Source organism: Gobius niger (genome assembly GCF_951799975.1).
Source record: "Gobius niger genome assembly, chromosome: 10".
NCBI classification, from domain to species: Eukaryota; Metazoa; Chordata; class Actinopteri; order Gobiiformes; family Gobiidae; genus Gobius; species Gobius niger.
The window spans coordinates 13558051-13630139 of NC_136861.1; the positions used below are offsets into that span (position 1 = coordinate 13558051).

At 41.1% G+C, this 72089-nt stretch overlaps 2 protein-coding genes across 3 annotated transcripts; one reads left to right on the forward strand and one right to left on the reverse strand.

The window, feature by feature from the left end:
• Positions 1-335: 335 nt before the first annotated feature.
• On the reverse strand, positions 336-27939 carry fbxl20 (F-box and leucine-rich repeat protein 20). Its single transcript, XM_079564511.1, has 15 exons — positions 27537-27939; positions 22825-22886; positions 17372-17426; positions 15139-15213; positions 14818-14912; positions 12964-13032; positions 12492-12587; positions 12287-12413; positions 10750-10824; positions 10548-10678; positions 8761-8821; positions 7558-7602; positions 7405-7461; positions 6078-6290; positions 336-737 (listed from the first exon to the last, which is right to left on the reverse strand). Exons 1-15 carry the CDS (start codon positions 27576-27578, stop codon positions 630-632), a joined length of 1311 nt encoding a protein of 436 aa, XP_079420637.1. The 5' UTR covers positions 27579-27939; the 3' UTR covers positions 336-629.
• A 776-nt stretch (positions 27940-28715) lies between these two features.
• Positions 28716-51286, forward strand: cdk12 (cyclin dependent kinase 12). 2 transcript variants are annotated; one of them, XM_079564366.1, is made up of 15 exons: positions 28716-29310; positions 29392-30571; positions 30806-31468; positions 34181-34333; positions 34415-34554; positions 34628-34798; positions 36537-36726; positions 41340-41396; positions 41766-41867; positions 44019-44096; positions 44182-44298; positions 46115-46246; positions 47248-47447; positions 48071-48490; positions 50054-51286. In XM_079564366.1, exons 2-15 carry the CDS (start codon positions 29472-29474, stop codon positions 50401-50403), a joined length of 3873 nt encoding a protein of 1290 aa, XP_079420492.1. In that variant the 5' UTR covers positions 28716-29310; positions 29392-29471; the 3' UTR covers positions 50404-51286. The 2 variants fall into 2 exon arrangements, with proteins under 2 accessions (XP_079420492.1, XP_079420491.1); XM_079564365.1 differs by having other exon boundaries at positions 34154-34333; positions 50054-51285.
• The last annotated feature ends 20803 nt before the right edge of the window (positions 51287-72089 follow it).

Here is a 72089-nt window from a genome sequence, read left to right on the forward strand (position 1 = left end):
AGGTATAGAGTTGCTGATTAATAATTTTCAACTATGTCTATATGTTAACTGCCCTCATTTAACATGTATTTATCAAAGTGCAAAGCAGCCTTAAAGGGGCTAAAAGCAAGTTAGCTATTTTATACTCACTACTGCCACCTCAGGTCATACGTATAACTGCAGCTTCCATATTAAGCTCGTGCATGACGGCACTTCAGACCCAAATTAACACCTTTTTGAGTAACAGTGCAGGATTTTAGAGGCAGTTGTGGTGAACAGGTCTGGGCTCATTCTACTCATTAGGACATTGTTGGAGCATGTAGGGGGAGGAAAATACTTAAGTCTAAACCAAAGAGTGGATCGGAGCTGAGCAACAGGTCAATACCATTCACCTGCCTGTCTTTGATTTGTGTGTGTGGACGCTAGATTTGGGAATGTTTTTGGAAATTCACCCATGACCCTGTAAAACGTTTTTTTTTTTCTCTCTCCCTCTCTGTGCAGCTCCAGAAGGGAAAGGGAAAGCTCGGTGACGGGGCAGGGTGTGCGGTGTTCTCAGGGAGTCCGGGTGCGGGCCAGGCTGTGGGCGTCGAAAGGTCAAAAAGGTCGCAGGCCGAAGGGGTGAAGGAGCGCGGGGTCGCTCGGGCGTTTCATCATAGGAGGACGCAGCAGCGGCAGAACCTCTGACGACTGCCCCCCACCGAGGGAGGGGGGGTGACCGGAGCGAAGTACGCGTGCACTTTGATGTTGGGCAGATGAGTCTGTGTGGAGAGAGAGAGGACAGATCCAGTGAGCTCATACACCCAACTTGGTGAAAGAAATACTGCCTGACCAAAAAAACAAACACACAGAAAGGGGGGGGGGGGGGGGGGGGGGGGGGGGGGGGTCAGTGGCTTTGGTCCGGCACTGTACAGTAAATGTAAAACTGAGAAATGAGAGCCTGGTCTAATAGGTTCACATATTTAACCTCTTACCCCCCCACCAGGACCGAGCACATTTTGTCCAGTTTGGAAAATCTTCTTGAACAGAAGTGTCAAAATAGCTACAAAAACGAGGATGAAAACACAGGGAAAAAATCGTCAAAAGTGACAAAAAACGTGGCGAAAACAAGACAAAAAAGCATTAAAAAAAGTGATGAAAAAGCAACAAAAAAGCAAGAAAGGGTGACAAAAATTAGACGAAAACCCAACAAAAATTGTGGCACTTTTTGTTTTGTTTTTTTTCTTTACTGTCATGTTTTCGGCATGACGAAAACACAACAAAAAACTGACTTGAGACGAAAACGCAATGAATTAAAGCAATGGGAAAGCTATGAAAAGTCAACAAAAAAGTGACAAAGTAACAAAAACAAGATAAAAAAGCAACAAAGGAGTGACAAAAAATGTGACTAAAATGGAACAAAAACAAGACAAAAAGCATTGAAAAAAAGCAATGAAAAAGCAACAAAAGAGCGATGAAAAAAAGCGAGAAAAAGTGCCAAAATTAGACGAAAACCCAACAAAAACCTGGCGATTTATTTTGCTTTATTGTTGCGTTTGTGGCATGTCACTTTTTTTTTGGGGGGGGGGGGGGGGACACACAACAAAAAAGTGACAAAAAGGAGATGAAAACGCAATGAATTAAAGCGATGAATTAAAGCGATGAAAAAAGCGATGAAAAGGCAACAAAAAAGCCACAAAAAAGTGACAAAGTAACAAAAACCCAAACAAGCAACAAAAAGACAAAAAAAGCAACAAAAGAGCGGCAAAAATGTGGCAAAAACACAACACAAAAGCTATAAAAAATAGCCTAAAAATTTGACAAAAATGGAACAAAAAGCGACATAAGAGCAACAAAAAAAAACATGCCAGAAAAGCAAAAAAATGGCACAAAAACGAGAAAAATAAATGAAAAAGGAAAAAAAAAAAAGGAAAAAAAAAAAGATGAAAGCAGCAGCAAAAACGCTTCAAAAATGTGACAAAAAACGCGCTGACAATGTAGCACCAAAGTTACACTTTTATATCACTTTTGTAAGTCTTTCAAATGACACATTACACTGTTGCTCTCCCGTAAAGAAGCTTTCTACATTAGAGTAAACGCGCTCGGTTCACGTAGGGGTTAAGAGGTTAAACTACAGCTGTTTTGTGAACCTAAGACACATTCCCAATCAATGGACAATAAAGTATTTGTGAACTCTTTATGCCGATTCCACTGAACATTTGTGTTTGTCCTCGTCTTGTCAGATCTCTGAAGCTGAGCAGGAGGACAGTAACAGGATAGAAGCCCGTGAGGGAATACCAGCCTGTGTCAGTGATGTACGAGTGAGTGGTTGAAAGGTTCACTGGTGCAGCTGACTCCCTCAAGGGCAGCTGTGGCTACATACAACGACTGATTGTGAATGATATGCCCCTTGTGAAGTGCTTTGGGTGACTTGTGTCCGACAAGAACAACAAATATTCTCTTAACCCTTCCATTTGATTAATACCAGTAACTCTGCTGGTGTTCACAAGAGTGCATTCTAATAATTGTAGAAGCTGCATTGTGGAAGTTTTCCCTTAGTGCGTTGTTAACCTTTAAGTGATCCAGTATAGCGCCGCCACTTTCTATAACAGAGGCCACTTTAAAGCAGAACTAAGTAACTCGTGCCCCTAGAGGCCATAAGCACCACTGCAGGTGTCGTAGCATGTCGTGTTGTTTTACTCATAAATTGTCCGTGAGAGTAAATACTACGTTGACAGAGAAGACAAAGGGAGAGAGGGATATTGTACATCCAGTTACACAATGGAGATCTTTTTTGTCCACTCAAACTTGGCTGTAAAATACTGTTTAAGTAGCTCTAGCCCGCAGTTAGCTTTGTCCGTTAGCCTTTTAGCTTCTTCTTTGTGATTCTATTAGTGTGTATTGGGGCTGCGGGTCGGAGCAGGGAAAGTTGCAAGGGTTGTTTTCTGGCCAGAGACACCAGGAGGAGATGAAAGACCCCCCAATCATCCCATTAACACTTGCATTACCTCCAGAGGGACTACGAAAAGGATTTATTAAGGTAAACAAGTTAATTAGTTCTTTAACCAGAAAACAAATTGATCCTGGAGCACAAAAAAGGTAAATTACACACAAATATGAAGTTATTATTTGTTTTGCATAAAAGTTTCATAATGCAGCTTTAAAACCTCGCCTGAACCGAGCACATTTTCTCCGGTTCGACTCTACCCAGATCTAAAAAGCTTCTCGACCGGAGAGCAACACTGTAACGCCTCATTTGAAAGTTAAGACCTACAAAAGTGATCCTAACTTTTTTGCCACGTTGTCGCGACACATTTGTTTGTGTCATTTTTTTCTTGCCTTTTCTAGCTTTTACTTCATTGCTTTTTCATCGTGTTTTCGTCTCATTTGTGTCACTTTTTGTGGCTTTTTTTGTTGCCATGTTATTGCTTTTAATCGTTGCTTTTTTATTGTGTTTTCGTTGCTTTTTTGTCACTTTCACATTTTTGTGCCTTTTTTTTTTTTCCAGCAATTTTTCATCGTGTTTCCGTCACTTTTTAATCACTTTCTTGTCACGTTTTTGTTGCCTTTTCATCCTTGTTTTGATAGCAATTTTGATTTTTTTGATTTTTTTTCAATTATTTTAGATCTGGGTAAAGCCAAACTGGAGAAAATGCGCTCAGATGAGGCGGGGGCTAAGGGGTGAAGCAAACTCCCATTTAGCTACATTATTGATGGAGGGTTAAGTTGACTCACATCCCGTTTGAACAGCAATTGATACAGATCACTTCAAATGTAAAACTGTGTGTTTTATTTACTGATGACAAACATGTTTGAAACCCCGGGCTAATGAGGCACCAGTCATCAGAGCGAACATCCCTCTCACCTTCAGCTCAGAGCCGTTTTATAACACGGTGATTCAGAGGCTCAGTGGGAGGACGAGTCACTCACAACAAAGTTACATAAAGGCCAGATCAGAAAACAGATCTTTTGACTTGACTTGAAATGACAAATGTTTCAACACCTTTAGGTGATTTACTGATGGTGAGAAAGGACTTGCAAAAGATATATAGTTTATGTATAGTTTATTGGTAGTAATATAATGATTTGAATACACCCATTTGCGGAAGTTGGTCATGTTTTATTCAGACCCATTAACATTTATTTAAGCTAACAAACTTCAACTTTAGTGCCAAATAGCAGAGCGCTTCTCTTTAAAAAAATGTGTCCGAGGTCGAATGTGTTTGCTGCCGAGTGTAAACAAACAAACAATGACTAATCCCACCTCTCACAGGCGGATACAGTCCGTCTGTGACTCAGTGTTGACTTCAGCAACAGGTGCGAATTATGCATTTCCTCTGAATCCTCAAATACAACATCAAATAGCAAAAGGAGCTGAGGAATAAACATTTATTTTCTTCTTGGTTTTTTTGTTTTGTTTTTGGAACAGTGGCAGCCATTCTGTTCCAATGGACTTTACAACCACTACCAGACACACATTCACACTAAAGTTCATCCGTACAATCATGGGCGTCGGAACCATTCATTGTGAGGGGGACATGTTGTTTGGTCCACTCCACAATTCACAATGTGAATTTTCATTGACTTCACATTTAGGGGGCCCTATACCTGATTTTTTGATTGTCAATTTCCACGGAATTAAAATAGTAGTTGTAGTCCAAACTCATTCGTGACTTTCCTAACATCTTAGTAGCATCCAAATTATTTACAGGGACAAGTTTATAGGCAAATATGGGGGAACGGCACCGGGCAAGCACGAGTGTTCAAGCCGTCAATATGCTTAAACCTCACAGTCTGGACTCTAATTTAGCCAAATAATATCAGATTATCATCGCATCAGAGCGTAAAAATGAGCGTGCCATCTCATAAGAGCGCTTAATTCACCGAGTTTGTTCATACAGTGCCAGGTCTGGACAGGAGAACAGCGGCTCAGTTGCTTGGTTAACCCCATGAGCTGTGTGCTGACGAAGCCTTTTAGATGAGAGGCAAAACATTGGACACTTCAACTACAGAGTACAGAAGAAGACTCAACATGACCTTCATTGAAGATTTGCTGTATTCAATTGAATATATTGAAGGACAGGAGGACAAAGCTAATTTTATTTCCCCAACTGCTGTGCAAAAAAAAAAAAATCAAGTAAAAAGCCTTTAACTTCACAGTCTTAGTGTCTTTGATTCACAAAAGTCACAGCTGTACAACAATGGCTGTTTCTCAATTGCCAGGATCCTCGGCGTCTCGACCGCTTTGCACGTAATTCACGTCATCACAGCGCCGCCAAGTGGTGTTCCATTTCACCTGGACCACTCGCCCCCTCGCAGCTCGACTCCTCCGTTTGGCTCATTTGGGCTCATTCACGAAGGGTACACCTGTGGATCCTCCGCTGCCTTAGAGAGCTGAAATTACCCATGATGCACTGCAACATAGTTTTTTTTTTCTTTTCTCGCAAAGCTATATTATTTACTTTTAAAAGTTTTGTTCCACATTTGTGCAAACAAATTATTGTAATAATAAAATCATTGGTAGAAGTGTTGTAGGCAAGTAAAGATGTAAAAAAGAGGTTTATATAAAGTTAATGAAAGGCCTCATAAATAGGCCTTATTGAGAAAATAGGCCTATGGTTGTTTACGTAAGTCTGCAATTGTAGCTATGACCGATAAACTGGACCTGCTAAATATATTTAATATTTGAATTGAATTTCTTACAAATCCTTGCAGAAATGTTATTATTTTATTCAGGCCAAAATGTTCAAACTAGTAAGACATCCAATCAAAACCAATATATAAACAGTTTCCTGGCCTCTGTTATTCATAAAACAGTTATTTTTGTAAGCATTGATTCACATTTCATTATATGATTTGACACGTGACATGACCCAGCCGCTCGCCCCGGAGGCCGTTCCATTTGAGCTCAAAGGCGGCGGTGAGAGGACACTCCGTTTTGGAGGAGCCACCACCGAGGACGTCAACGAAGTGGCCAAACGGAGGACGGATCCTCGCAATTGAGAAACAGCCAATAAGCAGCTCCAACAGCTCACCTAGCGCTTGTTCAGCCCTGGCTTAGTCCCACTTTAGTCATACCTTATTCAGTCCCTCGCCCGCTTCCCCCCCCCTGCTCCACTCACCCGTAGCCTCTTGATGCCTGCGCGGGTGATTTGCTGGCAGTCGTACAGCTCAATGCGGTCCAGACTGTGGCAGGTCTTTAGGTGCTCCAGTGAAGCGTCTGTGATCAGCGGACAGTTATCGAGCTCGATCACCTCCAAGCGGTCGTGAGCGCAGGGCCCGCTCCCCAAGTGCCGGATACCGTCGTCTGTTATGAGCTCACAGTGAGACAGACTCTGAGGAGAAGAAAAGGAAAAGTGTAAATAATGCTTGAAGTGTCTTTTTAGGCCAGTTTGCTTTATTAGCATATCAACTTTCCCCTGAAAACAAAACAAAAAAGCAGATTCAACATTTCTCCATAGATTTATGTGGAAATTGTAGATTCAAAGGCCATTTCTCAAACGGCATTGTTCTAAAAATGTGGCAACATGTCAAAAACATATCATCCACTGAGCCCCTTAACCTCCACCTGAACCAAGCACATTTTCTCCAGTTTGGCTTTACCCAAATCTAAAAGCTCCTTGAAAAAAGCACCAAAACAGCGTCGAAAACGAGCAAAAAAAGCAACACGATTAAAAAACAAAAAAAGAGTTGCAAAAGAGCATCAAAAACGTGCAAATGTTTAGTTAAGAGGTTAGAATTATTAAGGTTTTATCTGAAAATTTTGTCTAAATTGACCTATTATTGTTTCTGGACCAATTCTGTAAACTATATATAAGTTGTGTAGATTTTTTTGTGGCTTTTTTTTTGTTTTTTTATGAGCAAAATCCATTTTTTATTTCAATCTACTTGTGGTGAAAACTTTAAACCAATAATAATTTCCAGATTATAAACTGCTACTTTTCTTTCTTTTGGAATATAGTTGGTGCTTACATTAAGATATGCTTAATAGTCCAAAAATTGTGGTTTATCTCTGAACTACCTGCAACACACATAGAACTGTCCATATCTTATTTATGTCAGCAATCTGCATCAGAAGTTTCCATGTGATATTTCTAAATTTATTTTTTTCCCCTTATTCACCTACAATGTCTTGCCTGAAGAATACATTACTGCAGTGGTGAATTCAAAGTACTGTATATCTGTATGTATACTGTACATCAGCATTGACAAAAACCTTAATCTGGAATCCTGTCTTTGTAACTGTAAATCTATAGAGAAACTGTCAATTGCTTGAACTTCGACCTTCATCCACCCAGCATACGATCACTGAGATTTTAGAGCCTCTTTGTGTGGTGGAAGGGAAACCAGAGCACCCAGAGGAAACCTACACAGGCATGAGAAGAGCATGCACAGGCACACAATCTCATGACCTACAAAACTAGCACTTTACCTACACTTAACACTTACCAAGACTTGCAAACGAGGGCAGTGAATCGACAGCTGGATAAGTGTCCCGTCTGTGATCTGGGGAAGAAAGCGGCATAAAAGAAATTGATTTAAATGAACCGTTTAAACCTTTAGCCAATAATACAGTGATACACAGCTGGACTGCAAAGTTACCTGAACACATTCTTCTAAATCCATCTTCTCCAGTTCATGGCAATTCTGCAACAAAAAGATGAAAAAATGCAGCATGTTTACAGGACAGCATTATTAATTACCTTTGGAACAAAATATACAGTCAAACCTAGCTTCAAATTTGCAATTGCTACATTGAAATGAAGCAAAGGATCATGGTCAGTGCAGATCATGATGTTTACTTTGCAGAAGCAGCTAAATCAATGCATGTCAAAGAGTTCATACTTCAATAAACGTCATAAATCAGCTATTCCCAAAGTCTGGGACATCGCGGCTCCCTTATAGATCCAAAAATCTCTCGGGGCCCCCCTAATAATAATATATTTACTCTGTTCAAAAGAATTGTACAATATTTTACAGCTAAAATTACATTACAAGCAACATCTAACAATGACTGTAGATTAAATACGGGTTTAAAGTTTTATAATAAAGCAAACAAATGTAAATTTCCTTAGAAAATAGATATATTTTCAATGTACCCCCCTTTGAGAACCACTGCCACAAATGATAGATTCAGTGGGAGGAAAGTATATGCGAATGCTTTGGAATTTCTCACATTTCTGCCTAAATTGGTCATAAAATGTGGTCTGATCTACATCAAAATCATAAGCAAAAGTAAACAGTGTCTGCTTAAAAGGGACTATACAGAGTCAAAAAAAATGTTAAAACCCAGGAATCTTGCTGCGAGATTCCTGGGTTCACTTACTTTTTCCTCCCTGTCCTGTGAATGTTAACATGCCATGGCCATTAAAAATATGATAACATGTAATTGTTTGGGTGCTATTAGTTTAAGCAGACACTGTTTATCCATTCTTATGATTTTGATGAAGATCAGACCACATTTTATGACCAATTTAGACAGAAATGTGAGAAATTCTAAATAGTTCACATACATTTTCCTCCCACTGTATGCAAGACTGACATTGTGCTGTCTTGTGTAGTCTTTTCAATGTGTTACTATCCTTATTTAGTACACAAGTCGACAAGTGAAAAAGTAATTGATGAACGTGTCTTTATGGTTGCAAGTAATACCCTTTCAGTGTTGACCTCTTTCTCACTCATTTCTATACATTTCTGTTCTCCATTCACAAATCCTGCCGCTTTTCCAGCTCGTAGCGAACAAAACCACGAATCTCAAGTTGCCTTTGCAGTCTCTGGTGAGAAAACCAGGGCACACACACTCACCCGCGCTAATGTAGTGAAGCCGACATCCGTAAGCTGAGAGCAGCGGGCGACTTCTAATATTCTGAAACAAGGGGAAAAAAAGGACACGGTTACACAAGTCCAGAGTCACTTACAGGGACAGGCTGCGAGGAAACCAGACTAAAACAAATGTTAAGAAGCTAAAATGTATAATACCTACTCTTCATTGATTTCTAACATTTTCAAACTTTAAACTTTAAATGTCTAAATTGAGCAAAGATCGCCACAATCCTTGCTCAATTTCAGTAATTTCCTGAAGAGCACACCCTTGTGGCTGCAGAAGAAATGATCAATGTTTCAATGGTTATTTCAGCAATCATTTTTTGCTCATGTCATGCTAACGAATTGAAGGACAGAGCTGCTCACATCATGTTTGGTGATGGTTTATAGATCTACTTAAACCTCTTACTCCATTGTCTCCAGCTCAGATTTACCCAAAACTAAAAAGCTTCTTGACTTGGAGAGCAACAGTGTGATGCCTCATTTGAAAGAAAACTGAAAAAACTTTGTCTCGTTTTGGTCACATTTTTGAAGCGTTTTTGTCGTGTTTTTGCCTCTTTTTATGTCACTTTTTTGCCGTGTTATTGTTGCTTTTCTGGCACGTTTTTGTCGCTCTTTTGTTGCTGCTTTGTTTTTTTTCCTCACTTCTTTGCCGCTTTTCATGGGGGGTTTTTGGTCGCATTTTTGTTGCGTTTTCATCCTTGTTTGTCGTTATTTTGATGCTTTTCTCAAGAAGCTTCTATAGATTTGGGTAAAGTCAAACTGGGGAAAGTGTGCTTGGTTCAGATGGAAGTTAAATGGGACTATACGAAGTTTAAAAATGTTAAAATTATGTATTTTCCTCCCCCTTCATGTTCCAGCAATGTCCTAATGTGTAGAATGAGCCCAGACCGGTTCACCACAACTGCCCCTAAAATCCTGCCCTGTCACTCAAAAAGGTGTTACTTCTGTCATGCACGAGCTTAATATAGAAGGTGCAGTTACACATATGACCTGAGGTGGCAGTATTGAGTATAAAATGGCCAACTTGCATCTAGTCTCTTTAAATATTGAGAAATTCTTAACAGGCCACAGTATAAGATAAGATAAGATAAGATAAACCTTTATTGATCTCACAAAGGAGAAATTCACTTGTTACAGTCCGTGTTCAAGAAGAAGAGTTAATAAAGTGCAGCTGATACAGAGAGATTATTGCACATGTTACTTTACAGTCTTATTGTACAGTCTGACAGCAGTGGGGATGAAGGCTTTGCGGTAGCGCTCCGTCCTGCACTGAGGGTGTCTCAGTCTGCCACTGAGAGAGCTGCTCAGCTCTTCTACAGTCCCGTGCAGTGGGTGGGAGGTGTTGTCCATGATGGAGGTGAGCTTGGCTAACACCCTCCTGTCCCTCACCTCCTCCACAGAGTCCAGGGGGCAGCCCAGGACGGAGCTGGCCCTCCTGACCAGCTTGTTCAGTCTGTTCTTGTCCCGCTCTGTGCTGCTCGGGGCCCAGCACACGGCAGCGTTGTGGAGAGCAGAGGCGACCACAGAGTATAATGATGCAAACAACAGCTTCAGCCTTAATATACATATACTTACTACAATTTTCTATTTTGTAAAAGAGGATGAACATTTTGTCCTAGTATGGATGACCAACATGACTGAAATAAATAAGAATGAAAATAAAATCAAGTCAAGCCCAGTGTAAAAAAAGTAGTCCAAAAACTCTTAACAATTCCATTTCCCCAGTTATTTGACTTTCCTTGGCCTTCCCCGGGGCAGAGTTGTACCTGAGGCGGGGGCAGTTCTGTCCCAAGGCGTGCAGAATGGCGTCTGTGATGTTGGCGCAACCCGAAACGCACAGCGACTGCAGCCGGTGGCAGCCTCGACAAATGGTGATGAGGCCTTCGTCTGTGATCTGCTGCTCACAACATGACGTTAGTAAAAGTTTACAACCCCGCGCTTTTACTGCAGTTTATGGACTACACTTACCGAGCATGTCTGCAAGTTGAGAGTGACCAATTCTGGACAGTGAGCGCCGATGTGTTTCAAAGCCTCATCTTCGAGCTGTAACAGATTTGACACAGTAATTATCCTCAGTAAAACACGTTGCTTGTTGTTTGTTGATGTAGAGCGGCAGCGCCTGTTTAGACATATCCCCTGTACAGCAAAGGAAGTGATGTCCCAACTCTGTTTGTAGTAAATAAGAGGAAGTTGGCATGGATAACAACAGCAAACAAGCACTTCAGAATGTTTTGCAGACAGATTATGATGAAAAACTGTAATTACAATTTCTACTCTCAAAATGTGCATTTGATCATTTGAAGTGGATACATCCTGCATATGGGGCTTAAGATAAGACTTACAAAGCATATTTTGGGTGCCTCAGCATAGGGCTGTGCATTTAATCGAAATTATTAAGGATGCCTTCCTGCTTGTCCAATCAAAGTGCAGAAAGTCCGTCCTGTGCGGTTTGCGTGGCTGAATTACCTACACATAGTGATGAGCTGTTGGATTTGTCAAGGAAATAATAATATAATAATAATAATTTTTATACGTAGCTACTGATAAGTGCTGACATTTTGCTGAAAGGTTAACCGAAGTTTAGAAGCCTCCGTGTCCTTTGCCCAGGGCTGGTTGTTGCAGAAATGTCTAAAACTCTTCTTCTGGTGCAGATCTCACAAACGCAGCTCAAAGCAAACTTGTATTATTTCATGCAGCTGTGATGATTGTTTTATTTCTCTTCGCATTTCACGGTCTAATGGCAAATGCTTTGGTCCGACATAAACAAACAGCGCTGTGTGATGATGTCATCAGGCCGCGCAGCTTGGTTTGCTTGGGCAGGTGTGAGGGCTGGCCAGCAGGGGGCAGGTATGACATCTCAGGGGGCTGGTGTGATCTCTCAAATGCAGGATTAGTTTAGAAATGGTAGAATGTGTAATATAATTTGGACTTTTTAACTGTCCAAAGAAAATATTTTGCATTGTTTTTTTTTTATTTAAAAAAAGAATAATATTTTTTTTTTAAGGCAACAAATAATTGTGATTTAAATTATTACTAAAATAATCATGATCATTATTTTTTCTTTAAATCGAGCAGCCCTACCCTCAGCATTGGGTATTTTAGGTTTCATTTGAAATAATGTCTCTGTAAGAATGAAATAGTAGCAATGAAATACAGGCGCTAGAGCTGGTGAAGACTTTGACTGGGGCTAATCCTGCAGGCACCTGTGAGAATAATTTAAAGTAAAGTAAAGTAAAAAAATAACTTTCATGTTCGATTTGTGATGAGGTTTACAGCTTCAGCACAGCTTGATCAACACACTTACAGCACAGAACGTCTCAGGAGCAATATAATGTTGGATTATGGGCTTTAATAATGGAGGACAACTTTAAAACATGGTTTAAAGCTGAAATAAAGTAGATTTTGCATGATATGTCTCCTTTAAAGTCTTTACGTCAACAACAGGGTTTTTTAAGTATAAATAAAAATGAAACTAGACAAAAAATGAGCTGCCCCCATATCATACCTGTGTGCACCCTTTGAGGAAGAGTCCCTTTAGCCCGGGACAAGACCGGACCAAGGCCTGGATGCCGTCCTTGGTCACCTGATCACACCACGAGATGTTCAGCTGCTCCAGGTTGGGACAGCCCTCACTGACCAGAAGAAAGAGCACGTTCTTTATCCCAAAGTTGAGCATTGGGCACTGCTTTTAAACGCTGACTGTTTCGTACCTGAGAGCTTTGAGCGACAGGTTGGTTATTGAGGTACACGAGGAGAGGTCCAGGTGCTTCAGTTTGGGGCAGAACTTACTCAGACTGTTACACGTGCTGCAGAAGGGAAAACACACAGGAAAACATTGTAAAAAGCAAATCAGTGTGTCAGAACATAGTTAACACAATATATTGGAGCTTTCCTTTGTTTTATGTTTGCAATGTTTATTATTTCACTTCCTTATGGACACGCAAAGAGGCGTTATTTCCATAACCATTGTCGTTCAACCAAATAAAACTAAACAATGGGCCACAAGAAAGACCAAGTTCTAACCTCTGTGACACAGACGGAGAATTCCACATTGTAACTTTATTGAACATAAAAATGGCACTAAAACAAAATCGACTTTTTCACTGCTTTACTATGATTAATATTTGCTACTTCAAATACATTTTGAACATGGATCCTGCATTAGATAATCATAGTTCGTACCTGTCGGTGATCTTGGTGCAGCCATTCAAACTGAGCAGCTCAATGTTCTTGCAGTTTTGGGCAAATGTCCTACAGAAAGAAAAAGAGAGAGAGTTATTTATTGTTTCCTTGTTTCAATCCTATAACAATAAGGACTGGCGTCTGTGTTGTTACTTCACTAAATTACAATATTCAACAGGTAAATCAACACTGTGACAATGTCTCTAAAACATGTACAATAGGCCAGAATGACTGCGTGATAGCGGGGGACAACAGATTGAAATTAGCCCACGGCTACAATCCAGCGAGGCGTGTTTACGCGTGTGTCTCATTAACATGCACTGTCCCAGCCTAATAAATAAACGTTAACCTTCTATCACACCCAGGCACATTTTTGTGCTTTTGGAGTTTTATTTTGAAGAGTTTTCCCAGGGAGTGTATTTCTGGGTGAATAATGTTATGTCATTTGGATTTGTATCCAATTGTTAACACTCATAATAAAAATACTCATGTTAAGGGACCCCAGGAAGAAGAGCTACAGTTTGGCTGCGCTAATTGGGAATCCTTTCAGTAAACATAAAACATAAGGGTGCTTCAACACAAACTTTAGAAAGCCATAAAATAACGAAAGCTTGATATTTTTTGTAACTTTTTATTCTCATTTTGAAGGTCTGACGCTCCTCTTTCCAAACATAGAAAAAATATGATGTTTTAAAATAAATGTATATGTCCAAAAAGGGGAAAGTCAGACGTTCAAAATAAAGTTTTGAAAATATCAATTGTGTTATAGCTCTCTAAAGTTTCAAGCACATTTTGTGTCGAAGGGCCCACAGCATAACTTTTTTTAAAGGTGTGATTGAGGGTTAAGAGTCCTGTAAAATTCCTGTAATTGTAATTTCATATCATGAATTTCATTCATCCATTTCAGAGGAGACAGAGAGCAGCTACTATGACAATAAAGCACTTACATACAAGTTCATTTGTTTTTACCTGCAGCAAAGTCCCACTGAGATTAAGAACCTGAGAGTAAGAAACGGCACATAGAGGCCAAACGTAGAGTGGCCACTGCCCGAAACGTTGCATTAAACAAAAGGACCACTCGTGTTGCAAGTAGGCATGCAAGAGATTTTTTCCTGTTTATTCTTTTCAAAAGTAAAAAGGTCAGCAGGGAACGTTTTTAGTTCTGACACAGAATCATCACTTTTAGTTCCCATTTTGACTCAAAATAACCTCTAGCCTGACTGAGCATTGACACTGTTAAAAGAGTGAAGTCAATAATGTAAGACACACAAATCAATTTTCTACGTCAATAAACTCATCGAAACTTGAGAAATGATACATTCATAACACCGAATGACCGGATTAACACATTAAATCATCTATTGCTCTGTTTTTTAATGGGGATTTAAGGACGTCTGGAGCCCTGCACGGAATTTCATTTTTCCAAGGAAGCATGTATTTCCCATTCTCAGAGTCAAAAATGTAATCCAATAGAGAACTGTAGAAACATAACAGCACACACTAAACTGATTATCACCATAATTTGTTCATCTCTCTGTCCCAAAGACGCTGGGTAATGCGAGGCATATGGAAGCAGGACAAGGCAGATGGGAAAGAATGCAGGTATTACAAAACAGAAAATGGCTGTGGGGATTCCATTTCGAGCCATCGTTTTATATCGACAAGAGCGAAACAAATCTGATTAGTGTTAAGGCCACGGATATTAGCCACAGCATTATCGGGACACCATTGCTCTCATGTGATGGTTATGCAAGACATTTCAATTCCGTTTGTTTGGATTATTGCAATCGCGTGTGTCATATGTATATAAACTATTATGGTTTTTCTCTCCTCTCCCTCTTCAGACGTCCTCACCTCAGGGCGCTGTCCCCCACGCCGAGGCACCCCCGCAGGCTCAACTTCCGCAGGAACCCCCCGCATCGCTTTGAGATGTTCTCCACCACACGGCCCTGTCAGAAAAACTAATTAGATCGTCTGCTATGGTCCTTACGAAAAAAACAATTCATAATTCATTGATCGGGCTTTTATGGGCGATGGTTAATGCATCCTATATCTAAAACAAACTGGGCCAAAGTTCAACGTATTCTTGATCAGTATAGAGACAATATGCCAGCAGTAATTACAATGAATCAGAACAATATGTTTGGATTCATAGGGAGTTCAATCTTTTCTTACTTCAATGTCTCTCTGGAAGTCAAAGAGGTCGATTCGCTGCCAGTTACTTCCATCTAAGGCCAAAACGTTCCAGGACTGAGAATAGAAGAGAAAGCAAGTTAATTGATTTAATTAATTAATTAATTAATTTTAATAATCCTAAAGGTTATGTTTACTTGTAGTGCCCAAGTGTACAAATCACTCTAGCCAGGGGTGTCAAACATACGGCCTGCGGGCCTTATCCAGCCGGCGAGATGATTTAATCCAGCCCCGAGCATAAATTCCAGAGTATGTAGGTGTATGTCTCTAGCCCATTCCTGTGCGGACTTATGAATTTTTAAAGAATAACCAGAATGCCACTAGGGGGCATTAAATTAAAAAAAAGGAAAGAGTTCCACATGTGTCCAGAAGAAGGCACTGAGAGCTTAGGATATGAACAACACATTATATAGCCACGTGGTAAATGGACAGATAGATACAGTCAAGTTGGGCTTTGTCCAAATCACAGCTTATTATTATTCATTTATTGGGAAAAATATCTCTATTGTAGATGGCCCGCGGCCCGCCGTGGGAGCTGAATTTTGGCCCACTACCCAAAATGAGTTTGACACCCCTGCTCTAGGCTGAGGTCGTGACTGGTTAATCAAAGAGACCGAGACAATTGACCATAATGATAAAACAGAAGGCAGTTACTTTGAATTGGAACAAAATGGTTTACTTCAAGGTGACAATGAATGTTCCTGAATATTTTGGAAAGTGTCAGAATCAATATTAAAACAACTTAAGGGAAACAATTATGAGGATTTCATTGTAGGTGGCAAAAGTGGTACAAATATGTTGCCTGGCCAGCCAGACGCTCCTCTTTTCTGAAGAACATGTCTTTGAAAAAGCATGCAGTTTGGCAGGCCAGGCAAACTGTCTTCAGTCTGCAGGTCGTGACTTTCTTTTTATCTTTTTTCTTCCTCCTTTAGGCTTAGCCTTTGTTATGTAATGGTTTTAAAACATTACATGTAATTCATTATTCATGAGATTCTTTGAAATTTGGTGGGTGGAGTAGCCAAAATAAGTAAGAGTTAATGTTACTGTGAAATAATTGTACTCAAATACAAGTAAAAAGTAGTGGCCAAATATTTACTTGAGTAAAAGTAAAAAAAGTACTTGAATGTAACTTGAGTTCTATGACTGTTTGAGTGAAAAAGTCTGATTTATTATCAATGAAGACATAAATTGTGTGAAACAAAACATAAAATCGTGTTTAAATCATGACTTTTCCCCCAAAATTCAAAGAAAATGGCAGTAAATACCGAAAAACAAAATAATCCTACAGAACAAAGGTGCTCGAGATGATCTACATCCATCATTATAGATCAATGTGAAGCATTTGCCACTAAAATATTAACTCACAGTGGAAAAAGTAACAACTATTTTAACTCAAGTAAGAGACAAATTCTTCATTACAATTTTTTTTGAGTAGAAGTAAAAATGATAAAACTATTCTAAAAAGTACAATTTCTCCAAAAAGTTTCTCAAGTATGTGCTTGAGTAAATGTAACTGAGTACTACCCGCCTCTGATTGGACTAGGCTTTACTGGGTGTAAACCATGTCTACATCAAAGTCTATTTTAGACCCTTTTTGGACCGAGTCTGAGTTTATCTTTATCTCGGTGGTACTTGTAAGGTCCTATGAGGAAGGACTTAGTTGGACTTTGGCATTGATTGACCTGGTTTAGACCTGGAAAATATCAATGCATATCTTTCTTAGGTGGTAGCGGTTAGAAGTCTGCGAAAAAATGATCAAGATGCTAATTTGCGTCATATTAATGTTTACGATGCCACTATTTTACATACTGAGATATGTTCTTGCCTGAGCTTTGACGAGTTGATGCGTACCTGTCTAGTCTTTGTGCGTGTGCTCAGTCACGCAATACAACTAAAGATGTCGTTAGCATTTAGCCTCTCCCCATGTATTCCTATAGCTCCAAACGGGGGTGAAGTTAGAAACTACCACGCTCTTCCACGAGTACCCACAAAGACCAGACAGGTACGTATCAACTCGTCTAATCTCAGGTGGCCTGTTCCTTTAAAGTCGTCATGTAGGGACAACAACAGTGCACAACCTTTCTTGCCCAATTTCTTTTCTTTTATAAAACTGTTGGACATTTCTTTCCGAAAAAATCCACTTCAACCAAACAACTCTAAATGTCAAAGAGAGCCCTTGTGTTTTTCGAGGACAGAGAGTGATGGACAAACTCACCCTGGAGACCTGAGCGCAGCGGCACAGCGTCACCACGTCCAGAAAGGAAAAGATTCTGCAGAAAGACAAAACAAAAAGTGACATTTTAGACACTTTTCATACAACAGCCCTGACAGTGACTTCTTCCCCTCTCGGCACGGTGGTGTGAGCAAACTGACTAATATTGTCCTTGCCCAAACGCGCTACTTCACCGTTTATCCTCTTTAAAAGAATAGGAATGTTGGTTCGAAGCCATGTGTGAGGGAAAACCCGTCTGTTAAAAAGGCATGATGAATTTGACTGTGCATCATAAGACCCCTCGGAGACAGGATATTTTATCGCTTGCAAAGATAATTGTGCTTCCTGCTACTTGTTTGTTTGCAATAAATATTAAGTCCCATAAACCACCATGAACAGATAGGCATTTCCTGTGGAACAAATGACAAAGTTGACACAAAAGCAACAGTTTAATTCAATAGATGCTCATTAACTATTAACTTAGCGTCACATTAAACATCTGCCCTGTAATAAAAACTGCCATTACAGTGCGCCATTGACTGTCTTAAATTTAATATTCATGGTGTGAAACAATCATAATTCATTTTATTTATTTGCTGAGGCACTTCACGGTCTTTTTATTATGCAAATGTTTTTTTCAGTTCAGGGAGAAAGGGGATGAAGAGAAATTAAACAAATTCAACCTGCAACGCTGATGACAGAACAGTTTTCCGTCACATGTACATCAGCCTTAAAAGGGACTACACGAAGTTCAAAAATGTTACAACTGAGTATTTTCCTCACCCTAAATGTTCCAGCCATGTCCTAATGTGTAGAATGAGCCCTATTCACCACAACTGCCTCTAAAATCCTCCGAAGTGCCGTCATGCCCGAGCTTAATATAGAGACTGCAGTTACGCGTAAGACCTGAGGTGGCAGTAGTGAGCACAAAATGACCAACTTGTGTCTAGTCTCTTTAAAGAGCAACTAAAGGCCAAACCAACTTTTTTCTGCTGATGAACAGATGATGTTTGAGTATTATCTGCTGCTCCCACTTGCTACATTTTTTGTAATTTTAGTGTAAACAAGTATATTTTGCACTGATATGGCTAAAACCGTCTATATGCTGCCCCCTCATGGCCAAAAAGCTTATGGAATTGTGATTTTCTTTGGGGGGAAGTTTGTAGAAAAGTGGAGGCTCACATCATGAACACACGGCAATCTGATAAGCGGATCCTTCCCTGATCAAACCCAGTGAAGGAGGTAGCAGAAGTGTAGGTTTTCTGTATTCACAAAGCATCAGGTGCGCTTGTCATTAGTACTTAGCGTTACCATGGAGATGCCAGCGACTCGGCCGCGCGGTGTGAGAATTTTCTATGTTTATCTGAAGCTGTTCAAGGCGGTTTCTTGTAGCACTGAGAAACGCCCACTCGCTTCCCCCCACGGTCCGCCGAGCCGACCCACTTCTGTGGCAATTACAAAATGCAAATGAGGGTGGAGTTTGGTCTTTAGTTGCTCTTTAAGCAGTAGAATATAGCTGCACTTGTGTATGCAGACTTAACTGCAGAAGATAAGAAGTTAAAGGTGCATTATGCAACTTTTTTATGTGGAAACATGTTTTACTTCGTAGTGACCCAGCAGCCGTACGAGTGGGTTAGCATGGCCCCTTTACTTTCCATCACAGTGGACGTTCCAGAAACAATTGTTTGGAAGGTTTTCACTGCTGATGGACCCTCTCACCAGAAAACCTACAAAACAATTGATCCTGGAGCATTGTAGAGACCCCTGTGATGAAAAGTAAAGGTGCCACGCTGCCCACTCATTCTTCTGCTGGGTCACTACGAGGTCAAATATACACGAAGATCAACTCTTTTTTTTAGCATAAAAAGTTGCATAATGCACCTTTAAGCATTCGTGTTTTTATTTGGGCCGGGACTTTTTTCGATTAATTCAGATCAACTAATTACATAAGGTTTAATGTGATTAGAAATATGAATCAATAACAATTGCACTTTACTTTAGAGGCACTTTCTCAGTTTCCTTTATCCTGCAAACGTTGCTTAGGGAAAGCAAAAACAAATTTACTGTCAAACTTTTCAACTATTTACACACTTAAACCGACATAAACTTATTGAAAAAGATCCTTCTCCAGAGTAAATCAAACTGTGTCTCTCTTTCAAATGATCACACAGGCCTCACATCTCAACGAAAATAAGGAAAATACAAAAAAGCATCTATACCTCTAACAATACATACCACTAGGTCTGTCACGATAACGAATTTGAAGTTCGATATATTGAGGCAGGTCAAGCATCGCGATAAACGATATTTATGATACTGGATACGGTCAACTCTCAGGCATAAAAATGACAGTAAACCTTTGTTCTAAAAGTGCATCATCATATATAATGTAACTCAATTTGCTTCAGTTAGAAATCAAAAGTCTTACAAGAAAAAGTAAGGGCGAAATGCTAATAAATGTACAGACGATAAATATCGCGCCCAAAAACATATAGTTTATCCGTTATTTATTGAACGATAAGTCGATATAGTAATTATTGTGACAACGCTACATACAACCCCTACAAAAATTATGCTTAAAATGCGAAAAATGTTTTTATCGAGTCCCACCACTAGTTTTTATTAATGGGCAAGCCACAATATAATCCATATACAGACGGCATCCCTGGAATTGCCCATATATGGTCATGTTTGAAAACAGTTAAGGGGAAAACAATTTGGAGAAAAATCTAAACTTTCTCTAATTATTCAAAAACTACTTTAACAAACGCTGAATTATTAATATAGTTTTCTACTAAATAAAGATACAAAGACATGGAGAGGAGCAAAGTGGTTCAACAGCCCATAAATACATAAAAGGAGAATGCTAACTTGATGCTACCTGTTAGCATCGTGCTAATGCTAACGGTTAGCTAGCACTGGCTACGACTGCCGTTTTTTCACTTCTACTGAACAATCTGCTGTGAGAAAATATCCATATGGACCCGATTTACACTTGACTTTATTTATGTGTGGCAAATAAGTTCATATTCCACCAGATAATGGCTAAAAGGAGTGGAAAAATGTTGTGTTTCCCTAATGCTTATACCTTGTTTCTATTTGTCCTGAACATATCTCGAGGTTTAGTTATAGTCTTCAAACTTCTACTTTATTTTTTGCCGACTAAAAATTCACACAAATAACTAAAGTCTGCTGCAATAGCCCACAGTGCAGTAGAAAATATACTGGCGACGATGCAGTGACTCTCATTACAGGCTGCCAGCTTCACAAATTTAGTACAGCATCTGACGGAGCCTGAGCAGCCGCGGTCGGGCCCGAGACATGAATTATGGCCTTTATTTTCTGTTTACTCAGTGGTTCTTGAGGGGTTTTGTTGGAAATCAATTTAAATGCTTTATAACCTCAAGCGTGTGTTTTCAATTACACTTTTAGTACAGTGGGGGGTATAAATAAGAGGCATATTTGTATTCTGGCAGGAGGTTGGTGGGGAGGTTGGTTTAGCCGTTATGTTTGGTAATGGCTAAGTAAGCTGCAGTTGATGGCAGGTGGCTGGTTGACGCAGGGATAATTGTGCTTGTATAACATGTGGGGTCAGGAGACGGGGCTTAAGCGGTACAAACCATAAACACACCAGGAATACAGTATGGGTAAACTGATTTGACATTTAATTATGTCCACTGGCAGGTTTTTCATTCACTATAATTGCAAAATCAAATAATTCCATCTTCTTGCATGAGGTGTTTTGTTTATAAGCTTGCTCAACCTGTCTTTTAAAACCTGTAAAAGTGTTCATTCTTCCCTCAAATGTTCATGCTCCTGGACAGGTTTAAAACATGTACTGTGAATTGAATTCGATTTTAATACAGAAATTCAATGACACTCTGGACTAGGTCTGTCACGATAACAGAATTTGAAGTTCGATATATTGAGCTATGAAAATATCGCGATAAACGATATTATTGAAGACATTTTAACGCCATGGAAACTAATTCTAAAGCTTTAAAATGACAGTAAAGCTTTGTTTGAAAAGTAATTAATCTTAACGTGTCCCACAAAAAACATAAACCACGATGAAATACAACCTACAGTGTTAAAATAAAGTAAACATCATTGAAATTGACTTTCCTTTGAAACTAAATTAAGTACTACTCTGTTTACCTTCTTCTCTTAATTTGAAATAATTCCCAGTGCCCCCCATCCAATAATCAATATAGTAATTACCGTGACAACCCTAGTCTGGACTCTGTTGAGGTCAATCCATGTGTGAAAACGATGTCTCCTTGAACCACTCTTTTACGACCTTTTCCACCAAGGTGCTGGTTCAGAGCTGGTGCTGGTGCTGGGTTTGGTTCTGTACTGACTTGTTTTCCACCAAAACGAGAGCTGGCATTGTGCCTATTGCCATAGCAACGCTTTGGGTCAAGTCAACTGTCACATAAAACATGGATAGTAACATTTTACTACAGCCATTTCTGATTATAAAATACACAAAAATAAGTTTATGCTCCTGTCACAGCAGCCGTTAACATTTCGATCTCTTCTTTCTAACTACTACTTGTTTTAGCTGTAGCTCAAGAGCATAAAGCAAAACAGTGAGTTTCCTCCACAGAGACTGTTTTGGCTTCTCCATTTCTCCCTTTTTGGGAAGTTAGCACTAACTAACAAACAACTAATGTTTGCTTGTTTGCAGGAAGAGAAAAGCTACACCCCTAGCCGCTGACAACACTGGTGCTCGTTTCTTGGTCCAGCTTTTAACTGGTTCCCAGCCACACCAGTTCTTGGAACCAAGAGCCAGCATTTTTTCAGTGGAAAGCGAAATAACCAGTTTTGCAGCTGGATCCAGCACCAGCACCAGCACCAGCACCAGCACCAGCACCAGCACCAGCACCAGCACCAGCACCAGCACCAGCACCAGCACCAGCACCAGCACCAGCTTGGTGGAAAAGCCCAAATGTGTATATTCCAAGCATGGTCATCTTGAAATATACGCCCGTGCCATCAGGGAAAAATAAATTAATTGATGGAATAACCTGGTCATTCAGGAAGTTCAGGTATTAATTCTTTGGGCACACGGTATTGCTGAACCTAGATATGACCAACTGCAGCGACCTCTGATCATAATAGTGAAATCCAGGTGGCAACTTTTCTTAGTCTGGCAATGTACAAGTTCATATTTCGTAAGTGCAGCAGAACAGTGGAGAATCAAACCAGCATCCCTCAGATTAGTTTGTGACCAGTGGGGGCGTCTTCAAAAACAGCTCCTGTGGGGTATTCCCAGTCTGCAGTGGTCAGTATCTTTATCAACAGTGGAGAGCCAATGAGAGGTGATGAACATGGAGGGGAAGCCATGAGGTCAAATTAATTAATGTGATTCAATTTGCTAAAAAGGTTAATGCTGGGTTTGATACTAATGGCCACTGTGTTCATTTGTGTCATGTATTAAATAATTCACTGACCGTAGCAGCAGCTCCTTGGGCAGCTTCTTGTTGATGACAGCTTCATCGCTGTTTGTGAACATCTGAAACGATAAAGACCATAATGTTAGCACTGGTAGTAAGAAATGGAGTGGTTTCAAATGGCTCCCGAGAGACTTTGATACATTCACTAACCCGACACAAGGACAACCTGGCCATAAAATCTTAGCTGTTGTAATGGAGTCAATGTCAAGTACTGGCCATCACCGAGGGAAACAGCAGAAGTAATATTAAAGGTGCATTATGAAACTTTTTATGTGAAATAAAACACATATATTATAGTATTTGACTTTCAGTGACCCAGCGGTTGTATGAGTGATTAGCATGGCACCTTTACTTTCCGTCACAGTGGTCCTGATGCTCCGGGACCAAATGTTTTTCGAGTTTCTGGTATGTTTGCTCACCAGAAAACCACAAGATCTTGGAACATTGTAGAGGCGGCCATGATGGAAAATAAAGGCGCCATGCTAATCACCCATGCAGCTATTGGGTCACAAAAAGGCCCTACAGGAATAAAGTACACCATAACTTAAATGAAAGACAAATTTCCCAGTGGAGACAATAAGGTTTATCTATCAATCAATAAATCAGTGGCAGGTTGGCACTTGGGGCCTTTCTGTGTGACGTTTGCATGTTCTCCCCATGTTTGTAGGTTTCCTCCGGGTACTAGGTTTCCTCCAGCCAGGTGTTTCTGACCATTTGCCTGATTCCACATCTGGAGATGTGTCCCTGGGCACCTGCCTACACAGGCTGCCCACTGCTCCTACAGGTTGACCCAGCACTGTGAGGATGAACGAATTTCCCCATGGGGATAAATAAGGTTTAAACAAAAAATCAATCATTCATTTGTTCATTCATTCAGTCAATCATCTAGTGTTTAATGAAAACCCTAACACTCTGAAATGTGGACTATTGATTGATAATACAGAGCTTATTGTCGTCTATCTTTAGCTATAATTCATTACTTTGTGATTGAGCACACAGACTTGCTTATTCAGTTTGCCTTCTTGTTGGATTACAATTAATCTTTCCACATATACATAAAAAGGTAATTGCAGTCTGCAGGAGCTTGTAATTACAAAAAACAAAAACTAAATACAAGTCAGACGTTGATAACACCCCTCACAGACGAAGGAATGCATTGCCATAGTCAATTTTGGAAAATCTTCCTCTCCTGGATTATAAATTGCAATTGGGAACATCGTTTCAGTCACAGCAAACAAGGCCTGTGAACATCTGGGCCAATCCTTTTTGTGCCTTAAGATTTGGAGCAATACATCTATTTGGGAAAAAGTAATCGAGGGTTTGTGTGGAGGCTTTGAGTGTGCAAATAAAAAAAAAAGAAGGAAGGCACATGTTATTTACAAGAAGCAAACATCTGGGACCAAAGCAACAAGTAATACGCAGGCCATTATTTGCACTACTATGCAAATACAAACACATTTCGTCACACAGTAAGAAATGTCATACAAATAATTGCCAGTTCCAAAGGGAGTTCAGATATTTTCGTAAATAAATACAACAGAATTTCTATTACATCAACACACCATCAGTAGTAACAATCCAAAGCTTAGTGAATTCTGCTTCACAAAGATAGGAAGAGCTGACATCGAAAGATCAAAATGCAACGTCGCTATGAATGCTTGGCCGCCACAACCCAAAAAGTCAGAAGGATATTTGGCTTTTATAGATTCATGATGTAATGCTGACATAAAGTCTGTAGTGATCACAGGCACACTGATTGATGGATTCTCTCAATCGACGCAGATGTCTACAAGATCTGCGTCAGTCGTTGAAAAACTATCATTGATTCATGGAGAATTTCAGTCCCCAAATGGAAAAAAGTAGTGAGACAGGGAAAGACACACATCCTTTTCCAGGATGGTGCTGAACACACCCAGTTATGGCTGTGTTCATGCTTTTCTTGTTTGGCCCACTTGGAGAAACAAACCCTGGTGTGCTCCTGGGAAAGTGTTTTGTGCAGCTCGAGAATATGCCTTGATTATGGCAAGAATCTGTGCATATATGAACAAAACTAACAACAGCACAGAGTCAGAGAACCAACAAGTGAACATGGTTGGACATACATGTTTTGGTATTCTTTCTTTTCTTATATAACAGTCATAAATGCAAAATCATCCTCTTGACATTTCCTTTCTGTGGCCCCCCAAGCTCACAGCTGCCTGTAACAAGGGGACACCTGCCAACAGAGATATGTAAATGTTGGAGGAATGGGGCAATGGAATTATCATGGTACAACAAAACAGAGCAAATAAACAGTGACAGCCCCGCATTCAGAGCAGTACCTTTTGGCCAAATGATTTCTGTTCAGCCTGTAAAGAGGCAGATGTACACAGTCAACGGTCTCTTTTTGTGATGCAACTAAAATGAACCTGATGCGATGAATGTGAGCATTATGTCCCTCCATTAGGCAGCTGCCAGCCGACATGCAGTAAAAGGCTGGCTGAACTCAACTTATACCTTACACAGGCAGCCAGATGGGGGAAATGGAGATAGACAAGCCTAATATTTTAGATCCTGAATTTAAAAGCTGTTCTCCATATATCCAACCTGAGCAAAGCCGACACAAAACTAATTCATCTGATGCAGACAGTGTCCTTAAACGGCAAAAGCGTCTCAAACAAAAACATGACATAACACACTGTTTACTTGAGACAAAACATATTAAACGGCCCAGACTCTTTGTTAAGAGCTGGGCTGCTGCAAAACACATCAAGTGGCAAAGCAACAGGAACAACATCCGGGTGGACTTTTCACAATAAGAGAATCAACTGTAGTCTGCACCAAATTCAATTGTAATATTTTACAGCCACATGTATGAATTGAATTTGAAAGCACTTTAACACACAACTTGTTCTATGGAATATTAAATAATAGTTTAAATCAAATTTCCCTACCACACCTTTGAGGTAAACTACCTCCCACTAAAGGGTCCAAGAGGTCTGCAAGACTAAAATGGTTAAGAACAACGGCAGTACATGACTAGGCTATAAATCTGTGCCATTTAACGGATGCTCCAAAAACAATGAATGAATAATTTATCCTTCCAAAAACTGGGAGACAATAGAATACGTTTCTCCCACAGCAGATCAAGTCATTCACTGCTTTAATTCATGAAATACTTCAAATAATTCATGAAGTACTAACATACTGTAACTCAAGGGTGTCCAAACTATGACTTGGGAGCTCCATGTAACCCTCAAGTTAAATTCAAATTGACATAGGATGAACTTTTTCTGCAGGTTTAAATAATATATAAATAAATTCCTCAGGTGCATGATTTTGAATGCAGAGATGTCAAACTGTAGTATCTTCTCATGAGTCCTAACATATTGTAATGATCTCATGTTTTATGTTCTCGTTTGTTCAAGTTAATTTACCCTGTGTTGTGGTTAAACATTCTGGTTGTTATGACAACGCGAGGCAGCGTTGCTGGAGAGCGACAGTTAAGTGACAGTTGAGGAGTTGAGACATTTTTGGGGAAGAAGGTGTGTGTTGCTTTTGGCGTGGGTCACGGCCTACAGTGGCCCTTTTTGTTCTGTTGCCACTATTAAATAGTCAAGAAATACTGATACGGAGTCGTTTTTCACCGGATTGCTACACTATGTGGCCTTTCACCGGGTTTTTCAGAATCTGGAACCATGATGAACAATCTGCACTAATGAATCGAGTGTTTTATTGTGAAGGAACTTCCGGTGCATCCGCGCACTCACGGCAGCTGTCGGGCCAGAAGGTAGCGGCCTGGATCTCCAGAGTCGTCAGCTGTTGCTCCGTTAAAAATAAATAAAACCACACACAAATCCCACGCTGCGGGGGATTAAACAGCACCAAGTCCTCGGGCAGCACGGGGCAATGTCACCGGTCGTCTCGCACGATCCCAATTTAGTGCACACTTTCTCCAGAATGAGTACAAAAAAAACAAAAACAATAATAAACCGCTTGCGTGGCATGAAGTTGAAGCCTAATAATAAGTGACAAAGAACAATAGAGGAGGTGTATATGTCTGAATGCTCACATCATCATCGCTTTGTGTTACAAAAGAAGGATAGTTAGTGAAATACTTGGCCTGATTTGTTCATTATACGGCGCTAACGCAGGGGTGCGAATAGCTAACAGTCGCGACCCGAGGCCCCCTCATTCGCAGCGGCCACGGGGAAGCACAGCGATCGGGCTAACCAGGCACCACGGAGGCTCACGCAAAAATCAAGACCATTTCGCCTCGTTTATGTGGTACAAAGATGGTCAACGTGACTAAAACGCACATCAAGCTATGACACGAATATCGCCAAGAGCTGTCCTCGTGCTCCATGTAGCTTCATTGTCTTTGTTTTGACGGCGCAGACCAGAGAGAGAAGGGAAGCGAGGACAGCGATTTTGTGGGGGGCATTTAAACCCCCTCGCTTCAATGATGAACATCGTCGAACTGGGGGTTTGGTACACTTTAAAACGAGTAACTCTGCGGTCGCTTCTGAGGCTGTTGAAGCAAACACACGACGTTTGACCTAATCCCAAACATTGACTGCGGAAGCTGCATCCAAGAGCCTCAACAACATAAGCGCAGTTTTTACAATAATTACAGCGACAGTTACCACACAGGCCCATATCCAAATGTTTATTACAGCCGCGTTGCGTGTGTTTCGAGGGCTGTCAGTGCGTGAATATTTTGGACTCACCTCAAATCGGCTCCGCGAAACGCCGTTCACCTCCTTCCCCATGTTGGACACTGGTTACCGACTCAATGAATGCGGTCTGGTTGCAGTGAATTTCAGATTTGGGCCCTGTTTTTGCCGCTTCCCCTCCACGAGTTTCATGCTACCGCGTCCTCTCGGTAGCCTTTCGGTGCGATGTTTATGTTTTTTGCGCTGAAAAAAAGAAAAAGAAACAAAGGGTCCTCCTGGTTTCTGATAAAAAACTACACAGGCTTCACAACACGCAGCAGTAGCCAGCCAATAAGCCTGCTCTCTTATCTGCTCCGCTCACCTCCTCCCTCCACTGCCTACAGCTCTATCCATCCACACAATAGCCCCGACAGGAATAGGATCTGGCAGCCTAAAATGGTGCATGGTGCTACGCCTACATTAAAAATAAATAAAACTAATTTGCAATGGCAGTATAGGGACGAGCACCACAGCTCACTTCAGCACAAATGTTTTTGGTACCTGGTCATCTTGTTCCAGCCCAGATCAGGATAATACTGAGGGGTTAAAAGATGACTGTCCAGTTAACTGTCTTTGTCTTGGCAACAATGACTCTATAAGCTAACAGGTTTACAAACTATAAACAAATGATGCTGCCAAATTACCCAATAATCAAGAAACACAATGTACTTCAATTACCAAATAATCTTTTTTAGCCGTGTCTATAGCAACTACAGAGAAAGGTTGTGTTTACAAATGGATAATAACTAGGTCACATACATACAAACCAAACATTTAACTTTATTATTGAATAACACATCCATGATAACAGTGCAAACTCCACTTCCTGGTTTTGTTCTGGCCACGCCCCCTCAGAGCCAACGAGCGAATCAGAATTCTTATGCCAACCTGTCAAAAGACGGAGTTCTACATAGGAACACCAAGGGCATATTGTGACAGTTAAAAATATTTGACTGATTATAACTATTTCGTTGCGTGTAAATATCACTCACAATAAGTGAGTGTACTGACGGTTTTTTCTTACAGATGAGTAAATTGTAGAAAATGTGCTTTGCTACCGAAGTCACCAGCCACACAGAACGCACAGGGGGCGGAATCACAGGCGGGATCTGTGCTCTGATTGGCTGCTTCAGAGAAACCCAACGTTATTGACAGGACATCAGCATCCGGTATCTTCCCCCGTGCGCAGAACCCTCTAGTCTCAGGAGCCACAATGGCGTTTGTAGTCTCCTTCAGATAGGGCTGTGGATGTTATTAAATCCGCTAGCATCGCCCTAAATATAGGCCTGGTTGATTCCCAGAGCCATTAATAATAAACTGGAACATCTACTGCACACGAAAATACTATGATTTCTAATCATAATTGAATTTATAGAGGACAAATCTTACATTAAAGGAAACATGTAAACTGTACCAACCGGGTCAAGTTTGATTTGTTGGAGAAACGAGCCTCATTAATGAAGACTTTGCTTGTTTCTTTCTAAGAGCTTAATCCCTTGGAATAAAACACCTTCATTTAACTTGGCTCCGGACACGGACAGCTTTCACAAAGGGACTTTTTCTTTTTACAAGCCAGCTTTTAGCGGCCGGGAGCTAGCTAGCCGTGCTAGCTAACCTTAGAAGGAGACGACAACACTGTGCTCTGATGTTTGTTTTGGACCTTTTTTCAAGCACAAACTCAATAGATCTACATGCGTGACCATCCTGGGAAACCGTATTTTAGTTTTTCTACTTTGGATACTAGATCGTGGACCTCGGTGGAATGAATCAGCGCCATAGAGGACAGGACGTAAGCGGCCTTGTGTGTTATCTGGTGTGTTTGGAGTCACAAATTGTGCTTTGTAACTATTCATTTTACTGTTGGAAATAGATACAGTTGCCCTCCTGTTAATGTATTTCCTGGACCAGCTCGGCCCAGGCACGGGAGCGGTACCGACGCCGGTATAAGGGATGCCTGGGTCGGACCGACATCATGGGACCAAGAGGAAGCCCGAAGCTGCTCAGGCCGCTCATACCTCTGCGGAGGACCTGAAGAGCAGAGGGAGCAAGGGACAAGTCAAGTCTTCTATGTCGTCTTCCTCTTCAAAACGTAAACGACACAAATTTAATAGAAATCGTGAATTTTCTGCACTGGATCCTGACGATTCTACCCTTGGTGATACTACGCCGCCTGGCGTCAATGCAGTGAAGCCGCTGGTGGAGTACGACGACATCAGCTCCGATTCCGACACGTTTTCGGACCCACCGTCAAGGCCCACCGGCAGAGAGGGCGGGGATCGTCTGGGTCACTCAGATGATGACAGGGCCGATACCAGGAGCGAGAACAAGGGACACAGGCACTCGCGTAAAAAGGCTAGGGATCCTAACAAAGTCAGAGACTCTGGAAATGGCGAGCCGGGAGTAAATAAAAAGAGCAGCAGAGAGAGGGACAAAGTCAGTCAAGTGAAGAGCAAGAGCAGGCCAGTATCATCGGGGTCCACCTCCAAGCTGCAGACCCAATCTGAAGACACTAAACGAGGAGAGGTCTCCTCACAGCAGCCTGCAGCCAGTGTAGGCAGCACTTCCAGCACATCATCATCTCGCAGCAAAGAGAGTAGCCGCTCAGGGAAGTCTCGGAAAGAACGGCAGCAACGTAAAGAACCCAGAGGAGATGGTAGTCAGAGCTCCTCACAAAGGAACCGGACAGAAAGAAGCCACCGAAAAGTTTCCAAAAATCGAAAGGCGAGCCCTAAAGGCAAGTCCACTAGTCGGAGTAGCCCACGAAGAAAGGGCACCAGCTCTGCCTTGTCTCCCAGTCCCAGACGAGGGGCAGGTAGTGTGAGTCCTGTGGGCTATGGTCATCAGGTAGATGAGAGCTATTCCAGACGGAGGGCCCCCCACAGCCCCAGCCCGTATGGGGATGTACGCCGCAGCCGGCAGAGGTCTGTCAGCCCCTATGGAGGCAGACACAGGTCCTCCAGCTATGAGCGTGACAGCAGTCCCTATGCCAGGAGGCGCTCTGTCAGCCCCTATCCCTCCCGCCGGTCTTCTAGCACCAGCCCCATGTCCAGGTGAGTTACCAGTTACCACACAAGCTGCATGCACTTAGCAGGGAGCATGCAAGAAAATATTGAATGGGCATGAACTATACTATTTGTTTTTAAAGGGGAGTTTTCATACATGTTTTAAAACACGTTCATTGCTAGCAATTCAGCACTGAATTGACATTGAGTTAAGGCCTTTTCTCTGAGTTTAATCTTGAACTGTTACTATCTCCATGCTTCACTAATATGTTTTGTTTATAGACGCTCTGGCCGCTCCCGGAGTCGTTCCCCTCTGTCATACTCGTCTCGCAGGTCATCCTCTCGCTCTCGCAGTAAAAGACGTACTGCAACCTCAGGCGGGACAGGTAATACCCACAGCAGCCGGGCCAGCAGTCGCTCCCCTCCTTCCACCCGCCTGCCCCTCAACTCCAGCCTTGGGGCTGAGCTCAGCCGCCGGAAGAAGGAACGGCAACAAGCAGCAGAGGCGGCTGCCCGTGCCTCTGGAGCAGCTTCACCTTCTGTGGCCGGGCGTAAACACACAATCGGCCCTGGGAAACCCACCAAAACAGAAACAACACAACCAGAGAAGGACGCAGCAGCAGAGGCGCAGTCGATTAAACCCCCCCAGGATGGGCCCAACAATGAAGAACAGACTACGGCCCCGGGCACCTTTGTGTCCTCTCCCTCTGCTCCCGAGCCCTCGCCCCCTCCTGCTGCCCCACCTGCTCCTCCTGCACCAATGTCTCAGTTCGGCCCCCCTCCACCAGAAACCTCCACGCAGCCTTCAACTCCCACTGCAGCTTCAGCAAAGTCACCAACGCCAACTTCAAGCCGCAGCCCAGCTCGACACAGCTCACTACACAAGACGTCAACGCTGCCCCTCCTGCCCCTGCCCCCGGTTCTGGTCGGCAATGCCCAGGACAGGTACGTTTAAACTATTCATGGCAAATAATGCTTCATTTTGTTACAGTGGCCAATAGGGCCCAACCAATATATGGATTTTTGGTGTCTTAAACTGATACGAAGGGGGTTGGCATGGCTGATGGCTGATGTATAGGCCAATATTTTCTCTCTCTCAAATAGCCTATACTATAGTGAAACGTTTATTATTATAGTAAAGGTTTCAATCATAGAAATGGTCGACCTATGTGCACCGCTGATATTTTTGGCCAATTCTTTAAAAATGTCTATAATCCTGCGTCTAAATGTGTCAGTGACAGCAGGGGGCGTTTGTATGAGGGTCATAGGGCTGATTTGTTAAGGACATTGATGTTAAATACTTGCACAAGGAGACTGTGACATGTGATGCCAAACACATTTTAGTTTCTCTTTCGCTATTTACTTAGCAAAGTAAGACAAGACAGGCTTCATGGATCCCTGTCTCTGATTGTAGATTAGTTTTTATATCTTCTCGTGACTCCAGTACCTACATCAAAGGTAAATGACTAAACTCCGCCCCTTGTGTGTGGATCTCCACGGAGACCAAGTCAATCACAGGCAGCAGTGCTTGAGGTTTGAGGATAAAACGCTTAAAACAACTTCAGGGCCAACTATGAAGTTTCACTGTTATGATGATGAGGCATATTTAAAAGAGAAATTAACATTTTAAACAATTTCAAAATGAATCTAAATAGAGAACAGCGATATGATGATAAAAACTGAATTATGATCTGATCCCTGTGACAATCTGCTTTAGTGACATATTGTCATTCAGTGTTGTAAGTTGTGTAAGTGTAAGATTTAATGCAGCTCTGTGCTCAAATACAAACCTTTTTCATCACTCGCTGCCCATGCTGCTGAAGGGGATTCAAGCATTCATAGCGAAGTATAAACATTTTGAACTTTAAGACAAAAATGCAATATACTAAATGCATATAAATTGTGATCTTGGCCAGAGGCAATTGTGATATGAATTATTTTACCATATCGCCCACCATTTAAATCTGTCTTTGTGAGTTTCATATCTGGTAGGGTTGTCAAAAAATTGATTCATTTGAGTATGTATCGACACTTACTCTTTTCCTCCGGCTGCATGTTTAGCCCGCACAGAACAGCTCCTCCTGCTGCTCCTCTCCCAGAGCACAGTGAGGACCCGGCGGCTCCCAAAACATTTCCTCGAGCTAAAAGGCTGTTTAGTTTTACTAAAATCCTGAACAAAGTTCCAAAACTAAATGCATCCATTGTCAAATTGATCTGATTACTTAAGGAGCGGGCGTTTTGATAGAAACTGTAGTGTTTGCGAGTGTAGCATTACCATTATTCCTACTGGCTTAACTTAGCCTAGCCGCTTCCATTCATTTACATGTGTTAGCTAGATTGAATATTAAGCCTTTTTTCCTCCTAATTCTCAACAGAATCAAATGATATCAATCCCAAAATATAGTTACATGTTAACTGTTTGTACCTGTACTTTGTTACCCTGGCCTTAGCCATCCATAAACTCCGGTCAATCATAATTTCCCTACATGTACGTCAGGGCTTGATCTCAGTGGCCGTGTTACATCGGTTGACTTTCTACCTACCATTCAGCGAGCGGGGGAGGCGGGTGTTGTAGGTGACGTCAAGCATTTGCGCCGATTTGCGGGTTGTAGTTTGGCAATGGCGGCGGATATGAAAGAAATGGAAGCTCTTCAATCCGTCCTGGCTCGGCTCCCAAATATCCAGAAATTAAAATTGAAGACTTGAAATGTGCAAGGAATGTCCCCAAGAGTTATGATGGTCATGGTTCAAATCCAAAATCCTCTCATCAAAATATTTAATGAGAACAAATTAGACTGTTTATTACAATGATTTTTTAAAGCACATGGTAAAATCAAAAAGGGTTTTGCAATGAAGCTAATTCATTGCAGATGGAAATGGCGAGAAAAGTTTACTATAGCAAATATAGTACATATACAGTGTTCATATAAAGTGGATTTTCTGTTCGCCATGATATCAAAATCAGTAGAGATGCTCCAATCCAGCTTTTTTGCTTCCGATACCAATACTGGGGGTTTGAGTATCTGCCGATATCAACCGATGAGACATTTTTGAAAGTGGCTTTCTCAGAGTGAAAAAGTGAATGATCCTCTAATCATTGTGAGATCAGTATAGCCTTGTACAGATCAATTATATTTATTGATTAAGTAATTGGAAACATTTAACAAGGACCTCTGGATTTTCAACACTATCCTTGGGACAGGCTATTTTCTATCAATATAAACTTACATGAAGTGATCTGATCATTACAACTTGTGCATTAAATATCTTATATTAGTTATTCTTTAACAGCATTTCACAAACTAAAATACAAACACTTTGCCGATCCAGCAGTGGTTATTTTATTTTGTTAGGCTACTTTAGAGTTCATTCAGTTTCTGATCAAGGTTTTCTTTCGGTATCCACATCGAGTTTGAAATGTCTAAAAGGATGAAATATAATGTATATTCATGCAAACTGCAGTAGCCTAATATGTTGAGCTTCCTTCACTTGAAAGACCAGCAGCCCCAAAAAGCAAATTGACTGAAACCATAAACTTTCACACCGAGTAAAAAGAAAACACAATTTTTTTTTGGCCAAACTGCCCAGCCCTAGTGCAGTTAATGCAAACATTTTTGTTATCCTTTGCAGTCCAAAGAAGTCTACTCCTCCTCACAGGTCATCGAGGAAAGAGAAGGAAATTCGTAGCCGGACGTCCATCATTGACCTGCCTCTGCCCCCGACGCTGACCGGAGCAGACGCCTCTCCCCCTCAGTCCCCTGTCCGTCAGCTCCCCTCGCTGCCCCTGCCCGCTCTGAAGAAGAGACCAAAGTCAGTCAAGTCCACTGATGTCTCTTTATTGAAATGTTACTCTTTTCTTTTGTTTTAAATACATTACCTGTTGATTGACAGGATTTGCTGCCCTCGATATGGCGAGCGCCAACACACGCTGAGTGACTGGGGCAAGCGCTGTGTAGATAAATTTGATATAATTGGGATCATTGGTGAAGGGACGTATGGACAAGTATACAAGGCCAAGGATAAAGTCACAGGTAATACTTGAATCTTCTCAAACTGCTCACTGCTTGTGCTCGATGAGTAAAATGTTTTCTTCCACTGTGGCAGGTGAACTGGTGGCTTTGAAGAAAGTGCGTTTGGATAATGAGAAGGAGGGTTTCCCCATCACAGCCATCCGAGAAATCAAAATCCTGCGTCAGCTCAAACACCAGAGCGTTGTCAACATGAAGGAAATTGTCACAGACAAGCAGGATGCACTGGACTTCAAAAAAGATAAAGGTATGATGGCAACATACTATACCACAATATTATTTTGTATGTTTGAGTGGGTGGGCGCTTAGAAACATGTGCGTAATTTGACTTTGGGTCACATTTCTGATTTAAAGGGATATCTCAGGATTTTTGACATAGGGCCTCATTTCCTAGTTATCGAGAGTGTTGCTAATTTCTGGAGATATTTTTTTGTGGAATTCATGCAGTTCTTATGTTTGTGTTTCGTGGCGCTAGGCTAGAGCATTTCTACGATATCAACTAGCCTGCATTAAAAACAGTCTGACCCGCTCCACAGTGCACCTGAGGCAAATCACTTATAACGGCCGACTAACCATGTAAATGTCTGTGGTGATAGAATAATTTGAGCCATTGCATTTGCATTTAAAATAACTTATATTTGAGCAGCTTTGTGGTTGTATAAGCTACGCAGCGGCGGAGTGATCTGCTAGAAAATAGTCCCTCAATATGCGATCATTCATGTGATGCAAGGTCAGTAATATTCCAAAAAATCAAAAAAATCAACACATTTATATGGTTAGTCTGGCGTTATAAATGATTTGCCTCAGGTGCACTGTGGAGTGGGTCAGACTGTTTTTAATGCAGGCTAGCTGATACCATAGAAATGCGCTAGCCTTGCACTAGCCTAGTACCACAAAACTCTTAAAACACAAGAACTGCACGACTTACAAAAAAAAGTATCTCCAGAAATCAGCAACACTCTGTATAACTAGGAAATGAGGCCCTATGTCAAAAATCCTGAAATATCCCTTTAAGCTTTGATAGCAGCTCTACAGCGGGACCATCGGCAGGCCATATTCTCTCGTCTCTCTCAGGATTGTTCAATTCACAGTGGGCTAATTACAGCAGTTTGGTTCCTGTGAGAGTAAAAGGATGTAAATGCTTTACCTTGATGAGCGTGAGCTGAGGCAGAACGAGAAGGGGAGGATTCTCAGGCACTCTTGGTTCACTGTGCACTTTTCAGGGAGAGATGGGGTTCTGGTCTGCTTTAGGAGGAACTTTTATGGCCCCTGCTCTGGGGGGTAGCACATTCTAGCCAGACCACAAGCTTTTTGGTGACATAGTTGAACTGTTAAACTGCAAAAACGCATGTGGAAAATGTGTTGTATCATGAATGTCACAGAGAAGACTGAAACATGAACTAACAAAAAAATAAAATAAAGAATCCTTTTCAGAACATGTTTGTAAATTTGTAAGCAATAGCGTTTGCAGGATTTATACATAAGAGTCAATGGAGACATTTTGTTCTTTGTAAATGAGATTGTACTTTCTATATATTTGCTGTCTTTTTCGCTAATTTAAAACATGTTAAAGTTGTGTTAATCAATTGATTTTCTTGTAGTAGAGTATCTTCATTTGGCACCGTTGATCCACATTGTTAACACAAAATTTGCTACAGAAAAACGGACCATATGTTCTCCACCGTGGTCACGTCTCAACTCTGTCTCACTATGAACTCCGGCCGAAGCGAGCTTATAATTAACTCAAGTGAACAATCTGGATGTGCGGATGGGCTACGGTTTAGGCAACAGCTGAAAGATTTGATTTAACTCCCTCCGACTTTCACGGTTTGATTTGTTTAGTACATCTTTAATGCAGGACGTTTCAATCATCCTGGTAGATGTAATATCTCACCGTTTGAAGATATTACAAAATGTCAAAAGGTTGAGCTGCTTCGATTTTGAACTTTGTGATACTCAAGTGTTTGTATATTGTTTGCTCACAGGTGCGTTTTACCTGGTGTTTGAGTACATGGACCATGACCTGATGGGCCTGCTGGAGTCGGGCCTGGTTCAGTTCTCACACGAGCACATCCGCAGCTTCATGCGGCAACTGATGGAGGGCCTGGACTACTGCCACAAAAACAACTTCCTGCACAGAGACATCAAATGCTCCAATATACTGCTCAATAACAGGCAAGTCACATTACGGAGGGATTATGATGCAAAATGACAAACATGTTGTTGCTTTAGTACTTTGATCCATCCAGGCTCTGATAGTTTTCATGGTTCAGGCGTCACAACTCAGTTTTGATTGGCCAAGCCCTTCATTCATCACACTTTGGAGTAGGGTTGGGCAATGTCCCCTTAAAGGAATAGGCCACCGTTTTTACATACTAAGATATGTTCTTACCTAACCGTAGCCGTATTAATATATCCCCGTCTGGTCTTTGTCCGTGCGCTCTGTCACGCAAACGGAGCACATACGCAGCCTCTCCCACATGTCACATAGCTCCAAAAAAGCTCACGATAGAAGCTACCAAGCTCTTCCACGTGTTCCCTATTTAAATAAAGTTACGTGAAGTGTTTTCATGCAAAGTATATTTACACAGAAATGTAACTTGTGAACAATGCCTTTTACGTGCATCGTGCCGGGCAGTGATAACAAGCAGAAAGTATATAGTGTAGTAATGTTTCACAGATTTCCAACTCACCCCGGACGACGACACAGGACTCAGGACCTCGACCATGAGGTAGGAATGCGCAGCACTTTCCGAAAATATAGTTTCTGCTAGAGTAAAGGAGAGTAAAAGGCTCTCTACAAGTCACGCAGCTTCTATTGACGGAAGTGAGCGGGGGAAGTCTTTAGGAGTTACTGCACGGACGTTGTGCTCCTGTATCATTACGCCTCACAATATAGTCCCCCTTTTTATCTGCTTATAAAATCGACATATTACATTTCTGGGTAAATATACTTCGCATGAAAACACTTCACGTAACTTTATTTAAATAGGGAACACGTGGAAGAGCTTGGTAGCTTCTATCGTGAGCTTTTTTGGAGCTATATGACATGTGGGAGAGGCTGCGTATGTGCTCCGTTTGCATGACAGAGCGCACGGACAAAGACCAGACGGCGATATATTAACTTGACTAAGGTTAGGCAAGAACATATCTTAGTATATAAAAACGGTGGCCTATTCCTTTAATTGGCAGTCGACAATGTGTACAGTGAATCATCGCGATGGACAATGATATCGGGGGTGGGAGGTTTGGGGCACCGATGCCACTTTTTCTAAAACCGATACGAGTACGAGTACTTTGATTTAAGTACTTGCCAATACCGATACGAGTACAAGGCATTTTCTTCAACATTCTTACTTTTTTCACAGCAGATTGGTTTGTAATTAGTTCATTTACTCATGTACATTTCCTTAAGTAAAGTAGGCGACACATTTAAGAGCAGTTATATTAGAATTGTGCTGATGCCATTTATTTATTTATTTTATTTTCATTCAATATAATTTTTAATTTTTATTGCACTGTCCGTCATAGACAGAAAAGCCCGTGTCCAAACGCTCCCCAATGCCTGTGCTTTATTCATTTATGTATTTTTATTTAACAATAGTATTGAGATGGTTACGTAAATGGTCTCTTTTCGTCTTTACTTCAGCTCTGTGTAGATTTTAGTTTGTAGCAACTTTGCGAGTAGCTACAGCGTTTTCATTGTGGACATGCTGTATCTCTTTAATTTTGATTTTCTGAGGACTTTTTAGTCGCTGGGTTAGTTTTTCAGATGAATAAACCCCTGGGCATAAAACGGCGTCAGAATGGCCAAAACTGCTAGCCGCGAGTTAGCAACATTAGCCTGTATGTTGTAAACACGGCAGACTCCACGCTGCAGCACTAACAACATTAAGCTCTGGTTAAATCCAGCACAGACTCTGATTTCGGGAGTGTTGTCTGTAATAAAGAAAGCTCTATGTGGATTATTGTATTTCCACTAAAGAATTCTCCAGTTTGTTACTATTTTCTCTCCTCAGCTGAGAGGCGCGCCTCGTAGGTGCGCTGGCCGGACTTCAAAGGGTATCGGTTTCTGGTATCGAGACCTGATGAATGAGTATGAGTACAAGCATGCGGTATCGGCCCGATACCCGATACTGGCATCGGTATCGGTGCATCCCTAGTTTGGATCGTGAGACTCAATGGCATTATCATACTAACACGTCGTGTCTCTAGCAGGTTACTTAAACTAGCCTGAAGAACTCTGGCTCTTCAGGCTCAAAACTGAAGGCAGAAATGACCCAACTCTTTTTCCCCTATTCCATCAGTATCTGATCTTTTCATGACTGTGTGAATAACACCGCTCCGATCTTTTCAAATGCGGCCCAGGCCGCTTGGATATGTGGTCCTAAATCCGATACACATCTGAGCTTTTGCAATGCGACATCAGTCTGAACGGCCCGGTCGCATTTATCCGACCAACACGCCATCGATGCGCTACAGATTCCATTCACTCTGTATTAAAGTAGACGTGAGCGGAAGGTGCACTTATTATAAATAAAGTGAGCGTGAGTGACATCGCTTACCTCCCTCTCCACGGCTGAAATCCAAAGCAGCACGTTTCTCATTACATCACTGTCTCTTCTCCACAAAAGTCCATAGTCCAAGAAACTCTCTCTTCCTTCTTAAAATGACTTGGTTATTGATGAACTCGCTCCGTTAGCGTCCAAAAACCTTTGCCAGATCGGCAGCGCTTTTTTCTGTTTACTTCCTCAAACAGCAGAGTGCTGTGCTGTCTACTGCGCATGCGCGACACACACACAGACTGAGATCACAGGTGGCATTTGAGAGTAACATGGAAAAAAAAATCATAATTGAGCATTAAGCCCTGCAGTCTGAATGTAGTTTATTTACAGAGCACTCTCTTTGCTAAGCCTACAGAAGATCAGTGCGTGTTTCTGACAGGAGGGGGCAGTGGTGGTTCTCCATCGTGATGTTATTTCATCCATCACTCAGCAGAGTGGGTTTAAGACGCTCAGAGTTTAGATCTGTGTGAGTAGGACGGGCGAGGGATGTCTCAAAGAACCGCACATGTCATACCTCAGAAGTGTTGCTAGCTTATCTATGGAGCAGGAAGTGCCACTTATGACACACGCACCTGATGCTGTTTGGATGCATTGCTGAATGACGTCTGCTGGCTCGTTTGACTCAAAAAATCCAAATCGCAGTTAACTGTTTAACCCTGACCAGCAGCGCACACACACTTTTACACCAAAATACATTAGTTTACTCTAAAATGGAACACCACACTACTGGACGGTGAACAGTTGACATTACACTTAGAACGTCATAAAATGTTAATCAGCTGACAAAAGTTGGTTTACTGTTAAATTCCACTTCGTGTTTAAAGTTTTTGGTGAATAAATAGTAAACCTTGTTTGTGCTTAAAGGGGCTATACAGAGTTTAAAAATGTTAAAATAATGTATTTTCCTCCCCCTACATGTTCCAGCCATTAACTCCTAAAGGTTATTGACGGAAGTGAGCGGGGGAAGTCTTTAGGAGTTACTGCGCGGACGTTTTGCTCCTCGTATCATTACGCCTCACAATATAGTCCCCCTTTTTATTTGCTTATAAAATCGACATGCTACATTTCTGTGTAAATATACTTCGCATGAAAACACTTCACGTAACTTTATTTAAATAGGGAACACGTGGAAGAGCTTGGTAGCTTCTATCGTGAGCTTTTTTGGAGCTATGTGACATGTGGGAGAGGCTGCGTATGTGCTCCGTTTGCGTGACAGAGCACACGGACAAAGACCAGACGGGGATATATTAACTCGGCTAAAGTGAGGTAACAGCATATCTCAGTATGTAAAAACGGTGGCCTATTCCTTTAATATAGAAGGTGCAGTTACACACATGACCTGAGGTGGCAGTAGTGAGTATAAAATGGCAAACTTGCATCTAGCCCCTTTAAAGATATATATACTGTAATTAAATGAATGAATGAAAAATTTTATCGGCCACGGAAACTTAAGATCGACTGAGTCGACAACAAGGTAAAATATGGGAGATTAATGGAAGACACCACACTAGACGTGACTAAACTGGAACTGTGGGCCTCGCAAATGCATAATACAAGATTCAATAATATACAATGCGGGACAAAGTATTTACTGCAGTAAATCCTGCGATGTTTAGTTGAATATTTATATCCTTGATGCCATGTTGTTGCTCGGTCGTGAATTGGCACGCAGCAACAGACACACCGCTGCAGTGTTCCTGTTTTATTTCTGTATCTGTTCTCTCCTGGTTTACTCAATGAAAACGCTAGATCAAAAAACCTCCTAATGTCAGTCTGGAGTTTTGTGCTGAGAAGATACCATAATTTCTGGGTCTATGGGTCCCGATGGTTGGGGTGGGTAGATGGGCCGGGGGTTGCGTGCTACTTTTGAGTTAACTTAACTGCATGCACCTGTACCATTTTGTATATTTTTGTCCATGTGTCTCGCTGTACTCAGTACATGCTGAATTTGATATGTAGACTCTCATCTCTACATTCTTAATGGAAAATCAATAAATAATTGATCACAAATAAACGTGGGAAAATACATTTATGAAAATAAGTTTGTTTTAAGTCTAGGAACAAAAATGCATTGAAGTCCCAAATTACGCAATAACTGTGTTGCATAACCACTTTAAATTGTGTAACATGCTGCTTTGGTGATAACTCACTGTTATCAACTCTGAAAAACTGAAAATCTTTCTAGTCTTAGTTTTGTAATGTTTTTGTTTTGTTTCATTTTAGAGGTCAGATCAAGCTGGCTGACTTCGGTTTGGCTCGTCTCTACAGCTCTGAGGAAAGGTATGTGCAAATATAAACTTGACAAACCAGTTTAGCTGTATTTTTTTGTCAGTGTAGTTTACAAAACTAATCAAAATCTAATTAGAAGTTTAGGTGAAAATAAAGAACAAAATCCTCTAACTAGTTTGTTGTGCTTTGTAGTTTTCCGGATTGAAAGATGTTCCACTAGATGGGGCTGTTGCCTTTCGAATGCCACAAGTCAAAAAAGTCAATAATTCACCCACATTATTTTTTTAGATACAACTGTAGCATTTGTTTATTTTTTATTCCAGTGTGTTAAAACAATGTGCCCCCATGAGAAGTATTTAAAATGTGTTGTTCAAACAGGGTAATACGTTGTCCCTGACTGTGTTTTCTGTGTGTCCTCAGTCGGCCGTACACTAACAAAGTGATCACGTTGTGGTATCGACCTCCGGAGCTGCTGTTGGGTGAAGAGCGCTACTCTCCAGCCATCGACGTCTGGAGCTGCGGGTCCGTGTGGTGTCACTTTACACTGGCTGTTCTTAAACTTAGACCTATTATCCCAGAAAATCTAAACACATTTAAATACAACTTATTTTATGGGGGAAAGCAACAAAACAAGGTCTAAACCAGGCTTTATGTCTAAAACAGGATTCATCTATTAGTCTTAACTAGAGGTGGGAGATTTATCGTTTAGATGATAACGAACAACACGGTGAAGAAAACCACGACGCAAACGCGGTTAAGGCTAATAAAATCCTCACCTGTTTTCTTCTCACGTAAGCCTTTCTCTCTCTCTTTCCCTCCTGTGTATCTGTGCCTCTGCCCCGGTCGCCCCCCGTGCACCAGGAGAGACGCGAACGAAAGAAAAATAGTGGATCCTTTGAAAACTATGAAAACTACAATTTGACTCATGTTGTTGGCAAGCACGTGTCCCAAACGCATTAATCCTCACAGGTCTATCTCCAGTCTCCTGACAATAAAACACAAACTGCCCGGAGGCTGTGAACTTACAGGAGCATTTCACTGTGAGATGAAGTTGCAAATATTGTAGCTATTTTATCTTAGCTTTCGTGTTCTTCCAGACGAAGGTAGAGATTTAGATCAATAAATAGATTAAAAAAAGCTTTAAATTAATTTGACCTATTGTCTAAAGGCTTTAATTTTGAAGTGTTTTGTCAGGTGTAAATTATATCGCCAAATACATCGTTATTGTGATATTACTTTTTCATACCGTGATATCAATTTTTGTTCACATCGCCCTGCCCTGTTTAAATCAATAATGTCTCATATCTTTATGCTCTAGTAAAACTCAGGAAAATTAGAATATCGTTCAAAAGTTCATTTATTTCTGTAATTCTACTTAAAATATGAAACTAATATATGATATAGACTCATTACATGCAAAGTGACATATGTCAAGCCTTTATTATAGTTTTGATGATTATGGCTCACAGTCCATTTTCAAAATATTCTCATTTTATGAGATTTTTAATTTGGGGTTTTTACAAGCTGAGCCATGATCAAAATGATAACAAATAAAGGCTACACATTTGCATGTAATGAGTCTATATCATATATTATGTTCACAGTTTAAGTTGAATAACGGAAATGAATGCACTTTTTAACGATTATCCAAGTTTCCGAGTTTCACTTGTGTTCTCTGCTCTATAATCATAACATAAAAAAAATGTGGTGCATAAAAGCGATCTAAAGACCTATTGAAGTACTTTAATATTCTGTCAATTAGATCAATCACTAAAGTTTTCTGGGGGAGGACTTCCAGACCCACCCAATTACTGTTGCTCTGCTGTTGGATGCAAGAAGCACCTTAGGACAACTAAATAGACCCACTCTAAACAAGTAACATGTGCTGAACCTTGGGTCAAGGAATAAATTAAGACAAAAATGTGTCTACATCCTAATCAACCCGAAAGTGCTTCCTGAGAATACAATTCTGTCCTCTAATCTACACTTGAGTTAGTGACTCGAACGTAGGGGTTCAGGCTAATCCTGTTCATAAAACCCACGCAATAGTCTCAGCTGTGACAGGCCTGTGTGGGCGGTCGACAGAATACAAGAAAAACAACCAATAATAGCTATCGCTGTAGTGAGTAGAGCAGAGTCTGGGGGAGCCTCGTTTATTGAACCGACAAAACAACAAAGCCAGACTTCTAAATATTAGCAAAGCTTATGGAGTTGGTCACATATAAATAACACTGGTCTCAAACTTAACCAGACTAACCGAAGGCTCCAGTGCCACCAGAAACATGCAAGAAGAATGTCCTCCTGATTGGTCAAAATGATCTGCGGTTTGTTGACTACAAATCGACGCTACAGAATGGTGATTTAGAAAACAAATGCCACTGTGTTTAAAGTTGTTTAAAAGGTGAATCTTGTGTGAGGGGCTTGTTGTTCATTTGCGTCGCCTCGGTTAAGAAAACCTCCGCCCACCACGCGAACCCATAGTGACCCTGCTAATGCAAGAGAAGTGTTTTTGAGTCGCAACAATGAAAACTAAGCAAATAATTAGGGCAACTCTTTATGCCTTATTAAGCTGTTCTGATTTCACACTTTTAATCTTGACGGAGCGAGTTTAACAACAATAGAAGGAACTTGTTTTTTTAGCAGGTTTTATTTATCTTTGATTCTATATTTTAGGTGTATTCTGGGTGAGCTCTTTACAAGGAAGCCAATATTTCAAGCAAACCAGGAGCTACTGCAGCTGGAGCTCATCAGGTATTTGCCATCTTTTTATTTTTAATAAAGCATTTTCTCTCTTCTTCTTCTTCTGCTGTTGACATTTTGGCTGTTCTCTCTTTAGTCGTCTCTGTGGCAGCCCCTGTCCCGCCGCTTGGCCTGATGTCATCAAACTGCCCCTCTTCAACACCATGAAACCCAAGAAGCAATACAGGCGCAGGCTACGGGAAGAATTTGCCTTGTGAGTATCCAAAGATGAGTTCTTTGATTCATGTTGCAGAGGATCTTTTGAGATGGAGATTAATATGGTAGAAATGCAAAGGTAGAAAGTCGGTAAGTTAATATCTCTGATTACTGGGTCTATTTCAAAATCTATTGACCAATACTGATCCAGCCTGGGACCCCACCCTCCTGGTCCATCCAGAGTTACTGTCGTCTCAGCAGCCCATAAAACACTTTGTGAAATCAATCTTGAGAGATTTTTGGCCCAGTCTAGTTATTTAAGCTTCTGTGTTCAGTCTTTAATATCTTGGCAATGGTTGGGAGAACAGAGGCCCTTCTGCATCCCTCCGACAAGCGCTTTACAGAGTCTGTTAGAGTGAATGAAACTGCATAATAATTCTGCTCTCCCGATACGGACTGTGGACCTGACTCTCATTACACAGTAGCTCAACACCTAAGATGCTGCAGGCTTTCAATTTTACAGTTTGGAGTTTAAAACAAAATTACAATATGGCAAGAAAACTTCACTTTCCTAATAATTCCGCACGCAGTTGCCTAATTGCATGGCGAGTGGCAAATCGAGCTTTAACCTAGACTAAAACTCCCTCCCCTCCTGATTCGAACTGAAAGCCACTGCAAAATGAGAGTGAAAATGAACATTCAAAAGTAGACAAATCCCACTGCCCTCCCGTCGTCTCATTGGTCAAAGTGATGGGACTGGTGATTTCTATTTGTTGCCAAGATGCTAGCAAAGGGGATATACTTTAGATAAAACATTATTTGATATTATGTCACATTTAGGGCTGAAACAACTAATCGATTAATTGACAACTAATCGCTTATTGAAATAGTTGACAACTGTTTTAGTGATTGATTAATCGTTTTTTAGTAAACACAGACTCAAATAGAGCAAAAATGACATGACAGTTATGTATTTTTGATGAAAACCTACTATTTTTTAAAAGAGTTTGTAGACTCTCCTACAAACATTCACTTTAAGTTTACTCCATGAACATGTCCTCAAGTGGCGCCACTTTAGTTTTATGTGGTAGAAGAATTTGAAAAAATTGAAATTTCGTTGCACCTTTCACAGCTAAGTTGATTAATCGTAAAACTAATTTGTTGATCAATTACCAAAATAATCGTAAGTTGCAGTCCTATTTACATTACATTGCAGGCCCAGGCAGACACAACACAGACACTATTGAATTTTAAAACATTAAAACTAAGACTATCACTGAAGTTATTACATGCTGCAATTTTTTACATTTAATTTGTTATTTTCAAACCAAAAAAGGGGAGCCTGTAAGGTTTAAATTGATCGTTTCTGTCCAAAGACACATTCGAAGCACATTTCCTAATGTCTTTCTTTGCAGGGATGAGTTTGATGAGCAGGTTTCACAACTTTTAGGGAGCACAGCAGCACAGTAATGTTTACTGTACAGGAATGTAACTCCTGCACCAGGCAAAATGTGTTAAGGTGTTACTTGTGGGTTTATAAACGCTCATTGCACTCTGCAAAAATAAGCTCTTTTTATCCCACAAATGTTTGTGATGTGACTCTATACGGCATATACAGGATTACACTTTACTACAAGTAAATAAAACAAGTTCTGCTCTTTTAATGAGTTTAGCAACTGCATGTTTCTGCCCAGGTGAGGCATCTGTTTGTATTAGCTTTATTTTCATTTCTGTACATTGTTGCACTTTTGTTCATAACATGACCTTTTCTCTAAAACTTGCTCGACTTCACCATTTATTTTATATTATGTATTTCAGCCCATGTTCCTGGCCTTGTGCTTCTCTTGTTAAAGCGCTGTTGTGTTTCTTGACAGTTTGCCGCTCTCTGCCCTGGACCTGTTTGACCGAATGCTGACCCTCGACCCCATGCGCCGCTGCACTTCTGAACAGGCTTTGAGCAGTGACTTCCTGTCCGACGTGGAGCCCAACAAAATGCCCCCGCCTGAGTCAGTAGCAGTTTCTTTAGTTTTTTTTAATTATTATATTTCAGGTGGTGAGAGGTTAGAGCAGTGTGGCACAGTTGGCCTATAGAGGAAATAAAGATGAAACATGAGTGTAATGCAAAAAACACTATCAAGATGTATCTGCAGATGTTAAGTGGCCGATGAGCTTGTTCTTGTTCGTCGTATAGATACAGACGGCATCTCGTCATAGAAGGGGGCGTGGCCTCGCCGAGGGGGAAAAGAGAATCTTTTGGGAAACAGTTTGTCACTCTTTTTAGCCATTTTCTGGTGAAATATAAACTTATTTATCACGTACAAATAAAGTAAAGTCTAAATCGGGTCCATATGGATATTGATGATGATTCACAGCAGATTGTTCTGTAGAAGTGAAAAAACGGCAGTCATAGCAAGCTCTAGCTAGCGTTAGCATTAGCACGATGCTAACATGTAGCATCATGTTAGCGTTTTTTTTAAATGTATTTATGGGCTGTTGAACCACTTTTCTCCCCTCCATGTCTTTTTATCTTTATTTAATAGAAAACTATATTCATAATTCAGCATTTGTTAAAGTAGTTTTTGAATAATTAGAGAAAGTTTTCCTCAAGTCTCAAATTTTTTTCCCCCCTTAACTGTTTTCACACATGACCATATATGGGTGATTCCAGAGATGCTGTCTGTATCCATCAGGGCAATGAGTGAACACAGGGTTGCCAGGTACCAGCTGCCAAACCCGCCCATAGCATGGCGCAGCTGAAGTTTCCATTGTATTTCACTTTACCTGATATTTTTCGGATAATCTTTGCCTTCACTACGCCACACACTAGGTAATTGTTTCGGACGTCTATTTTCAACATGCTTTTAAAACACTTTTGTCAGAGAGCAGATAATCTATTAAACATATATTTGTTGTTGCACCACCACAGGCAAAATGAGGCTTTATTGCACAGGCCATAATAAATAATAACTAGATAAATCTAAAATGCTTCATCTGTGTGTGTGTGTAGTCTTCCTCACCACCAGGACTGTCACGAGTTGTGGAGTAAGAAGCGGCGGCGTGCGCGTCAGAGCGGCCAGTCCGAGGATGTGCCTGTGCCTAAAGTGCCCCGAAAAGACCCGACTGGGACGTCCGGTGGAGAGAACAGTCGGCCCCCACCCAGTCCCCCTCCGCCCCCGCCTGGAAAGCCACCTTCATCTCTGACTGAAAGTGAGTGTTTGGAAAGTATACAAGCTAAAGCAGTACTAACCTCTGTGTGCTGTTCTAAATTAAGCAAATTGGTCATCCGTGTATTTATAGTTTGATGTGGCTGCTTTGTTTGTAGACTGCATGATACATCTGCGTCAAGTCTCACAGCTCTAAAGGTGGACGTAATGCTCTTAACTAAGTGCCAAGTACCCAATCAGCAAAGTTACACTGTTTCCAAACACTATTTTATTTGAATCACTTGTAAAAAAAGGTAGCCTGGCCAGTCATATTCATAACATTTAGTGCTACTGTAGTGTCTTAATGAAATGGACTATACAGTAAACAAAAAAATAAAAACAAATAAAAATCTATTTAAAGGAAAGCAATGCGACACAAAATGCTTTAAGTGGAAATCATTGGTAATTTTAGGTGGAAAGGTTTTGTTTTCAGTGCACCTCTGTCTGGCCAGGCTATCAAAACACATGCACTTGGGCCTTGTACTTGACACATCTCAATCTTTCATGCATTTCAAAATGATTTAAGTCAATACTGTTCATGCTTTAATCATTCATGGGAGAGTTCATTGTTAGCTCTCAAAGCCTCCCCTTTCGCTCGTCTGAATTGTGTTTGTGTGACTGCGTTAGGCCTGGGAGCCGCGGCAGAGCAGCTGAATCAGACGGAGCTGGCCGTGCTGCTCAACCTGCTGCAGGGTCAAACGGACCTGAGCCTGCCCCAAGTGGCGCAGGTCCTCAACCTGTCCAACGCGGAGTCCCTCAGCCAGTCCCTGTCCGCCCTGAGCGAGTCCTCCGACCACCACCAGGGGGCGCCAGATGAACACCGATCCAGCACTACAGCTCCTCCACCGCCGCCGCCTCCTGGCTCTGAACCCCAGGAGGCCTCGCCCACGCTCAGCCAAGAGGAGCAGGCCAACCTGCTGGCTCTCATTTTGGGCCACATCATCAAGCCACAGACTGAGGGGGCGGAACAAAGCGACGAGAGCAATGGCATCCAATCAGAGGAGGCACTGAGTCGCGCTTCGTCTGCCACTACTACTGATCGCAAGGGCAAGTCTGGGTTTAGTCTCTAGGGAGTGACGGACGGGCTAAGCAGGGTTATCTGTGGCTAGCACTGGGGGGACAGTTGGGCGGGATTAGATCAGCTTTGGTACCATGTTACCAAAATGAAATTGATGATCATTAGACAACGATATTAAAGGTGATTGTTTATTGCAGGCCTCATCTGTGACATTCCTACAACTGTGTTAATTTTACAGAGGCAGACTGAGCGCCTCGTGCCCCCACCCAAAAACCAGCCAAATGCATTCAGCAGAACCTAGCGCTTGGCTGAAATAGTTCCTTCCTCGGTTTTCCCTGCCACCTCCTTGTTTATTTTTCACAATCTTTGTTTCTGTATCTGTCCCATCTCCGCACGTTTTTTGTGTCCCTGGCGTCATCTCATTATAGCGCAGGTGTCAAGGAGCCGCCGGATCCTGGAAGTGATGTTGCTTCTGAACGTCTGTAATGTCAGCATTTTTAAGAAGAAAAGCCTAATAAATTATCAAGTGAAACAAGTAATAAATGCTTTGGATCTTTAGACTTCACCTTCATGTGTTATTTTTTTTAATTTTTTTTCAACTTTAGTTTGTCACACCTTTTGTTTCAACTGTTCTTCTGACTCATGCGTTCAAATGTGACCTAGTACTTTGAATAAAAGTGTTTCATGAGCTGCTGACATCGAGATGGTAACTGTTGTTTCTGCTAAGTCCTGAAATGACACTGTTTTCATTGCAAATGTGGAAGAAAATCACTTCTCCAATGTATCATGTAGCTGTACTTTCAGCAACACACTGAAGCAACAACCTACAGTATATGCATATATTGGATCAACCCCGCATTTCAAAAATGTTCTTTTCATTTGCTTTATTGGCCTTATAAAAATTATTTGAGCCTGTAGGCCATAAAATTTCGTTTATGTACTTTATTTTAAAGGCCCTATACCAGATTTTCTAGTTGTGGAATACAATTAGTTTTGTCCTTCAGTTTATAGAACCAGATCTTTGTCAGTAAATACCTTTTTCTTTAACTAGCAGGCTTAGTGTACAGTATGCTTCCTGAAAGTTGTGGAACATGCTTATAATCACATCCCTGTGAAGAACTGGGATGTGAGAAATCTTAGAAAGTTAGGAATGATTTTGGACATGGCTTGCCATTTAAGATTTAAAGGAGGTTTAGGGGCTTTGCTTTTCATACTAGGAGAATACATTTTACTTTTTTAAAATTATTTTCAGTTTTGGCCATAATGCTGTACACATAAGAGCTATATTGGCTATAAATATTTCTAGATTGCAGTAGGCAAAAGGAAGCCAAACTTAAAACTAATTGATTAAGATCGGCAATGGCTTCCTCTTAATGGAATAAATATAATTTATGCAGTTTCCATTGCTCTGCTTTTAACTATTCAACTATTCAGATTAGGTTACATAATTTGACACCAAAGGCCACAGTGTGTTTCCCCAAAGTGCGCTCATGCAAGTTCCAAGCAGTCTCGATCACTCCTGTTCACTCCAGTCACATCAAACAGCTGCCGATCATGTCTAACGCTTGCCCTTTCCTCTTTGGTTTTCTCAGATACGTCCCAAAAGAAGCCGCTAAAGATCCCTCCAGTGACCATGCAGCGCCCACTGTCTCCCCCCAGCCCCCCTCCACCGCCCCCACCACCCCCGCCCCCTCAGCCCGGTGCAGAGACCCAGCCCGGGCAGGGCATCAGCCCAGCGGTGGCAGCCGCCTTACTCCAGCTCATCTCCCAACAGGACCCCGACTCTCAGCCCGGCCAGGACCCCTCGCCAGCGGGACAACCCCCTCCGCCATCGCCCCCTAAGCCTTCCACCGCTGCTGAGGCCTCCTCTGGACTAGTGTGCACTTCCACAACCAAAACGGCTCAGTTTGTGAAAGACCAGGACCTGCGCTACACCCGCTGACCCCGTGTGGAGTGAGTGACCGATGTTGTGGCCAAGAGAGCGCCCCCTATCTGCTTGTTGTTTGGGTGACGGTGAAGCAGTCCACAGAAAAAAGCAAGCAGGTACTGAGATGGAAAGGTTTTGTCAAATGATTGTTAGGATGGTTGTTGACTGCTCTGCACATTGTTGTTTAGGGTTAAGATTGTTGTAAGGAAAAACTACATGACATGAAATGAGCTGTACTGTGCCGTGTGGAGGCCACTCAGCTGCCAATGGACTCAATGAAAGCTTTTAAAAAGCCACCCATGTGATTGTATACCACAGTCTCACCCCATTCATGTTTTGTAGAGACTATTCAAAGACAAAGCAAACGGCGACAATTAAAATCTTCATGTTGTAAGTCTGCCAAGTAGCTCCCATGCATTGTGCCTGATTGAATCCCCTATGACTTTGCCCTAATGCAGAGAAGGGGCTTAGTATGAGCTTTAGATGGTACCTACAACCTTTCTGTGTCCATCTATAGGAATGATTTCCTGTTCTCACCTCTTCGTCAAACTTGAAAACATTCTGGCATTTTACTGTGACAAATCGACTATTGCTTGTGTTTGCAAATGGGGCAAACTACTACATTGGCCGCTTTCTGATCCTGCAAAATCTTTTCAGAAGCCAGAGAATAACACAATTTCAATAAACAGGCTTTTTTTTCCTCCACTAATGCTCTTTGAAGCTTCATCTGTCTCCTTGTGTGATACAATGGCTTTTCCCTTTGTTTTTTGTGCGGTTACTTTCTCCAAGAAAATAACGCCCGGTTAAAAAGTAACGGTCCATTTCACGCTTCCGTTTATTTATTTTTGTTGGACAAGGAAACAACAGAAAAAGAGACTTTAACGTGACTGTAAAAAACAGAAAAAAAGAAAAATATTTTGTAATAAGTGTTTTCTTGGTTCAGTTTATTAAAAGGAAGTCTTGCGACCGTTTGAACCGTGTTTCTCTCTCATTCTGCTCTTTGTGGATGTTGTTCCTAGAGCGGCCACTAGATGTCAGTGCATGCGTCCGTGAGTCTTCCCGGAGCGCGTCAGTGCCAGGTCACCGTCAAAGAACATCAAAGCGGCATCAGTAGGACGCACAACAAGTTAAACAAGCAGCGCGCCTTTAATTATTCAACAACACGCAGGTGAATTTGCTGCTAATGGCTTAAAACTGACAATGTGCACAGTGCCAGACTAAAGAGGTGACGTGCTGAATGTCCTTGATGCGCACTGAGTTAGAAAACATTATTGACTGGTGGTTAATAAGAAAGAGCGCCTGATATTTCTGTCATTTACACCAAACTTTAGATGGCTTGAATTGATTTTTGTTGGGGTATTATTGTGCGATTATCAGTTATCTCCATTATCGTTCAGATCAGTTAATTCTGTGGCTGTAACAGCACCTTGTTTAGAGGAGTTTAGAGGAGTAAGATTTCTTACATTTCCTCTGTTGGTTGAAAGGTGATGGAGTGAGAAGTCTTATTTTTGTTAGTGAGGAACTATATTACTTAAAGCTATATTTCGGGAGGGTGAAATTGTATAAATAAAACCCAGATGCATCAGTTTGTCCGGTTCACTATGTTTAGATTTCCGATGTTGAGAGATTTTCATGGAGAGTATGAAAACTATATATTTTTGGAAACCTTATGGTATAAGCAATGAGAAAAAAAACAATGTTTCCATTTACCCTTGTCATTTTGTAAAATTGTGCAATTATACCATTTTCCCATTGAGTAAATGGGAAGTTCTGGTCATTGCTACGGCAGGGTTTCATTGATTTTTTTGTATTTGAATCACCAGATGGAATTTTTCGGCCAAATTTCTTAAATTTCTGCCGAATTTCATGCATTTACACCAAACTAAATTTTTTACTCCCCATATGAATGTTATCGCTATTGTCGCACCAGGTCACACTTTTTTTTTTACGCACCAGAGCAAATGGATACATTGTTTTTCTGATTGCTTATTTCATATAGTTTTAAAAAATGTCTAGCTTTGATACTTTCCACAAAAATCCGGCAAAATTACATAGTAAACCGGACTAAATATGAGGGAAAAACGTGATTGTTTATCACATCGCACAGCAGCCACATCATGTGATCAGTGAATGGAGTTTTTTTTTTTTTTTTTTTTACAAATTTCAAAAGTAAGGAGTTACAAAAATATATTGCTTTTTCTGTAACTAAGGAATTTTACATATTACTTATTACTTACTTAAATACAGGAATATATTAGTCATTACAATTTAAGCTCGAGTTACAAGTGCATTTAAAGGGTTTGTATTGATGCACAAACGAAAAAATACCAAACTCCCCGAAACTGCTCTTTTGCTCAGTGGCATTACCATTTTCAGTTTACATTTTGCCAAAAGTAACTCAAAAGTAACTCAAAGTAGTGTAACCACATTTTTTTAAACACACACCTTTTACATTTTTAAAGCTGTAATTGTATAGAATATATTAAAATTCTGAAGTAACTTGCCCAACACTCCAATATTACAAATTGAGTGTCAGACTGCATAATAAAAGAAAAGTAATTTTATAAAGGTCCGTAACTTGTGAAACCACTGTTGTAATCACTAAATTACAATTTCTTAAGTTAAGTGAAGCTCATATTGTTCGCCAAGTGTGCATTAAAACCAAAAAGGTGAAGATGTGCCCTTTCAGTGTGTTCAAAATCCTAATCTTTTTGTACGAATGGAATGGAAAATATATGTTTTTCGGATACAGGCTACAATAAATACAGATTGCCCCAAAAGCTCTGAAATCTCACAATGATGATTAAAGACATATAAAGTTACAAATCATACAGCATTCATTTGAAGGACACGAGAATGACATGAAATACATCAAACGTTTTAGCGGGAGATCTACATTTGACTGTTTGTCTTTGACGCGCCTCAATGTGAAGATTTGGTCAGTAATTTTAAACAGTGCGCTGTTAATATTTATGACCAGACTATTAACTTGGGTCATAATTTTGTCAGTTTTGGTAACAAATTAATTTATTCTCGCGTGTCCTCTTGCACAAATGAGCTGTCTGTTTTCACTGTCGGCCGAGGTCACCAGATTGCGGCTCTAATACACTGCCTTGTTCGACTAATTTCTCTGTCCGCGGTCTCTCTGTGTGTTTCAGACAGTGGCTCCCCGACTGGTGCATTGTGGGAAGGTCACAAAAGGGTGTCGGCGGATATTTGCAATATATCGGCAAATTGTCACTCTTGCGACGTTAGAAGCCACAAACTGAGTGATAAATTACAAAACTTTCAATAATTTTTTCGAATTTAGTTATGTTTAAGCCTTTTTTTGGTCCTATTTTGTATTTTTAAAGTCTTGTTTTGTCACAGTTTGGTGAAAGAAAATAATTAATCGACCTGAAAGTGTTGAAATGGTTTAGTACAATAATAAGGTGGGTTGCAGTTGACATCACAGCATTCTAAAGGCCTATACTATTATATAGAGGCAAAAATATTTTGTTTTTGAGGACATTTTTGGTACAGAGAGATCATGGACCCAGTGACTTTTTTTAATTCATGTATTTTCTTTTTAGCTACGACTTGTGAAAGTGTGATGTTGTTAATAGGAAAAACTGGCTCCTGCCCCCCGCTGGGTCCAATGACATCATCATATTCTAGAACCTGCAACTCACCAATATTCAGGACAGTTATTGAATATCTTTGTGCATTCCTGATTTGTCTTGATTTTGTTTTTTTTCCAAGTCTCGTACCAAGTATTGAGTTGAGAGTTAGTGATTTGTTAACTCATCCTAAACAAAGCTTTATATCTAAACACATTTCTAAACTTCAAGTAATATAACCCAGCTTTAAGTCAAAATTCAAGCAGAAATGGGTAGCGGAATGCAATCCTTGTAATGTCACGTTTTTGGGGGTTAATGATCTTGAAAATAATTTGGATAATGCAGCAAATATCTGTGGTTTGTTTCCCAAATCCATCATACCTGTCCAAAGGATTTCGGTTACTACAAATTGACTTCATTTTAAGGACATCGTGTTCTTGTGTCTAGCTCGTATTCTATTGTAAAGCATCTCACAATAGAATTATCTCCAGAATCGGACCAGTCGAGGACCACCGCCCGTAATCGACACTTCCCACCCCCCGCGTCGTGTCGTGGGGCAACCTCCTTGAAGCATCCATCTTATTTATGTGCAGATTCGGGCACCACTTGGGCTGATCTCTTTATGAAGAACCTGACAAGCAGACAAGGATCATAAACCGCAGATTGGCACTGGAAAAAGCCTCCGCGTGTTTAGCCTAGTGTGTGTATTTGCTAGCATTGGCCCGTCCCGCTCCATCTCCCCATCTCGTTTTGGCAGGAGTACAGAGCTGCTTACCCCTCTGGCCCGGTGCGCAGCTGAGCCCTCTGGGTGGAGAGATCCTTTTTCAGAGAGGAGCTAGTAGCGGGGGCCTCACCTGCCCACTAGCACCGTCCCAGTATGAGAGAGATGAAACGGCCTTTAGTGTGTGCACGCGCGTGTGTGCCTCAATGGTGTTGTTGCGTTTGGTGTATTCTGTCTATTGCCCTCACCCGCCGGGACTCCAAATAATAGCGAATGTGCCCACGGGGAGTTTTCCACATGCGAGAGAAGTATAGTGGGCAATGCCGGTGCCAAGTCACAGAGACCTAGACGAATAAATCAGGGCTGAAGAGTTGAAAGGGAGGGGGGGGCTGGTGTGGTGCGAGGCGCTGGGCCATCAATCAGAAAGGCACCTTATGGGGAGTGCCCATAAACGTGCCATGCTGCCAGTCTCCGGCACGTACCAGGCACAGGCAGAGAGGCAGGAGCAGCCAAAATGGACGTGCTCTCAAGATGCCACCGCTTCACACCGAAGCAGGCAGATTTAGGTAGATTCAGAAGTGAATGTCATTCAGCAAATATTTCTTTTGGAGGAAAAAACGTCAAGTAATTCAGGATTCCAAATTGAAAAACTTCCTTTTCACAAATTAAGAGTGCAGGGCAGGTGCTTTGCAGCCTCAATTCTCTCTTGCCTCTTCCAAAACCTCAACTTAATGGCTTGACTTTTCAGTTGCATTACACATATTGGATAAAGACGTCACACCAACCATTGAGTTTAAAATGTTTTTTTTTTTTAGGGCTATACGAAACTGGAATTTTGCCTGAATGTATTGCAAATAGATTGGTAATTTATGGTTTAAAATAAAAACTATGCACACGAGGGCTACACTAGGACAAAATTTCATATGTCAATATTCATGCCAGATATCTCGATATAACTACAAGTTAGGTGAAAACCAAGCATTTTTCAAAAAAATAAAGACATAATAGTAAAGAGTGCAGTTTTACTGAAATCTATATCTTTGTGTCTTGCTTTTTTCGATTTTAATGTTTTGAATGTTCATATCTCATTATATCTTTCAGCCCTAATGCACACATCCAGGAGCTTTCCCATTTGAGAGAACACATGAACTGCTAGACTAATACAAATATCACCTGCATTTAAGAACATGTTGTAGAAGTTAATCTGCCCTCATGGAGACAGGATTTTTGTTGTTTGCAAAAGATAGTGTTTAAAATTTGATGATTGCATTTGATTGTGACCGATTATGACGTCTTAATTGCTGCTTCCAATGTTCCATGATAAAGGCATTTAAGAAATCATTGTGTGGAAAAGGTATAGGCTCAAGATTTTGAAATCATTTTATGTCCATGCGTGGCTATTCATTCCGTGTTAGAGCGAGTGATCCGGGGGAAATCTGCTCTTGACACTTTTTATACACAAAAGATCTATATTAGCTTTTCGGCCGGTACTATATATTGTTTTGAAGTGTTGACATTTTGGTCGCCGTGCTCACAACTTCTCAAATGTGATAAGCGCTGTTTTTAAGTGTCACTTTCCATTCAGATCACACCTCAGTCCAGACCCCTCTCGGTGTGAGCAGCGTGTCCTGCTTTTGAAAAATGACAAATTTAGTCGGAGAAATATGCCTTTCTATCGCACCACCAGGAGCAGTCAATCAAAAGTTTGTTTCGTCGGCAGAAAAGTTAGTCAAAGTGATTGCTGACCTTTTAGCCACTGTTGTAGTTTTGTGAAGCTAAAAACTTGCTGAGCTCCAGTGTTTTGGGATTTCATTTCTCAACAATGTGAAAATCTACACAAGCCACCTGGCAAACCGCATTTATCATAACGGTGCAATGTTTTAATTTGGCAGAAATCAGCATGCACGAACAAGAGAAGTGAGTGATGGACAACGAGCTAGGTCATAGACGCAAAGCCATAAGGAGAACGAGTAAGCACTTTAATTTTTACGTTTTTATGTGAGCTTGCAGCTTTTCATAACAATGCATATTTACATCAGCTATATATGCAAAGTTTACTCGAAAAGCAAAAACAAATACAATCATGAGTAATGCCAACCAATCTTATGTCACATTGTTAAAGTTGTAATTGGCCACTTTTAATTTGTTACAGCTTTAATGTTACAAAATATCAGTGGTTTATTTTCAGCTTTTTTTAGAATTGTTACCAATGGAAAAATTAACATGGTAAGAAGTGGTAATTTTATGAAGAGAGAAAGAAAATGAAAGAACTAGTTAAAGCAGTACTAAGTAACTCATGCCCCTAGAGGCCATAAGCGCAACTGCAGGTGTCATAGCAAGTTAGGATTTTTTTACTCATTAATTGTCCGTGAGAGTAAATACTACGCTGACAGAAAAGGCGAAGGGAGAGAGTGATATTGTACATTCAATTATACAATGGAAATATATTTTTTTTCACTCAAACTTGGCTGTAAATACTGTTTAAAGTGACGCTAGCCCGCAGTTAGCTTTGCCCGTTAGCCTGTTCGCTTCTTTTTCGTGATTCTATTAGTGTGTATTGGTGGCTCCGGCCCGGTGGCAAATTGCAAACATGGTTTTCTGGCCAGAGACACCAGGGGGCGATGAAAGACCCTCCGATCATCCCATTAACACTTGTATTACCCCCACAGGGACTACCGAAAGGATTTATTAAACACGTTACTTAGTACTGCTTTAAAATCCTTATCCAAATCAGAAGTGACATAGGGAGAATTCCACATTCCAAGGATAGAACTGGGACATGACGCTTATGCACAGCAACAACCTCCTTCTATGTCATAGCCTGGGCCCATGTCCAATAGAGCTCAACAGTCGAGGCTCCGCCCTGGTCACAGGCGGCGATCCCGTGGGTGCTGCGGGGCTCGAGCATTCACCCAAATCTTTGCGCACCCAGGCGAATTTGCACTAGTTACAAAATGATTCAATAGATATAACTAGTAAATTGCAAGAGTTCTTTCTTTTTCTCTAAATTGTGTGTCCAGATCGGTCCATGACATTAATACAGGTGTAGTGCTCAGTTCGTTTAGCTCAATGAGAAAATAAGCACGAGATTGTGAGATTTTTGTTTTTTTTAACAACTTTTTTTTATTGATGCGATGCCATTATTGCATTTACAATTTTATCAGTATACAGGCATAGCACACTTTTTCCCCCCATTTCTTTTCCCCAATCCCCCTTGAGATGGGCATCATATCCGTTGAATCATCAAATGATACCAAAAACAGATGCACTGAAGGCAATTCCTTAAAGAACGATCAAAACAGAACAAATAGAAATGAAAACAAGAGAAAAAAATAGAAGATACATTAAAAAAAGGACAATAAAAAAAGAAGAGTTTGTGAGATTGATTCTGACCCTCACATTTTTGACTGGGTTCCCGCTGGTGCCCCAAGTAAAAATCCCATTCAAAATAACCATAAACTTTTTGATAAACAAGGGTTAAAAAAGAGGGGTGACCAAAGTGCGGCCCGGGGGCAAAAAGCGGCCCTCCAACACATTTTTGGTGGCCCTCCGGCTTCTTGTTGAACTGGCACATATTGCGAGAGACTGTACTTTTTGCGATTTATTTAGAATCCGATTTTTACTTTTGGCACCAGACGGGATCTCGACTGTTGAGCTCTACAAGGAAGGAAATAATTCTAATTCAAGTGAATACAATTTTTTTACATTTGATAGTAGGATGTGTTTGCCCGTCTACTCATATAGTGTACGTGCTAATTGTGCGTACTGTCGTTCTTGCAGGAGGTGTTCCCGTCCCAAGCCTGATAAATGGTCTCATGAGGGAGGGCGTCTGACATAAAAAGTTTCACATGGATGAAATGAAAGATGGTGGCCATATAAAGGTAGATCAACTTTCTTTCTCTGAATGTTTCACTGTGTGCTTTTGTGGAGCACTTTTGTTTTAGTTTGCAAAATAGAGTAGGTTGAAGCTTTTTCATCTGTCGCCTCTCACTTCACTGTTACAAGACTTTCCTTTTATTTATTTATTTTAGCAAGTTTTACTCCTGTTTTGTCTTCCTCTGCTTGCCTTCTCTGTCTTGACTCATATACGAGTGAAATACTTAGGATCAGCAGATTATAAATTGAACTTTATTATACTATGACCACAATCTCTCAGGCTTACAGTAAAACCCCACACCCCTCCCAAAAATGCATTTATTTCAAACTGTACAAACCAATATTCTCTTTCAGTCCAAAGGCACAAACCTGCTTTTACATGGGGGCCCCCTATGCTACTTGGGCCCATCAAAAACTGCCCATTTAGCCTTCCCTTGTAAACGCCCCTGCAGGCATTGACTTTCATGCCGTACTCCGTGCACGCAGCCAACGCGACTGACTGCCTGTTGTAAATCAACACTACGCCAAAACGCTACATCATATCTCCCTGGAAATTATCGATCTCCCTTAATATAGTGGAGTCAGTCGTAAAACATGGAAAACACAGTTAATTATGAATGCAACTTGTATCGTGCCGCAAATTGTGCTGTCTTCATCAGATCCCTCCCTTCTCTTCTATCAAACTGGATTTAATGCCAGTCATTTCGTTTATGGCTACATCTTTATTTATGTGATATTTGGGAAATTGATTGACTCTCTCCCAGCAGTGATATATGCTTTACGGCGGCAACAGCATGCTTTATAGATGCCATAACACCACCGCTATTTCTTTGCACTTTATAGTTCAACGAGAAGCCGCTGTCTTGCGCGAGCACACACGTTTTATATCTCCATTGTGCAGAAGAAGCAGCAGGAGTTTGAGCTGAATTTGAGAAAGATGCAAATTTGTTAATATTTAAAGTTAGATTCAGCAAGAAAACTTTGATCATAAAAAAATCCCACTCTCTCACCCTTTAACAACTCGCGGCGCAGTGTTATTCTCAACTTTTGGCATATCGTTCTAACTGGACGATGACCAATCACTTTTTGTTTGTTTTGATTTTAAACTGTTAAAACATTGTATAAACTGGTTAGGATTGTCATCAGCAAGAAATAAGTAAAAAAAAAATAAAAAAAAATCCACATTTAGCTCTGTTCTGTCTACTGGGAACTCACTGCACTTTACTTCACACAGACATTAAGTGAAGTGTTTTGCACTAAGACACAACAACACTGGTGGAAGCTGGGATTGAACCACTGACCTTTGTGATCAGTGCACTTTACTTACTTGGATTGCCAAACTACATGCATTTTCATAGATATTTCAAAGACGTATAGTCTAGGAGCAAGCAGGATCTCAACGATTTCCCGGTGGGCGTGATTCAAAGACGGCATCAACCAATCAGAGCAACGCTAGATACGTCACAGTAACAAGTGGCAGGAAGCCTTTCCAAAAACGTCCTTTTTTACGAGGAACGCTTCGAACGCCGTTTCTCCGATTTTAGGGATTTAGTATTTTCAAAATCATTTAAAACAGGCAAAAGAGCAGAAGAAAACAGTGTACCGCGCTACCATCTTAATGTTTTGGAAGAGTACATGGTGGTGTACATGGTGGCTTAATAATAAGTAAGTAATAATAGGCATAGCACTTTAGAAATGCCCCAGAAACATCCTAAAAATAGGGGAATGTCAATGCTTCAGCAATACATTCACCAAGCTGTTTATTTGAATTCACATAGTAATAAATGATTTTTGACAATAAACATCATAGAAGCAGTATTTGTTTATTGTTTTTTGCTAATACTCTGCCAATGCACTTTTATTTGCGGAGCACATTATTCCAACATAAAGTCTTCAGTGCCGCAGTACAAATGCTGAAAAGGCCTGATCGCCCCGACTTTTATTAAAGGGGCTAGACGCAAGTTAGCCATTTTATACTCACTACTGCCACCTCAGGTCATGCGTGTAACTGCACCTTCTATATTAAGCTCGTGCATGACGGCACTTCGGACCCGAATTAACACCGTTTTTAGTGACAGTGCAGGATTTTAGAGGCAGTTCTCTCATTCTACACATTAGGACATTGTTGGAACATGTAGGGGGAGGAAAATATGTAATTTATCATTTTTAAACTCTGTATAGTCCCTTTAAGCCTCCTTTTAAGGACAACAACCTGGAGCTGGCTCTGAGACCTCAGTGAGTACAGGGAGGTCTGCCATGAATACAACAACAGTAAGCAGTAAAACATAACTACTACACTCAGCTCTGTACTACTTGAGAGATCTGTTAACTTGCAACCAAGGAAAATACTCAGTCGAACCCAATTATTGTACATCGTGCTTTGGGATTCTGTAAATTTGCTATAGTTTCCATTGAATATTGGGTCATAATGCTTTATTCATTTTAACATTATCCTTTCTTGTTTTGCTTGTTATTGCTGTTGAAAGGGCATCAGTGTTGCTGTTTACTTATGCATCGTGTTATCGACTTGTACTTTGAACTTTCAACTCTGCATCATTTTAAAAACATTCTATAATTCCCGTGTCTTTCAAAATATTGTTATACATCATAGCACCTTCTCAATTCAGGTCCTGTGCTCGCGGGGTCACCTCTGCGCTCCTCTGTTCAGCGCTTCCGTCGGCGGCCCATTGGCCTCTCGGCGTGATGCTGCACTTGTGTGGACCGACCCACTTTTTCACAAGGTCCTGGCATCTCATTACAAAACGCACTCAAGGAGCTACATGAGGCCAGCATTTCCCTCTCCCTGCCCGTCTCTCCGCATGTGTTTGCATTGACGCTTTCTCTTTAAGGGCAGAGGGGATGCTGGGATAGCAGTCAGCGTAGGAGGAGGAGGAGAAGGGGGAGAGAGAAAGAGAAAGCGAGAGAGCGGGGCGGTGGGAGGGAGTGTTGAGGGGGTGCACGGGCCCTGCAGGACCATTTGTGCTGAAGCTCATTTGCGCAGCGACACTTAATTGGCTACAACAATTAATTAATGTGTTGGAAAGTTGGCACAAAAAGTTCATTTAAGAGGGTTTTAATAAGCAATTAGAGCAAAAGCAGCGAAGAGGGGGAATTACTGGAGAGCAAAGAGAAGAGAGCGTCTGGCCACTAGGAGAGGCTTAGCGCAGCCTACTGTAGCTGCTGACTGTCTACCGCACTGACCCTTGAGTTTTAAGGCTCTTCACAGTGATTAGCCGCCATTATCTTAGTGTTAAGCATATCTCGGTGCGGTTTAGCATATCATATCACGCATGATTGAGGCTGAAAAAGTCTCTTTTGGGGAGTCTCTGTATTGATATTTCAGGTTTTGAAATGTCTCTGTAAAGAAAAGCCTGTAAAAAGAGGATTTCAAATTAGCCTGGAGCACCCTCTCTAGGCTGAAACTGGAAAGACACGAGATAGAATAGCGAATGCCCGCTTTCCCCTTTTCGCTAACGGCATGCTGGCAAAATGGAGCTGTGATGAACACACCTTAAAGGGATATTTCAGGATTATTGACATAGGGCTTCATTTCCTAGTTATCCAGAGTGTTGTTGATTTCTGGAGATATTTTTTTTGTAATTCGTGCAGTTCTTACATTTAAAGAGTTATGTGGCGCGAGGCTAATGCAAGGCTAGTGCATTTCTATGGTAACAGCTAGCCTGAATTAAAAACCACAGTGCACCTGAGGCAAATCACTTTAACGCCAGAATAACGATATAAAGGTCTGTGTCGATAGAATCATTTTAACCATTTGCATTTAAAATAACTCATATTTGAGCAGCATCAACTTCGTGGTTGTAAAAGCTACGCAGCGGTGGTGTGATCTGCGAGAAAATAGTCCCTCAAAATGCGATCATTCATGTGATGCAAGGTCAGATGTATTCCAAAAATTATTCTATCGACACAGACATTTTTATGGTTAGTCTGGCGTTGTAACTAGGAAATGAGGCCCTATGTCAAAAATCCTGAAATATCCCTTTAAGTGCTTAGAACAGGTCTGGTGATGGCATATGGGTTTTAAAACTGCAGAGGATGTTTTGAGTTCCATGTATGACACAACAAAATCCAGGAAATACAGATTAGAGCACTTCTGGAGTAGAAGTAGAAATAACCACAGTAAAAAGGATCACTCAAATCTGTGAGAATGAAGAACAATGCTATACTCTTACTATGCTTTTGTCAAGGAAACAATGTTATAACTTAATAAAAGCTCCAAGAAGTCGATTTTGCATGTCTCCTTTAAAGCGGACTTAAAAGGCGCGCTGCCCTTAAATTGTATACACGTCAACCCCGGTGGCCTCCGCTGCCGGACCCCCTCCCTATCCGCTACCTCTTGTCCCGGCGCCCGGTGTAAAATATCGCATGACTAATGAGAGGAGCAGGTTGGAATCCTGGGGAAGATGTCCTTGGAAGACGAATGCATTTTCAGCAGAATAATTAACTTAATTAACAAATTCACATGCATATTCATCAGCCTATTAATGTCTGCTCCGCGCTGCTTGATGAGCAATGCAATAATAACCGTTTCATTTGCATATTTGCGTTCACACTCGCCACCTCTTCTCCAAATAATTAACAAAAAGAGGAAAAGAAGAAGAAAGCGCGAGGAGACGGGAGAAACTCCAAAGACACGAGTCACTCAAGGCTCGCGCCGCGGTTAGCCGTCCACCTGCAGCTAGCGTAGCACGACGTGATGCTGTTGATCCACTGGCCTCTCTTCATCTAATGGTTTCATCTGTAAAGGCGCCATTAAAATGCTATTACAGAGATGAAGCTATTGATGTCACATGAGGAGATGGAGTCTCCCCGGGATGTCTCTCTGTTGTCACTGCCTTCATTTTTCCCTTTTGTGGGAGAGAGAGAGATTACTAACTCAGCTGAACTCCGATTGTGTTTTGGGTAAAAGAAAGGAAAAAAATCTCTTACATTTCCAGCGACTGGTGCTTTTTGTTGTTACTTTTCTTCAATGTAATTTAAACTAGAGCAAAAATACAACAATCCAGGCACTTCTAAACAAACATTAGCAACACAAGCAAGTACTTTGGAAAATTACACTATAACCTTTACAGTACGAGTACAGCGGCATAGCGGTACATCCCGGTGTTTGCCAGCCTTTAGTCCTGTGTGTCCTTGTTCAAAATGGTCTATGGGCCAGGACTGTGCTGAAAAAGAAGAAACTTTTCTTTAATGGTCATTTTTTTGCATTGGAAAGAGCAAAGTCAGGGCTATAAACGAGCACCCCCACAGTTCCCTAGGCCTCAGGGGAACAGAGAAACATTGCAATGAAAATTGGTTAGCTACAATTTTGTTAAATATAAGTTTCTCTACACCTCAGTCTATATGGACATGCCACATGTCATTTTAAAGCACAGAACCTGGAGAATTCAATTGCTGAATTAGTTTTAACCGCCACAATTGTATTTTGGATCGCCGTGCAAAATGCCGCGGCTAGCAACAGTATAGTAATGCTAATGGCAGTATGCTAATGCCAACGGCAACAAATCTAAGTTGGAGCAGAAGCTATGCTTGGATCATCTTAAGCAATGCTATAAAAAAGTATTATGTTTTTACAGGATTATAGACTAGACATTTGGACAAATTGACCAAAAATATAAGTTGAAAATATCGGCCGAGCATATGGGCATCGGCTAATAGAGTTCGGGAAATACCACAGTTACCGAGGAGATCCGCCATCTTTGCAGCTGTTAGCATACATTTACATTGACAAACATTAGCTAAAAACAGTATAAAAAGTGGAGAAAATAGCTATGGAACAGCTCCGTTAGCTGCTGAGTTACTACTGCCGGTAAACTAACACACTAGGGTATGCAAGTGTTTTACTGTGAACTATAACTCCAGTATTTTAACTTTTAAAATCTCCATTAGTTTACAATTGCTGCTAATCCCATAATGCTTAGCGATATGACATCACATTCCTGAACTCTATAGAAATCATAAAAAATCGGCATCGGCCTTAGAAAAACCTATATCGGTCGACCTCTAGTCAATATATATATATATATATTTATGTATATAAAATGACCTACACACCAGTTGGCTGAAAGTAGGTTAGTGTAAACAACAAATTAGGGCTAAGGGCATGTGTAGCTCCTCCCCTCTGGAAAGGGCAAATAGCCACTTTCCCAAACATTCCTAACGGAGGATGCTTCTTAGCTCAAACAACCCAATCCGGATAACAGGCTTTTGAAAAGCTTTTATTGGGATGTGTTGGATTCAGTGTAGTAAACAAGTCACAACACCCTGTTTGAATTATAGCATCCTGTGTTTTTGCTAATAAGATGAGAGATATTTTTCCGACAGTAGGGTGATCACAGGGGCACATCAAAGATAAGTGACAAATGTTAGCAGGGGAACAGCAAATAACACGGTGATTTGTAAACAGGGAAGAAACGATTATTTGTCTTCAGTATAATATGGATAAACTATGGATAATTCTGTATTAGCCTCAGATTTTGATGTTAGTTACCTGGAGTGGTGCTTGATTTCTTTCGCGCATGTTTTTGTCCGCTCTCAAAATGCTATTCCATACTGCACTGAACATCACACAGAGGTTTTCATGAAGTTTATTTGAAGTTTACAATTGAGACTAGCACGTTTGGAAACTCTTTTAAGTTTCATTTTTGCACTTTTGCCCTGCTCACCACCGGAAGTGGTGAACAAATGCTTAAAGGAATAGGCCACCGTTTTTACATACTGTGATATGCTCTTACCTCACTTTAGTCGTGTTAATATATCCCCGTCTGGTCTTTGTCCGTGCGCTCTGTCACGCAAACGGAGCACATACGCAGCCTCTCCCACATGTCACATAGCTCCAAAAAAGCTCACGATAGAAGCTACCAAGCTCTTCCACGTGTTCCCTATTTAAATAAAGTTACGTGAAGTGTTTTCATGCGAAGTATATTTACACAGAAATGTAACGTGTCGATTTTATAAGCAAATAAAAAGGGGGACTATATTGTGAGGCGTAATGATACGAGGAGTAAAACGTCCGCGCAGTAACTCCTAAAGACTTCCCCCGCTCGCTTCCGTCAATAACCTTTAGGAGTTACTGCGCGGACGTTTTACTCCTCGTATCATTACGCCTCACAATATAGTCCCCCTTTTTATTTGCTTATAAAATCGACACGTTACATTTCTGTGTAAATATACTTCGCATGAAAACACTTCACGTAACTTTATTTAAATAGGGAACACGTGGAAGAGCTTGGTAGCTTCTATCGTGAGCTTTTTTGGAGCTATGTGACATGTGGGAGAGGCTGCGTATGTGCTCCGTTTGCCTGGCAGAGCGCACGGACAAAGACCAGACGGGGATATATTAATACGACTAAAGTGAGGTAAGAGCATATCACAGTATGTAAAAACGGTGGCCTATTCCTTTAAGAGTATTATTCAACAAAGATGAGCCTGAATAAATCATGATATTGGACCTTTAGCCTTTGTTTGTTCATGTAGTTTGGGTATAATTTTAAAGTACTGGTTGTGAAAATGGAGCGACAGTGATAGATAACAGATAATAGAGCTGAATCCCGGCTCCCACAGGTGCGCGCTGTTGTTGTGTCCTTGGGCAAGACACTTAACCCTCCTTGTTTACCCTTCAAATTTTAAAGTTCGATATATTGAGGCTGGAAGATACCATGATGAATGATATTATTGTCACTAAAGATACTAGTCAAGGCAACTTTATTTATACCATTTCGTACACAAGGCACTTACGAAAGACGATTGGCGAAATTACAATCAGGTTAAAGTTAAGGCAAAGCACTTAAAACATCAAGACATGGGAAATACACAGTACCCAAGGTCTAGTGTTGTTTTTTTTTCTTGGGTGGGACGGGGAGTTGAGAAAAGGTCATGAACGCAGACGCCGAAGGATTGGGCGTGGTTAAGGAGGGGATGTGTGGGCAGTTATTTGCATAATCCTAGAAATAAATGTGTTTATAAATGTACTCGCGCAGCCTCAATCTATATCTGGTTTAGCTCCGTGATTTGGCTTTGATACTTTCAAGTCTAAAGTGTAAAAAACAAGCAACGATATCCATCCATCCATCCATCCATCCATCCATTCTAACCGGGCCTGTTGGTCTCTCATAAGGGGCTTCTGAACCGCTCTTTGTCTGACCCGTCACCACGTTAAGGTGGCGGTTCTAGGAGGGGCAAGCAATAAACATATGAATATAATGTAATGTAATGATGACCCATTTTACCTGAGTTTAAAATGAAAGAAAATACATACATTTACGGACGATAAATACTGAGCCCTAAACTGTATCCTTTATTTATTGAACAATAAGTCAATTTAGTAATTATTGTGACAGCCCTAGTGATTGATTGTATGAGTGTCTAATGTAGGTGGAAAAGTGCATTTTCTATAACCCACACCGGTTATGACATTCCCGTGGATCACATGTTAGTGTACTATAATGCGCCGCTCCTAAGTCATCATAAATGGAGAAGATTGCATCAGGAAGAGGATCTGGCATAAATAAAACTATGCCAAATACAGAGAGTTACTGTGTTGAACCCAAAACAGACAGGAGTTGTTGGTAACCCATGCAGCCCAATTTTCAAAACCCAAGCTTTATGCCTTGGAAACAGCCAATTAAGCTACCTACCTATCAAAAATTCAAATTCTAAGATTGAAATTTTGTATGTGATTGCTCGTTGCACCGCAAGCTTATCCTCTCTCTAACTCTCTCTCTCTCTCCCCCTTCTTCCTGTTTGTTTATTTATTCATCCCTATCAGACTTGCCTCTCTAATTTATTAATCCGCCGCTGTTTGAAGTCGCCTGTCACTGTGTGCGTACGTTTTTAGCCGGAGAACTTGTAAAGCGTGACTGCGTTGGCTGACAGTTATGTATCTTTTCCCTCCCTTCCCTTATTATCGCCTATAAAGTAAATAAACAAGTTAAATAGCTCTGTATCTTCCCGCTTCCTCGATTGCCCGCAAGGTTGAAGAGGCTCATTCGAAAGTGCGAAGTGCATTTGTATTCGTTGTCGTGTGTCAGTGAAAATATACACATCTCGTTGTTCGACTTGTAGCCCACTGTGTCAAAGAGTCCCTCACCAATATTGCAAATTTCATTGACATGTGTGCAGAATCGGAGTCGGCGTAGGCGTTTATTTTTTTTTCTTCCTTCCTTGCATGTGAACGAGGAAAAGAGAACAACCGCACACGCAGGACCAAAAAAAGCTGTGTGTGTGTGTGTGTGTAGCATTGAACGGTGTGTACCAGCTTGCGTTCAGACAGCAGCAGTTTGCAAAGGGAGAATTAAAAGTAGGGAGAGGTGCCAAGTGAGTCCCCGGAGACGCATACAGAGGATACAGAGAGAAGAAAGAGGAAATAAAAAGCATTTTACGCAAACACACGCACCCACACTCCCTCACAAAGGAACTACTGCTATTAGCTGCCATTAACAGGAGCGATCTGATGGATTTTGTGATAAGGAAAGGTGGTTTGTTGAGCAAATGTCAAAAATAAATCAAAATATTTACTTTTTTAGTGACTGACTTCATGATGGCTAACAATTATGCAGTTATTATAATTCCTACAGGGGGTAATCGCTGCCAGTGACGGAAAAAACAAACACGATTAGGCCTTAAATTATTTTCCCTGGTTTGCCAATGTCATTGCCCGGGAATTTACGGTCTTTTCTATCAGTAATGGGCCTTTTGTGGGGAACACTGTGAAAATAAGTGTCTGCACAGGATACTAGGCCTTGGATTTACATTCCTGCTCTCACCTATGGTCATGGGATTGAAGGTCATGACTGAAAAGGCAAGTTTGCAGATTCAGGAGCTCAGTTACATGGGAAGAGCTCGGAGTGGAGTTGCTGCTCCTTCACATCGAACGGTTAGGTGTTCCAGGGATGTCCAGTTGGGAGGAGGGCGGCCCTGGGGAAGACCTGGGACACAGTGGAGGGAGTAGTGGCTTGGGACCCGACCCTGGATAAAGCGGACGGAGATGGATCGATGGGTGGACAGGAGTATAGGCAAATGCCCCCAGCAAAAAAAAAAATCTGAATTCACAGCTACCTTTGCAAACTTTTTGGATTGTTCCTCTGTTTGTCTACCATTGTCTATATTTACCACAATCAGGACCACTTCCAAAATCCCCCCACTGTGTTTTAAATATCACTAAAATGCCATGTCTCCCCATATGTCGTCCTCACTAAGACAGAAGAGCCCTGTTGTCACGCTCCTGTCAAATTCCCAGTTTACTTTAGTCCCCCCTCTCTGTCTCCCTCCCTCCCTCTCTCCCTCCCTCCCTCTCTATCTCTCTCACCTCTCTGTCCACTCACTGTCTGTCTCTGTCTCTCTGTGCCATCACCTCCCACTCCCGGCATCGCACCTCTGCCCCCTACTGGGCCAACCCCGTCACGACACACAGACACCCATCATGCCTCTCCTCCTCCTCCTCCTCCTCCTTCTCCTTCATTGGCGTGAGAAGAACTGGCCGCCAGCACCATCACTTTACGTTGTCTCACTCGTGTCGATAGTGAAGAGTCTTTGGGCATGGGTTTACTGTTGAGTTGTGTTGTATTTCATTTATGCACGTTTGAGTTATCCAGTACTGTGATTCTCAAATGATGGTACTTAGCCAAGCTTCTTCACAGATCTAGTCTTTGTTTCCATTTCATTTCATTTTATGTTTATTTGTTTTTGTTCATTTTAAGGGTAGTTCTTGGTTAGATCGAGGATTATTGCTTGATTTGGTTGACTTTGTTTTTTATTGAGATGGTTAAGTATGAAAATCTCAAAGTGCGATACAGGAAACAGATACAATAGTCAACAACAGTAACATTTAAACAACATCAATAAAAATAAAGAATGAAACACATGAAAAATCACATGTATTTGAGAGCATTAAGATGCATAGCAGAAGTAAACCTGAGCACAGATGCCTTATTGCTTCCATATTCCGTCAAAATAGCTTGTCCTTGAACTAACATTGCAGAGGCATTGAGGTGTTTTAGTCTGCGTATGGACTTGCAGCTACTACTGAGCCACATGGCACAATGACTTGAAGTATTTAGCACATACAAGGATTCTTTACCAATTTCAGTTTCTTCATGATGAATGGCACCGTCTGAATTTTTAGCTCTGTATCGAGTTATACCGTTTGGGGGTCATTCATCAGGGCAGGTGCTAAATAGCGAGTGCAAGTTGGAAAATGCCTGGATGAGAGTTTTCGGCCTCCAAATCTGATATACAGTATAGATAAGATAGCCTTTATTGATCTCACAATGGAGAAATTCACTATATAAACGAGAGAATGCTTGTTTGTGTTAAAGAATGTGTAAATGACTTTGCTCCTGATCCACTTTTGTACGTGCTACTCATTTTGCACATGAGCTTAAAGCAGTACTAAGTAAATCTTGCACCTAGAGGCCATAAGCGCAACTGCAGGTGTCGTAGCAAGTTGCGATTTTTTTTACTTATTAATTGTCCGTGAGAGTAAATACTAGCCTGACAGAAAAGGCCAAGTGAGAGAGGAATACTGTACATTCAATTACACAATGGAAATATTTTTTTTCACTCAAACTTGGCTGTAAATACTGTTTAATTGGCGCTAGCAGGCAGTTAGCTTTGCCCGTTAGCCTGTTAACTTCTTCTTTGTGATTCCATTAGTGTGTATTGGTGGCTCCTGTCCGGTGGCAGTCAAGTTGCAATTGTGGTTTTCTGGAGACTCCAAGGGGAAGATGAATAACCCCCCAATCATCCCATTAACACTTGCTTTACCCCTAGAGGGACTACGGAAAGGATATATTAAGATAAACAAATTACTTAGTATTGCTAAGGCACACTGTGTAACATTTTGGACTAAACTGTTGCCATCAGTACAAAACATGTTCCCAATGATCAGCTCGACACAGAAAATCCTATTACTGCAGTGGGTAATCAAAGAATGGATTTGGATGACGAACAAACCTACTGAAATCTCAAATTCTGCTGACTTTACTCGACATTTCCATGGCGATGAGCTGGAGACGTACCGACTCCCGGTATAGTTACAGTCAAGTTGAGCCGCTCACAGCAAAGGCACATGTTTGCTTGTACATTTATGAAGTATCTTGCTTTACTTTAGTGTTTCAACAGCAAGCACTAAAGTAAAAAGGTGTCTGAGCTATACTTTTATTGGAGTAATAATACAATCAAGCACTTTGACCACCTCTGCAAATATTCAACCTTTCTGTAACCCTGTGTTGTTCTCATAGCCAAGTGCTTCCTCTTCTGAAAATCCCCCTTTCGTAACTCCTTACAGGCGGAGTGATTGGAGGAATCCTGTGAGTGTTTGCACATAGCTTTAATGGATGCAGGCCCATGTATACAGCCTATAGAGGAGTCCTCGACTGCTGCACACTCTGGAAGGATCCTGCTCGGGCCTTATGTTGACGCCTTGAGATTAATCCTCGCTCACTTGTCCTAGAGTCTCGACCGCCCCTCTGTCCCACGCTGTCTCTCACTCCAGCGCATGTCCACTCGGCCCGGACAGAGTCGGCCGATTGAGATACACAGCATTAGTTGATGTCAGGAGTAAATTAGGGGTTAGGTCTGTTTTCTAATCAGAGCACAAGCACCGTGTTAGAGGAATTAGGCCGACAGCTGCTGGGATGCACTCTCTCTCTCTCTCTCTCCCTCTCTCAGACCTCAGCCCAGGGACCACCTCTTTACTACTGCCACCTGTCATCATGGCCACCATTCATATGTGTGTGAACGCATGTTTTCCTTCCCCCATAGTCATACATGTGTAGTAGTGTAGTAGACAGTGTAAACAAACGCCTTCATAACTTACAGTAAAAATAGTACAATTTTATAGCATTTTTATTTATGGGCTGCACAATATGTCACCAAATTATGGTTATCCCATTATTAGGTGATGCTACAGAACCTATTATACAAGCCACAGTATATCACAAAGTCACCAGTCTACCCACTTTGACCTTTATTTAGAAGAATCTCTTTTTCAGGCGAGTCCTGGCCCCAGAGAGGAACCTATTGTGCATACAGGTGAAACTCGTAAAATTAGAATATCATTAAAAAGTGCATTCATTTCTGTTATTCAGCTTAAACTGTGAAACTAATATATGATAGATTCATTACATTCAAATTATTTATTATCATTTTGATTATTATGGCTTGGCTTGTAAAAATCCCAACCCCAAACTTTTGAGCAATATTTAAATTTTCCGAGTTTCACCTGTATTAGTTGTGGTGCAAACTTGAAATAGAAAGGCTCCATCCAGGTGGGAATCGAACCGAGGACCTTCTTGCTTTGAGGCATGAGCGCTGCACCACCTGAATGCAGGGTTTCCACGGGACATTGAAAGTACGATTTGTGCCAAAATCAAGGCCTTAAATGTCATTAAAAAGCATTATATTGGATTCAAAATGGAATTGAGACAAATTTTCAAATACATTTGTTATGTATAGTGTAAATTACTGTATTTTTAAATTATTTTTTA

Excerpts from the sequence above, each read along its gene's own strand:
- fbxl20 (XM_079564511.1), bottom strand. The coding sequence starts at position 27,578 with ATGGGGAAGGAGGTGAACGGCGTTTCGCGGAGCCGATTTGAG. Across the intron at positions 22,887-27,536 it reads TTTCGCGGAGCCGATTTGAG|ATGTTCACAAACAGCGATGA; the intron begins GTGAGTCCAAAA and ends TTATCGTTTCAG. Across the intron at positions 12,588-12,963 it reads TGCACCAAGATCACCGACAG|CACGTGTAACAGTCTGAGTA; the intron begins GTACGAACTATG and ends TCCCTTCTGCAG.
- cdk12 (XM_079564365.1), top strand. The coding sequence starts at position 29,472 with ATGCCTGGGTCGGACCGACATCATGGGACCAAGAGGAAGCCCGAAGCT. Across the intron at positions 34,555-34,627 it reads GGCCAAGGATAAAGTCACAG|GTGAACTGGTGGCTTTGAAG; the intron begins GTAATACTTGAA and ends CCACTGTGGCAG. Across the intron at positions 34,799-36,536 it reads GGACTTCAAAAAAGATAAAG|GTGCGTTTTACCTGGTGTTT; the intron begins GTATGATGGCAA and ends GTTTGCTCACAG.